The sequence below is a fragment of the Cygnus olor genome, chromosome 8 (assembly GCF_009769625.2).
Source record: "Cygnus olor isolate bCygOlo1 chromosome 8, bCygOlo1.pri.v2, whole genome shotgun sequence".
Classification (NCBI taxonomy): domain Eukaryota; kingdom Metazoa; phylum Chordata; class Aves; order Anseriformes; family Anatidae; genus Cygnus; species Cygnus olor.
The window spans coordinates 31,523,455-31,593,612 of NC_049176.1; the positions used below are offsets into that span (position 1 = coordinate 31,523,455).

General features: G+C 43.0%; 3 protein-coding genes across 10 annotated transcripts; 1 reads left to right on the forward strand and 2 right to left on the reverse strand.

Annotated features, from left to right (window-relative positions):
- Positions 1-1,553: 1,553 nt before the first annotated feature.
- LOC121074052 (methylcrotonoyl-CoA carboxylase beta chain, mitochondrial-like) lies at positions 1,554-16,146 on the forward strand. Of its 4 annotated transcripts, none has more exons than XM_040565742.1 (13): positions 1,554-1,803; positions 3,079-3,405; positions 5,087-5,283; positions 6,374-6,552; positions 7,507-7,587; positions 8,030-8,208; positions 9,703-9,895; positions 10,900-10,991; positions 11,901-12,057; positions 12,830-12,952; positions 13,566-13,711; positions 14,187-14,268; positions 15,946-16,146. In XM_040565742.1, the coding sequence occupies exons 2-13, from the start codon at positions 3,083-3,085 to the stop codon at positions 16,027-16,029; spliced, it is 1,836 nt and encodes a 611-aa protein (XP_040421676.1). In that variant the 5' UTR covers positions 1,554-1,803; positions 3,079-3,082; the 3' UTR covers positions 16,030-16,146. The 4 variants fall into 4 exon arrangements, with proteins under 4 accessions (XP_040421676.1, XP_040421674.1, XP_040421675.1 ...); XM_040565740.1 differs by lacking the exon at positions 1,554-1,803 and adding an exon at positions 2,537-2,573; XM_040565741.1 differs by lacking the exon at positions 1,554-1,803 and adding an exon at positions 2,671-2,969.
- A 77-nt stretch (positions 16,147-16,223) lies between these two features.
- Positions 16,224-23,623, reverse strand: RPE65 (retinoid isomerohydrolase RPE65). The gene is made up of 14 exons (XM_040565744.1): positions 23,549-23,623; positions 22,757-22,839; positions 22,160-22,310; positions 21,450-21,557; positions 21,216-21,357; positions 20,690-20,837; positions 20,338-20,419; positions 19,855-19,987; positions 19,631-19,770; positions 18,927-19,056; positions 17,979-18,093; positions 17,787-17,881; positions 17,572-17,683; positions 16,224-16,972 (listed from the first exon to the last, which is right to left on the reverse strand). Exons 1-14 carry the CDS (start codon positions 23,557-23,559, stop codon positions 16,821-16,823), a joined length of 1,602 nt encoding a protein of 533 aa, XP_040421678.1. The 5' UTR covers positions 23,560-23,623; the 3' UTR covers positions 16,224-16,820.
- Positions 23,624-28,637: 5,014 nt separating this feature from the next.
- Positions 28,638-40,794, reverse strand: DEPDC1 (DEP domain containing 1). 5 transcript variants are annotated; one of them, XM_040565691.1, is made up of 12 exons: positions 40,650-40,794; positions 39,910-40,175; positions 39,113-39,263; positions 37,835-37,953; positions 37,271-37,401; positions 36,903-36,947; positions 35,403-35,543; positions 34,057-34,917; positions 33,258-33,430; positions 31,937-32,113; positions 31,459-31,644; positions 28,638-29,492 (listed from the first exon to the last, which is right to left on the reverse strand). In XM_040565691.1, exons 1-12 carry the CDS (start codon positions 40,692-40,694, stop codon positions 29,352-29,354), a joined length of 2,436 nt encoding a protein of 811 aa, XP_040421625.1. In that variant the 5' UTR covers positions 40,695-40,794; the 3' UTR covers positions 28,638-29,351. The 5 variants fall into 5 exon arrangements, with proteins under 5 accessions (XP_040421625.1, XP_040421628.1, XP_040421626.1 ...); XM_040565694.1 differs by having other exon boundaries at positions 34,057-34,890; positions 36,903-36,950; XM_040565692.1 differs by having other exon boundaries at positions 34,078-34,917; positions 36,903-36,950.
- Between the last annotated feature and the right edge of the window lie 29,364 nt (positions 40,795-70,158).

Below are 70,158 nucleotides of genomic sequence, written 5' to 3' on the forward strand. Positions count from 1 at the left end.
CCAAAGGATGCTCCATGCTATGACAATAGAGTAAGGCCAGATTTCAGCTTGAGGGCTAGCAAAAATAAGTTAGAATCTATCAGCTCCTCATTACAGGATTTGGTATTCACGCCCGGCTGCCTCCCAGTACAAAAAAGGGTGACTGATGCCATATCTTCATGATAAACTGTCACTCAGATACACGTCAAGGCTAAAGGCAATGAAGAGAAAATGTTTCTTTATCCGTTAGTCTGAGCAAGCAGTGTTTGGCTTGCATGACAATGTTTAATCCCCTTTTAAATCCGAGTAAAAGCAACCTGTATTACATACAGAATATATTCTGACTGTGAACACAGGTTCTGGGAAACCTGTGAAATAAGCCAACACATTAACTGAGAATGATATTCTTTAAAACAAAACAAAACAAAACAAAAATCTCCACAAATTAAAATCACATAAAATGGACTTACTGTGCAACAACAGCATTTAGAGATAATGAAAGTCTAACACTTAATTATGGAAAATGAAATATGAAGCATGAAAATCATAATAGAACAGTAGTCTCTCTAATACATTCACAGAAAAGAGTACTAAAAAAATCCAGGGAAATGATATATGGGTCAACTTTAAAAAAAAAAGAAAAAAGAAAAGGATCTCACTTTAAATACATACTCAGGCATTTCCATGAGCAATTCCCTCTTTAGAAAGCTGAGCACCCAGCACTGTCACTACCATCAACACATCTTTGAAGTTCTGACCTCAGATACATTCTCCTACTTTACATAAATTTCTGTCACCACTCTTTCCTTCCCCGTTATCACCTGCTCCACAAAGAGCTCAAAAATTCACATAAAATCCCCTAGGAAATACAAAAGCCCTACGTAAAACTGCAAAGTGTCTTCTGTCCCTCACCTTCAGCGCTTTAGAAGCTTCTCAAAATGTTGGGAGAGGGGAGTTCTGGTTATAGCATGGAAAGAGAGATGATGTGAACCGAAATAATCAAAGCTCCCCACAAGAAATGCCCCAGATCAGCCTGAAGAGTGTATCAGGCTGCTAATTTCCTTTGTGGGCTATACCAGGAACCCCTCCGTGGCTGCACCAGTGCTTACAACAAACTTCCTGACCTGGATTTTTATTCAACAGTTTCAGTAGCAAATGTCCACCGCTCACCTCATTCTGACCAGTCTATTAATGAGCATTTTAGGAAAGTGCAAACCAGACCTGCAATCCTAATTTCTTTAGGGGGGTTCTCTAGAAGCGCGGATACACCCACCCCGCTTTTAGCATCACCTCTTCTACCCCTGAAATGTCTCCGTAGCCCCTGAGGGGTCTCCCTGCCTTCCCCAGGCCACCCAATTCACGCTGCAGAGGGACAGGCCACCACAGGGAGCCTCCTGAACAGTTCCCGGCTTTGCTGAAGCCCCACAGGGCGATGGGAGCGGTTTCCTGCAATCCCATTCTCAATACGAGGGAGAACATCAAAGACACTCCTACCTGTTTCCAGTATAAAAGAAAAACAGAGACTATTTTAAATTGCTATAGCGCATCGAATCTTAATTATTATTGTCAAGATTTTTTATTAACATATACAACGTATTTACCTACAAAATCTTTCTCCTGCCTACGCTGGATTCTTACATTCGCCAATGTATTAGTCATTGCTTAATTATCCCTGTGAAGCCTTATTAATATGTATGGCTGAGAGCTCTCTGGCAGGAGCGCATTTTAATGAAGCCGCTGCAAGGCAACAAGCTGTAATTTCTCGGAGGTTATGCCATGACTAACAACAGCAAACTGACTACAGCGGCCCAGAAACAGTGTGAGGTATGGAGGCAAGGAAATCAAATTCATTTTAATATTTTAATTATACGCTTAATTAGAAAGCGTTTATACATCTCAGCTGAGCAGTTGCGGCGTTGAACGATGGAGAACTACGGACAGCAAACGTCACTAAAAAGTCTGTGAATTTCCAGCAATCTGCAGCCTTTTATGGTTTAGTGGAGGACTTGTTAGTGTTAAGTCAGAGGTTGGACTCGGTGATCTTGGAGGTCTCTTCCAACCTAGATGATTCGGTGATTCTGTGGTTCTATGTAACGCGCTGCATGAAGGGGGGACGTGGAAGACCAGGCACTTTGCGGCCATCCTTCCTTTACCATACTGTATTTGATGGAGAGCGAGGCCCCAGCGTGTTATTTCTGAGGCCACCGTAGGGCAACATTCTGTAAACCCCGTGTAATTTACAAATCAAACACACGCGCTGTGTGTATGCTCGTGCTTATCGCCGACACTAGCAATTCCTTTGCCGTTCCTGTTACTTTTGCAGCACCGGCACCCCAAGATGCCGTCCACCATCAACGTTTTAGCCCCGTTTCACCCGGACGCTCCTCAAGGACGGCGTGAGGCCGCGCCGAGGCCTCCGGGGGCGGCGGGGAGGCAGGGCTGGGCCGGGGCCGGGGACGCCCAGGGCAGGCAGGCAGGCAGGAGGGCCAGGGCCGGGGCCGGGACCGAGGCCGGGGCCGGGGCCGGGGCCGTGCCGGTGGCGGAGCCGCCCCCGGGGCGGGCCCGGAGCGGACGGCGCGGCGGCGGCTGCCCGCGAAAGGGTCGGTGGAGTGGGGGAGGCCGCGGCGGGTGCGGGGAAGGAGTGGAGAAGAGAGGAGAGGAGGAGGAGGCGGCGGGGAGAGCCGAGCCGAGCCGAGCCGAGCCGCCTCGCCGGGCAGGCGGAGCGGGGCCCCGCGGCTCGTCCCGCCCGGCCTCCGCGCAGGCCCCGCGGCTGCCCCGGGCCGAGCGAGGCCGCTGAGGGAGACGAGGGCAGCCCCGGCCCGGCTGCGGGCAGGGTGTCCCGGAGCACAAAGGTCGTGCTTGCAGCTCCCGGTTTGCTCGTTAGCAGCGGTAACGCAGGATTTGGGAGTGAATCTTCTGGCCCCCGCCGCTGTAACAGCGCTAGACAAGCTGTTAAAAGTGGAAACTTAGACGTTCGTGGTCTCCCTCCTGTAAAAACTGCCACCTCGCTAATTTCTGCGTATTAATCGTTGCCTTTTCCAGCCTGGGGAGTCTGAATTTTAATTTGTAAATGCTGTTTCTTCTCTCTTTAATTCCTAGGGCCATGTGGAACAATATCACTTTCTGCTCCATTTGCAAACTCTCCCCTAACTCCACACCATTGCTGCTTCCCAGATTCCTGACTTTAAACCATGTGTTCAAAGGAAAGTGTAAGGGCTTCTTCAGTAACAGTAAACAATCAGCACAGACACTACAAAACGAAGGGCTGAAAAGGACATGCAGCATGCTTCCCAGCCGTTTAGTAAGTAGCAAAGCAAAATATAGACGGTATGCAAAAACTTACCCTGTTTTAGATGGACGCGTCCTGTCCGTATATCGACATGTGTTTGAAGAAAATTTAAGGAACAGTGAGGCTGTTGTTAAAAGGTAATGACTGTTTTTTGTGATGCTTTCAAGTGTTGGTACGTGTGAGATGATGTGAGCATTACTTACAGATGCTTTTAGCAACTTTTAACCCAGGAAGATTGCTAATTAAAAACTCCAGAAATAAATAAATAAAAAAAAGCCTGTTAGTAATTTTTTTTTTTCTGACCACTTTGAAGCTTTAGTTAGTTTCCTTGCTGTTTCCTAGTCAGTTTCTGTTGACTGAGATGCCTGAACCTAGGTGCAGACTGTATTTAAAATACTGTCATATGACATTGTTCTGCACGTATTGCCAAGAACTATTTTTAGGCCTTCATAAAATTTATTCAGGTTTGATTTTGAATGTAAAGAGATAAATGGTGACCCGTGCACTTTAAAGATTGCTCCTGAAAGAGGGGGTGACAGTTACTGAAATTAATCATGGTTCACTGATAAAACGGGAAAATGTGTTTTATGCATTTGGCCTTAAGGATCAGATGGCAAAAATTCAAAGGCCTTTGTTCAGAGGAATGATACAGGAGCTAGAAGCACAGCTATGGAAAACACACTGTGCCCTCCTGTGGTGGCATTTACAACACTATTAAAATCCTTAGCTTTTTTCTCCTGAGGTTTTTCAACCTCCACAGTCTGCAGGAAGCCATAATGAAGTAATGAAGTAATGGAGTCACGCACAGAGTGGTTTGTAAATAGTTACATCAGATGGTATTTTTATTTAAAGATGATGCATCTTGGTGAAAAATATTTGACTTAAAATAAATATACAGCCTTGTTGTTTAAGACTAAAGTTATATAAGGTACCACATTTGTTCCCAGTTTTGCTCAGTTCATTATCTGTATTTTATGCTGCAAATGGTAATCAATTTCTCTTTTTGATGATTGTAGTGACACTGCAGTATTCACTCTGTTAAAGTTCATCTTCCATGCTGTTGAGTATATGTAAGGCCTGTCAAAAAAGCTTTCACAATATGTTGAGGGGGAGCAGAGGAGGAAACCATTGAATGGGTTCTTCCCTAGAGTAGTTGGAACCTGGAAATAACTGTCCGTGCTGAATTGGGACTAGCAAATTATGATAGCCTTATTAATATTTGCAAGTTTATAGGCTAAAGTTGTTGTAGAGCAGTATCTCTCAAAGTCTGCTCTGGTAGCTGATGATCAGCCCCTTCTCATTCCTGGGGTTGCTGACGGTGATTAAGTAGGGTCATATATTGTGAGATGCTGCGTTGGATGCATAAAGGCAACACCTGGGAGGGACAGGACTTAGTAATGTCTCCTAACTATGATCAAAAAGCTACAGATAGAATTATATTATTTCTGTATATGTGTTATTTCTGTATAATTCTCATATAATTAATTTATATTATATTGTTTGACTCTTCTTGGGGTGTCTTTGTTGGGCTTGGAAATGTGACTTCTGAGTAATGAAACTAAAATGGCATATCTCTGCTTTTTGTTACACTTTGGAAGAAAACTTATGTCTTTGAATTGTGTGCTCTCTTAGGCAGTCCTTAACTGTCACGAACAAGTTCCTTTCACAAACAATAATCCAAAAATGTGAATTAATGTTGTTCTCGTGTCATTGGTGTGAAAGCTGTGCAATACATTTAAGACCTGTGCTAAATCTATGAAAGATCAACTTGTAAATTAAGGTGGCTTTCATTAATTGAAACTTTCTTTTCTAAATCAGATACTCAGAATTGCTAGAGTTGGTCAGTAAAGGAGGGGGAGAGAATGCCATCTTGCGTCATACTCAGAGAAACAAGAAGCTGTTTGTTCGTGAACGCCTGAAGTTTCTTCTTGATGATGAGTCTTTTCTCGAACTGTCTCCTCTCGCAGGCCTCAATATGCCTTATGGTGATGTTCCTGCTGCTGGATGCCTTACTGGTAATTGCTGGAAAGTTTCATGTTAGATGTTATGGAAAATTCATGAAGTTCATTTGCTTAATGGTTTGTATCTTTAAATATGATTCAAGTTAGATCTAAAGATGCATATGGGCTGAGGGTATTGTCTGAAGCAGCCCACGCTGGAGATGCAGCCTGGAAGGAAGAAGGGTTTGGGGCCAATGTGATCCTTAACATAATTTGAGAGGTGCTGTCTGGGTGCGCTGATGAGTACGTGGTTGTAGGTAGTGTATGTTAGTTGTGGTCTGCGTGTGCTGCACACCTTCCTATAGCATCTAGACTTCCTCTCCGAAGTTATGGTGTGTGTTCTTACTGGGAAAGGAAGAAGGATACATGTAGTCAGGCTTATGGAATATAACATGGAAGAGCTTGGACTCTTCCCAACACGGAAGAGTTCAGCCACTGATGTATTATTTTCCATTGTTCTTCAGTGGGAAATCTGGAGGAAACCTTTAAAGAAAAAAATGTTTTAATTTCTTATAGATTTAGTAATTTATTCTACATACCAGTTACTGATTTTTCTCTCAAAAATTTAGAATGATGTGTCAAATAAGCTGATGCCTGTTGAACGAAAGGGGACCAAGTCAGTGTGTGACACAGGCACTAAGACATTTATTTTGTAATGCTTTTCGAATTATTTCGTTGCACTTCAAAAAGCAGTTCCAGTTTAAAAAACAACTAGAGGAATGGATTGTGAAATCCTGTCTTTTCTTCAGTCACAGACTTACATTTTTGAGTTTTTTGTACGTAATTTTTAATTGCCTTCACTGTTAGCTCAGTCCAAGAGCTGGAAGTCAAACTATGTATTTTTTCTCTTATAGTGATACCAGGAATAAGTTGTATTTCAAGTTCTGCCTTCTGTCATTTAGATTTTTTTTTGTGTGTGTTTGTCGTTAGCTTTCATTTTCTTATTCCAGAGGAGAGCTATAGATTTCTTCCCTATGCAGTATTTGCCATTTAATTAGCAGCTTATTGATATCACCAAAATGACATCCTAGCTAAAATTTGGCCTCCTTGTTTCATATCTGATATCTTAGAGAGTCCTGATAAACGTCTGTGGTATCACTTGTAGGAATTGGAAAAATCTGTGGGGTTTGGTGCGTCTTCACGGCAAATGATGCAACTGTAAAGGGAGGAACTATTTATCCAATTGGAGTGAAGAAACAGCTAAGAGCTCAGGAAATAGCCATGCAGAACAGACTGCTGTCTGTGTACCTTGTTGACAGCGGGGGAGCGTTCCTACCGCTTCAGGTAACACCAGAACCAGTTCATAGAGGAAAATACCTACTGCTTGTTTTAGTCATACTCATTTTCTAGAAATAAATCTCAGATTTATGTTTTGTTTTCTTGGCTGCGTGATTTTCATTCAATAAAAGTTATACTTAAATTGAGTTTTGCCTGCAAATCTGAGTCCAGAACGTGATCTGAAGATACGTAACAGTAGTGATGACTTTGACTAATCTTGCATCTAGCATCTGATCAAAGTTTAAAAGCTTGAATATCAGTGTTGGGAAGAAAGTGCTGACCAAGCAGGTATCATGGATACTCCTCAATGTGCTGAAACACGTTGGTGTGCTTAATAAATTAGAACATTGTTTGAAGTTTCCATTTTCAACTTCAGAACCTTTAAAATGACTCCGTATTTTGTTATAAAGTCTCTTACAGTAATGCACAAACCTCCATGGCCTTTAAAAATGTAGTTTTTAAAATTTTTGCTGTAGTGGAAAAACTTGTGCAGGTTACTTTCCAGTGCTCAGAGGTCACATTATCACAGAGACTAGAGTTATTCCCTCTCCAGACTGAAACCAAACGCGTAGTAAAAGGTTTTATACAAATTCAAGAGCTGAACCGAAAACTAGAGTAAAAAGGGAAACTGTCCTGAAGTCATTTCACAGATAAAGTACAAACATGAGCTTCCACTTCCCCACGTTTACAATTTAAGCCTGTCTAGAACGAATGGTTTTCACAAAACATCAGAAGACTTTCTCTGCTTTTGAAACATTGATGGCCATGGGTGCTTTTGGGGAATTGTACAATGTGTAAGGGTAACAAATACAGCAGAGAATGCTGCATGTAAAAGTTTCTGGAATGCTTGTTAGTGGTGACCTCAGAGTCAGTTACAATGCTCTTGTGAGTGAATGAAGTAAAGAGGAAGTGCTGGCTTTTACAGTTAATACTGAAACTCACTTTGTTTTCTCCTTTCAGTCAGAGCTGTTTCCTGACAAGTCACACGGTGGCAGAATTTTCTACAACGAAGCAATAATGTCTGCTATGAAAATCCCTCAGGTACAGTGTCATTTTGAATACAAGTGTAATACGTGTGATAAATAGAGTTCTGAAAAAAAAAAAGTTTTATCTTAATAGAGTTTCTAGGAGCAGCTGTCAAACATGCACGAAATTTCTGAAAGCTGACCTTTTCTGTTTGTGGGGTCGGGAGATGTGAGTAGTATCTCACAGACAAGAATACTTCTACCTTAAGGATCATCTAAGTGCTTACTGACTGATCTTGATGGAAAGCATCAAAACATTGGGTGGTTTCAGGGTAAACATTGAGCTCTGTGATGTCAAGAACAGCAACATTGTTCATGCTGGTATTTGTGTCTTTACTTCGTGGTTCTCCAGGCTGCAATTTAGTCTCTCAAACATTTCTGAAATAAAGGTAATGGCTTTGCTGTTCCATTCTTCCCACTGCAACACAGTGGTTTTTTGTTTTGTTTGTGTCCTTCAGGTGGCAGTAGTGTGTGGCTCCTGCGTAGCTGGAGGTGCCTATGTTCCAACCATGGCCGAAGAAGCTGTGATTATAGATAAAATTGGCACTCTGTTCCTTGCTGGCCCACCCCTGGTAAAAGCTGCTACTGGAGAATATGTCTCTCCTGAGGACCTAGGAGGAGCGAAACTTCACTCTAAGTATGTGAAATAATTCTCAAAAGTTGTAGAGAGCTCAGCACACTTAGCTTTAAAGAACGTATCATTCTGTTATAAGTTAATGTGACTGTTTTTGATGTTTCCAGTGATTGGATGTACTGTGGTCCTCAAGGATGGGAAAACATGCAGTGGAAAATGGTAGAAATGATACACGAATTATTACAGAAGTTGTTGATATTCTGTTATATATGTGGGAATATCGTGGGGCTAGATACAACTCTTTCAAATGAAGAAGGTAACACAACATAGTAATTTAGCTTTAATACTGTAGACAGGAACTTTCCACTTCCAGCTCTTGGCTGTTAATGTATTTAACTCTGATAGAAACCTCACCTAAGTACAGAGGTTGGGATCAGGGCCAGAGGTGGGATCTGTTACTGCACTGTTTGCTTTCCTTCTCAGTTATCATTTTTTGTTAGGTCAGTCAAATGGAAGAAAACTGAAGGGATGTTATGGGGTTAAGCATGAGCTAGACAAACCTGGATTTGGTTCTCCGTTCTCCCACATGCTTTCTGAACTTCAGGCAATTTAGTTCCTCTGTGCCTCAGAGGGACTGACTATATAAGAGGGATGATATCACTTCTTTTCCTAATAGAAACAGTGTCAGGCTACATATGTTCAGAAAAAAAAAAAAAAGAAAATGTGAATGTTCAAGTGTTGATATACTGTGGTGATGGGAAACTGCATAAGAAATTCCTTTTTTTTCTGCCCTAAACTAATGCATGGAAGAGGTGGCATAACTTCTTTCCATTTGTCTGCTTCTGAAGACACTAGAGTAACTCGCTGCAGAGAAGAATCTGGATGCTTGTAAAAGTATCTGTAGCAAAGAAGAAAAAAAAAAAGCCTGTCTGCCTCTGCCGTTGATGAGGGCTTCATAGCAGGAGAAGAGCAAGGAGGAAATAAACCTGACAGTAGTAGCTATGTAACTATTTCTTTAAGGTTATTTTTGTATGTCAGAAATTTCTGTAGTTGTCAAAATAGTTATTCCCTTCTACACAGGGGACAAGGGTGGATTTGCTTATTTGTTTCTGGCATTCAGTACTTTGTATGCAGAAACAAATTCCATACCTTTCTCACAAAGCAAATATTAGTGTGACAGTCAGCTGTGTTTTGTATATTAAATTACTGTGTTTATATCCAAGCTGGAAGTGCTGCTACTGTGATGTAATTTTTAAAGTTTGTTTTACCTTTATTGTTTCCAACAACATCATTATGAAAATAGAGGCCTTTCTTTCATATAGGTAGAGACAAAAGTCATGAGGAAGGACTTCTCTCTACTTTGAATTTGGTTTTAGTTTGGATTGCACAGAAATTCCACTGATGGTTTGAGCTCATTCGTACAGGAGTAAAACTGCACAATGTTTTCAGGGAGTTTAGAGATTCATAGTACAGGTGAAGGTATTTCCTTCAGTTTGGGTCCTATCAGAATTCAGATTTCATTAATTCAATACTATGTAATGCTGTTCTCTCTCTTAGAGTCAGTGGCTGCAGTGACCATTTTGCATCTTCAGAAAAGGAAGCCTATGAGTGTGTTCGAAATGTTGTCTCAACGCTGAATTACGAGCCTCTGCCGGACGAGGTCATAGAACATGACGGTCCTCTGTATAGCTCTGACGAGCTCTTGGGGCTTGCACCACGGGATTATAGGTGTACTCTTCCTGTGAAATTGGTAAGGTGGCAGGTACTATATCCTTTCATCCTTTTGGTCTGCTTTGTCTAGTATCTCCAGGTTAACAGGCAACAGGCTATTCTCTCCTAGAGAAATGAAGTACCTGAAAAATTTCATATGATTGCCTAATCATTGCCAAGTAGTCTTTAGCTCCAGCAAAGCAGAATGGCAACAACTCTGCAGAGCTGTTGAAAATATTTAAACCGAAAACCTGCTAGAGATAAGATAATTACAGATTATGCCAGCTGATCCCCATCTGTTTCCATGCACTGTTTGAGATGCTTTTACATCAGTGTGTCTTGTACTGTGTTGGCTGCTTTTAGAACATGCATCCCTTTAGAAACGGGCTTCCTCCTGTCTCCTTTGTTTTTTTAAGGGGTCAAGGCTTTATGTTGTAACTTGACTGCTTAATGCAAATGTTGACTGAAAAAACAATGAAGGTCAAACTCAATTTGTTTGAGGCTGAGACAGACATCTCTGCAGAAGCATGTGGAGTTGCATGGCACTATTTTTATCGTGTAGTTTTTGGAGAGGTTTGGTCTCTCTAAGGATGCGAATCCAGTATCTTCGCCAGTGGTAAATTCCTGGAGTTAAGGGGATTGACTGTAGTAAGAGTGGAGCTTTGAAAGGCAGCTCTTAAAACTGTGTTTAAAAAAAGTGTGAGCAATATGCCGCTGAGTATTTTTAGGCACATAAACTATAATTGCACATGCTATTTTTTATAAGGTTTTTATGCATATGAACAACTATGCTCTGTAACTTTGAAATAATCTTGGAGTTGAACTTGGCTCAAAATATATAGTTGGTCATCAAACACAATTTTTATGTTTCGTGCATATTGAGTATTTAGCGAAGTGTAAGACATAAAAGGACCACTGTGATCATTTACTTTGACTTCTTGCATAATACAGGTCTCCCTACTATTGGAACAGAGCACATCTTTTAGCAGAACTATCCTTTTTTCCCTCAGATTTCTGTAGGAAAAATTGTATGTTTCTTTGCAGATTCTGAGCCGTCTGCTGGATGGAAGCAGATTCCAGGAATTCAAGGCTGACTATGGAACAACATTAGTGACAGGATTTGGCCACGTGGAAGGGTAGGGCTATAAGATTTCACTATCAATATGCATGGACATATTTGTCGAAATAGCTTTTGTACCGTTAATCAGGTTTTACAGTATTCTAGTAACAGAATTTATGGAGTTCTGAACCAGTCAAGAACTGGTGATAAACTACTTCTAGAAAGCCTGATCTTTTATCTCTGAGTTCTGTATTCATTGTGTTTCAGGCTGATAGCAGCAGAGTGATTACAATTGAATGGTTTTCATGATTTTGAAATGATTTGTTTGGTCACTCAAGTCACTAGATGAACAGCTGGGACTTTGAAGTCTCAGCAGATTCTTTAAGAAATAAGAAACAACATCTTGAAGTGTTCCTTCCCAAACTGAGTCAAAAGTTATCCCATCTCCCACATGATGGAGATGGAATAATAGCCATACGATAAAACCATGCGTAGTTAAGACCATTAACTAACGCAGACCATTACTAACGCATTCGTAAGCACACAACATTCCAGACAAATCTTTAATTAAAAATAAAAAGAAGTAAAATATATTTTAGAGACTTTCTGGTTGAAAGTATAAACTTTTCAGCATGACTATTGCATTGTATGTTACGGGAAGTGGAGAGCATCCAGAGTTCTGGCACCTTGTCTGGCACTGTGAACTGTAGCAGGCCATCTGTAACCTTACCTGCCTCCTGAGTATTTTCCATGTTAATACTTCAACGCTTTATGTATAGGGACTGCTCTAAGACTTCTCGTTTGTTATGTATAGCAGGTTCCTTGAGTGAAGTGATATGCGTAATTGCATCCTTTATAGCCTAGATTTCTGTAAAAGGGCACATCTATGTGTGTGTTTCCACCCATTTATGTTTCCATCCTTCTGAACATTATGTCCTGTCTTTTCATAATTTCTGGGGAAAATGTTCCTGTGTCTGTTTTGTAGGCACTTGGTGGGAGTGGTGGCTAACAATGGGGAGCTTACTCATGATGCTTCTCTCAAGGGCAGCCATTTCGTACAGCTGTGCAGTCACCGGAGCATTCCCATCCTCTTTTTCCAAAACACTGCTCCCCATGCAGCAGGGCCAACAAGCATCTCGCAGGTATGGCGTTTTAGTTCGACGTGCTTAATTCAAGCAATTTCCTAGTTCTTGTTTTGCCTAACGTTACATTTTGAAAACTATTAATTAGTAGAAAAAATATTATTTGATCCACTTTTGATAGTTAAATCAAGAAGCTTTGTAATTACTTTGCTTTTAAATCTTCTCATTTTATTCTAATTTTAAGCAGGCCTGTACACTTATCTAAAACGGCGCTGTCAAGCTGGCAATGCAAGCTGTAAAACTTGGAATTCATAGCGCTTTTTATGTTGAACTACAGCCTATTGGTTCTTCTGATACCACTGTGCTCCACAGAAAATAAATATTTCTCTTTTCTAAAAGTGAAGGCATTAAAGTACAGTATGTTTTGTCCTGGGCTTTGGAAAGCCTCATAGTCTCTGCTGAGAGAACCTAATAAAGGTTTTACTATTTCTGCAGCTCTGTTCCTCCCAACTGGCACCACTGCTTAAGACAAAGCCTGGCGTAACTGTGTTATGTCTAAGCTTGCTAATGCCTGGGAGAGCTAGAGTTGCTCTGTATCGTAGGTTTCTTTCTGCACACTGGTTGTAATTGTTTTGCTGATTTACATCATAAAGTAAGTGTTATAATGGTCTGTGGTGCTTAACCTATTGATGCTGTTCTACTGTTTTGGAAGAAATGATCATAAAGAATTGCAAAGTAATACATGTTTTAGAAATAGGTTGTAAGTTCGGTGAGAGTGGAAGGAATCGAGAAGAAAGACTTTGCAGAACTAAAATCTTTAGTTTCATTTCAGGCGGAGGCTCACTCCAACAGATTAAAAGCCCAGGCCTCCATGATGGCTGCCGTTGCCTGTGCTGCTGTTCCCAAAATAACCATAGTAGTTGGTGGCTGTTACGGGAGCGAAAGTTATGTTATGGTAAGGGTATCATAAAGGTTAATGGGTTTGGTAATAGACTTGAGACTTTGCCCAGATTTCATGGCACTTTCATTTTTAAAACAATGAAAGCTGTTTGTAGACATTTAACTTGACTCATTACATTAACTAATTTTAAAGGAAGAAATGCATCACAAGATGTGATTGCAGAAAAATTGGTCTGCAGCTAACATAGAACAAGTTCTAAAAAACTGGTCGTTGTCTGAAAATGTCACTCAGAGGGTCCAATCCTGCCTTTTGTTCAGCACATGCTATTTGTTCTCAAAGACTAAGAACCACATCTTTTCCAGTTGTGTTATTGTGTGTGCTACTCATGCTGTCAGTAAGTGTACTAGGCCTCTTTGCTTGCTTTGAATTAAACATGATGAATAATAAAATGCTACTACCAAAGGCAGTGGTAACTGTGGCAGTTGCTACTGCAGGGGATCTGTATTGATACAGGAGCTGTAGCTGTAATGGGAAGGATCTGTATCATTAATACTTTACAAAATAAACTCTTACATTTTGTCTTGAACTTGATTGTAGCATTCTATGGCCGTTTTTTTGTGATTAAATTCATTGAGTTTACACTGAGGCTTTTTTTTTTTTTTTGTAGTGCGGGAGATCATTCAGTCCAAATTTTCTCTTCTTGTGGCCTAATGCAAGAGTTGCTCTTGTGGATTCAAGACATTTGACCGCAGTCCCACGAGCTGGGGACAGTGATAGTACAGATGAATCAGAGCTAAAACATCTGAAACAAAGGTAAGGACATTAATAATACAACCCCACAGTTATGCTGAGATTTAATTAGTTAAAATACCTAATTATATTCATATTACACATCCCAAACGACTGAAGCAAACCTGATTCTACTGAAAATGTTTTAAAATTCTGTGTAATTCTATGTCTACTCTTAGGATCTTCATAAGGAAACACAGATTTTTGATTTAAAAAATCTGAAACCACACAACCCTAAATCAAGATACTGTGCTGTATATTAACAAATGGTGATCTCCCAAATACGGGGGATTGTCTGAACTGTGAAATGACTGAAATACGGAGGGATCACATCTGATACGTATTTGCTGGATCCTAATTGATTTTAACAGTAGTACTGCACATTCACTTAAAATTGAAACATATGCCTTTTTCACCTATGACTTCATTTTACCGGACTGATGTTTTTTCATTAAGTTTTTGTGCTTTTTAAGCTTGTTTAATACTCTCTCTTCTCCAGGCTAGAGGAAGAAAGCAGTGCATTTTATTCTTCTGCCAGACTCTGGGATGATGGTATAATTCTACCTCAAAATACTAGAAAGGTAGGTTGGCTTTGTTTTGTTTTTTTCCCCCTCGTATGTTCTTTATGGTATGTTTTTATCCTCAGATCTCATCTTGTGGTGAGTGTGTAAGTCTATGATTTGCTCAAGGTCAGCTAGCATGCTGATTCCCAGAATTAGGTCTCTGTTCTTACTCCATTTTCCTGGGTATTTAGCCTTGCAATTCTCATTTTTTCTCTACACCATTAGTCCATCCAAAAAGTTTCTGTTGAATTCTGGTTGTATTCTGGTTACTTTAGCGTTTCCTCACTGAATCTCTAATTGACTTTGCCTTTTGATTCAGTATCCTGATCCTTTTTTTGGGTCTTGCATAATGACTCATAATTTCATGCTCTTCACTACTCACATTGTTTTCATTCTTTTGTCCCAAGATGTTTCATTTGGTTGATTTTCCTGCTGTAATTGCTTCTTACATTTGGGATGTGCCCACCCCTGCCCCTGCCGCCTTCTTTTAAGTCGGCAGACATGTACTCCATTAAATTATTTCCAAAACCCCCACATCTTCTGTCGTATTGTTTATTAGCAATACCTAAAGTGTTCTTTGAGCTCCTGAAGTTTTTTTTTCTCCTTAAAGTTCACAAATATATCTTGCCATCAGTTAATACTTCTAAATAGGGTACATATTTATGGTGGTACATATACATTAAATATTTTGTGTGGAGTTTATGGAAACTTTGATAAGGAGAGAGCACTGAGAAATATTTTTTAGTACTAGAGCCAAGAGACTACCTCTCCCTAGGAACTACCTGTGAAAAGAAAGTAATGTGACAGTTGAAATGAATCATTATTACTCTCTTCAGGTAATTTTTACCAGCATACCACAATTCATGTTCACATATTTAGCTATTTTTTTTTTCTTTTTTACACTACTCTTTTGCCACTTTATCCCAGTTCTTGCTAATAGATTGAATTTGTCTTTGTCTGAACTGACAGCATGTGCTCATGCTGAATATGCCCTTAAAAAAAGAATCAGCTTTTTCAAGACAGTGGGTGGTGGTTGAGTAGAAATCAAATGTGTACAGTGAGATTAGGAAAATGCTTATCCTGACTCCTAATTCCAGCAGGATAGACAAAAGGCTTTGGCAAAGAAGACTATTACATATATTGTATGATAGTAGTTAAAATTCTCTATTAAGATTGTTATTTTTAAAGACCGAATTTTTGTATTTTCCACTCACTGTTTTCACAAGGCACCAAGAAATATGACTTAGAAAAAGATGGACACAGAAGAGCAGGATGTTCTGATAATTTTTGATACGTTATTGGAAATATTAGGCATGTAGCTATGTAATAACTGAAATGGATTATCAAATAATATATTTTGGTTGAATGTTTACAGCAAAGTAGCTTTCCAGTGTTCCAGAAGTAATACTGTTGTTAACACTGTGGCTGCGAAGTGGTTTAGTGGCTTCCATACATAATACATACGCTTTGGGATCCTGTGGACATTTTTTCCTTTCCCCTGCCCCAGTGATATATTACACTGACATCTGTTTCTGCTAAGTGTACAGCCAACAATTGTTCATTTTAAATGTTCATTGTTTTGCAAAAATTAAGAACAAATGCATTATTGAATGACTGCATAACTTGTAAATTTTACTTATTTCTTGTTTTGGGGCTCATTGCTTATATATATATTTTTTGTTGTTTTTTAATCAGGTAATTGCACAGTGCTTACAAATTATACAACAGCAGAAGTACCAGGTCATACCTCTGTATCAGCATCCTGTCATCAGGATGTAACTGCAGCCGTTTTTGAGTAATCATCCTTTAAAATTAGCACCATGTATTAGAATGCTTTAATGTAAACGATTTTCTAATTCTTTGATACCATTAATAAAAAGGTTAAGCCGCTGCAAACAATCCTGGATTTCAAATCTTTTTACATTGAGTTTGTATTTTAAACCACAGTCTGCTACTACATTAATTGAAAATTTATTTTTGGGAAAGGAAGGATTAAGTTGTGATTCTGCAGCCTTCAGTTGAAGCAAATTCATCCTAAACCATAATTGCCTGATTTTTTTGAACGGGCAAGTTCAGATTTCCAGAGCAGCTCTGGGAGGGCTCCACTCATCTTGCTCTGAGGACACGAATACAGAGACTAGGAAGCAAGTTCAAGCAACATTTCTATAGGATAAAAATACCTCTTTTCAAAGCATGCACCAGAAAGAGCACATAGCACAGTGTAAATTCAATACCTGTAGACATGGTAATATGTAGAAAAGGCTACTTCATGCATCTTTCCCTCTGCTGAAGCTGCAAAGTTTGAATTTGTAAAAGAAAACTTGCGTTATTTTAACTGTATAGTTCTTAGTACTGTACATTTTGAAATTATGCCACAAAGTACATTTGAAAAGTACCTGGATAAGTATTTTGAAGAATCATCGACAAAAACAAAACACTCAGTCTTAAGTTAAATAGCCATACAAAGAAATGACCTAAATTCCTTCAGTGTCACTTTTGGTGTGCTTGCAAATGGCAACTGCACCTTTTCAAAGCTGGAAGAAACCTAACGCACCAAGTTGAGGCAGCAGTCATGCTCTTTTGAAGAGTCCGTGGAAAGTCACGGGGATGTTCACCTCCACCTCAGCCCGGGCAACTTCGCTCATGTCTTTGGCGTTCAGGATCAGGAGGTAGGCGGGCTTCGGCCCTGTGCCGGGGCTGATCACGATGCTCAGCACGACCCCTAGTAGGTAAGAAAAACCACCGGTCAGCAGAGCCAAGGCTTCTCTCAGCTTCATACAGTCCTATTCAGAGCTGAGGAATTCAGGGAATAAGTCGATAACCTTTCAAACCTAGTGCTGCTGCCCACTTTGAAAAGTAGGTACAGGGCTGGGGAGGTATGAAGAAATATGTACAGTGCTTGGCATGAATACAATTACGTCTTCCAGCAACAAAGCCAGAATTTACCCCAGTCCTACAGGAGGAGGGGTGGGTCAGAATAAAATGCTTGGTTTAAGACAGGTTTAATTTCACAAAGCTGGGCCATCTGGAATTCTTTAAGTGTTGTTATTCCTGATGGAAAAAGGCTAGGAAAGGAGGATAGCAGATGATCTAAACACAGAGGTTTTTCTCCTCCTTTTATTTATTTTATTTATTTATTTTTCCTCCCAGTGTTCTCAGAAACTTGCCAACAGTGTTAGAATAAGGCACATCTCACCCAGGAGCTGTCTGCAGGCCCCTGGTACAACTTTGGAGGCTGGTTTTGCCAACAGCATGCCTGGGGCCAGGGGACACACACTTTTCAAACAACTGTGCAACTGATAGACCAAAATCAGTTCTTACCGTCATCTTCCTCCAGGGCATCCGGATGAGAAACGAAGATGGGCTCTGAGGGGTATGAATCTGGCTCCTGCCACACCCAGGTCTCCTTTGTTTTAACATTCAGCTTGCAAAGCTAAGGGTGGGAAAATTAAAACCACATCTCAGAAATTTCCTTTCTTGTCCTTAAACCAAGAGCTCATCAAAAAGATGTGCCTCACCCGTTTGCTGATAGTTACCCTGTCTGGAACAAAGTGGTTCAGTCCAAGCCCGTATGTGTACGTGTACGGTCTCCCACCGTATTTCTTGTAATTGATCTGTGGAAATTCAAAGGCTGCAAAGATACGTATGTATGCATGAGGATTAGTAGGACACGGCCAGCTAATGGTACTCGAGTTGTCTCTGGCTGTGACTCGGAGCTGTCACCTTACCATGGCGCGGGCCTGAGAAAATAACTTCTGGCTCCAGCCAGATGGTCTCGTCGCTGCGCAGGGTCGCTGTGGCTGTCGTGTAGGGCAGGGTGACCAAGTTCTTGCCCGTGTCAGCCTGGGACGAGAAAGAATATCCAAGAGAAATGGAGAAACATTTCTGAATGTATTTGTACAGCAATACGCGAGGCTCTCTTGCGAAGCTGCACGAACCTGGAAATGGTAGATTCTTCCACTTTCTTAATTAGCTGTCAGTGTAATAAGAATGCTATCTATCAGGCTGAACACATCCTGCATTTCAGCCCTCACTGTGCTTATAGGTGAACACGTGCACAACTTCTTCCCCCTCACTGAGAGTCAGAGGCTCGTTGGGGGCTGCACACTTTGTTTGCTCGGCAGCACAAGGTAGGGCACGTGAAAGAGGGAAGCAAATTGTGAGCACAAGGAATGCAGAAATTTGATGTTTGCCAGCCCAGACAGGGCTTGCCCAGCGAGGAGGAGGAGGCCCACAACTTGGGAAGCTGGAAATCACGCAGCGATTGCAGGCGGAGAGCTTTGCACCAGGCTGGCTGCATGGTGGACCTCACACCACGAACTGGGGCTGGGTTTGGCCACGTGCGCCCTGGCTGCTGCTGCTCTCATCCCCGTTCCTGGTGCCAGTCCCCAGCATGAGCACCATGCGTCCAGCGCCAGCCAGCAGCACCCTCTGTGCTCTGCTGCTGCCCTGTGGGCTGATTCAAAAAGCAACACGCAGGAAATCGAATGGAATATTTTCAGCTCTGGGAAATAAAAAGTTTCTGGGAAGACCCATGCTTTAAGAATATTTTTTCCTCCCATTAGAAGGTTTAGCTTGAATTAAATGTGACCTGGCAGAGCACTTGGAGCACTCGGCCACAAACTGCAGGAGTGGTGCAGACACTGACATTTGCAGGCACGGAGCTGAGCGGGTACCTTGTCAATGTTGAGGGGCAGCACGTATCTGCGCGCTTCGGGCTGCGGCGCCTTCTCCGCCTGCCTCTTCACCTCGTCCCAGTTCGCCCGCAAATTGGCTAAATAGAGGTAGTTGTAAACGAACTCGAACCTGCACAAAAACAGCATCGCAGACAGAAAACAGATGTCATTTGTAAGTGAGGAGTTTCAAAGCAGCTTTTTTTCCCCTAAAATGCGGTTGATGACATGAGTCCATTCCAGCCCCTCAGCTGGAGCGAGCCGGGCGCTCACCCCCCAGCACCCACTGGGTCTCAGCACTTGCTCCCAGCGGCCAGGACAAGCCTGGCTTGGAGCTGCCTGCACCCTGGGAAACACCTCCCTGGGGCCACGTTTCTCTGTGTTCACGTGAAAAGCACCCTTCAAGCCTAAGTCAGATTCTGAGGACCGCAGCCCCAGAAGCTGAAATAGCATCAGCCCTTCGATAGTCACAGGGAGATTAAAGTTGAAGGCAAACAAGGGCTGAGAAAATGAGTTTGAAACAGGCTCTCCACACCGCAGGGGAATTGTCACGCTGTACAGTCAAAGGATCACCAAGAGGAATACTCAGAGCGGCCGACGGAGGCGATCTGGGTGCCAGGAGGGGATGCCTGTGCGTCAGCGGGATGCGTGGCCCTGCTGGCTGGGATGGTGGCACCGGCTGCGGTCCCCAGCCACCTTCCACTCACCCCTTCCAGGTGCAGAGATCGACAATGAGAAATCCGTTATCTTCGTAGGTGTTAATGTGATGGAAGAGGTTGAAGGCTGAGGTGCGGTACTTGATATTGAGGAGCCGCCCTTTTTTCTTCTCTGCCACGTGAAGCCAGACCTGAAAGATGGCAGCAGTTCGGTTTTGCTTGCATGGACACAGGAGGCCCCCCTGGCCCGTGGGTGCGGCCTGCCAGTCGCTTACCCCCATGGTCTCGTTGGACTCGAAGCAGTCCATGTAGTTGGCTCCCCACAGGCTCCAGGAGGAGAGGAACTTGAGCAGGTTGATTTTCACCGGGGTTTCAACAAACACGATGTAGTTCGGGGTCAGTCCGAAGCTGTTTGGAAACACACGGGGAGCACATCGAGGTCCTGGAGCACGTGGCTCCGTGGCTACAGCATGCAGAGCAGAGCTTAAACTTACAGCAGTACAAACATCCCAATTCGGTACCTCCCCTAATTTTAGTTGCTGATTACATGCAAGGGCGAGCCATGCGTGCCACTTCTCTAGAGCATGCAACCCCAGCAAGGCAGCACAAGTGTGCCCGTATCGTGCTGTAGTGGCACCACAGAAGAGGACTGTGCCACCAAATGCTCATTTGCCAAAACTGCTGCTCCAACATGGGAACACGCCGCATGCAGCAAGGAACCAAATCTCCCTCAGTCCCCTGAGCCAGGCACAAGTTACCTGTGAACGTAGGAGGGCTTAAATCTGTCGCTGCAAGGAAACTGCACCACCACCTCCGCCTTGTTCATCGGGTCCTCCTTGTCTGCAATAAGACTGTCCAACAGTTATGGGAGAAGTGGCATCCGTACCTACTTTGCCTGCCTTAATACTGTTTGCCCAGCAAGGCTTCTACCTTTAACACGAAGGATCCAGAAGCCACATAAGAGACTGTTTTAAAGATGACTGTTTTAAAGATAACTTTAAAAAAAGATGACCAAAAAAAAAAAAAAAAGGACAAAACTCATTTGAAGAACAAAAAGTGATTTATAGGACAAAATTTTTGCAAGCTTATTCACAGGTGCATTTAACTGACCTGCCTGGAGTGGGGGAATCCGTATTATGTTGTAGGCAAGTGAAAAATTTTTTCCAAAGCAATTGCCGATGTTATAAACCGTCCCATCGTTCTCAACGTGGGGATGTGCCGTCGCCCCATTGACGGAGACGTACTTGCAGAGATCCACCTGGAGGGCAAGATGCAGAAAGTCAGGGCTCCCTGGGCAGCAGATGGGCTCACCAGCCCTGCCAGGTGAACGTGTTCTTGCCTTGCACAAAGTTCTCTAAGCTCACATCACCATCCGTTCTGTGACAAGCAAAAAGGCCACAAAGCCAAGCAATCTGAGATGCTTGGAAGAGGTTCGGGGTCCTGGGGTCCGGAAAGCAAGGCTCTGCAGGCCGGGCATTAGCCACAGAGCTGGAAACAGCCCCAAAGCACCCGCTCTGTGCCATGCAGGCAAACCATGGCTTGGCTCCAGCTGAAGTGAAGCCCGTAGCCTCCAAATCAAACGCTCCCTTTGTAACGGCACTCCCCCATAAGACAGAAGCCGAGCACAGAGACCTACCTGCTTAATTGTCTCTAAAGTGTCCGGGTTAATTCTGGTTATAAAGTTGGTCTCGGTGCAGGCGTAGTAATCCTCGCCGACAGGGTAGACGTTAACGAGGGCGTTATCGGTGACCTCCACGCCTTTGAAGTAGGAAAAGAACCTGAGCGGAGGAAGGCAGCGCCAGGTCAGTGGCTCTGGAGGCGGGAGTCCCATGGCACAGGACTGCAGTGTCCTCTTGGGGCCCCTCGGTACCTGGAGAAAATGTTCTTGCATGGATCCGGGTAGGCGTAGGTGCCAAATTCGGTTATCACAATCCTCTTCTCCGTCATTGCTCTCACATAAGCATCAGTCCGAACAAACCTGGAAAGGGTTGGGGGAAAGGCGCAGCACAGGTATGGTCACACGAACATGTCAGGCCACATAATCAAAATAAATACAGGTAATCTAGTGGTGAGCCTCACAAGGCCTGTGAGAACCAGAGGCCCTCACAGCCCAGCCTCGGGCAGCCACCCGATCCATGATCCACACGAGGGGTCCCAAAGCTGCCCCCGTTCTCCCCCACCGGCGCAGCAGGAGGGAGGCCCCAGTCAGCTGAAGCTGGCCAGAAACATGTCCCAGTCCCCCCCGGCTGGCCTTCACCGAATGCCCAGTGGCGCCCAGCTCGGCCACTTTGGCCTGAGGACACGCTGGGCTCCCAGACACAGTGCGGCAGGTCAAGCAACCCCTCTGCCCCCATCGTCGCAAAAAATAAAAAGTGACTTGTGTGGGAAAAGTAGCATTTCTGCTAAGTATGAGCAAGACTCGGTTATTGTCAGCTGGTTTTGGCAACCTCACCACCAGAGCTCTTCCAGTAACTGCACGGACCCGCAAGCAGCGGTGCCTGCCCACACGGGATGGCAGCGCCCGTCCACAGCTCGTGTGGTCGAGCCAAGGCCGGGTCCCCCCGGGCAGCATCCCCGTACCTGCGGTGGTAGGTGACGTGCCCCTCCTTGAAGTCAAACTTGTGCAGCAGTGCCTGGCCGTCAAAGAGGTGGTAGAAGGGCTCTGCCCCGACCTCGAACAAGCCGGGCCCGCAGCGAAGGAGGCTCCCCCTGAGCCAGGTGGGGATCCTGCCTGTGGGAGACGCAGCGCTCTGAGTGCTGGGGCCAGCACCGGTCTGACCAAAGTGGTTTTATTGCATTGAGGAAAAAAAAAAAAAAACAACCTTCAAATTACTTTATCTTCCTTAGCTTTAGCCTATGTTTATTAAATATATTTTTGTTTTTTAAAGAAAAGATCATGCATACTTGTGAGCCCTTTGGTCCATTTGCTTCTCCCTTTATAAAGTCAGAGGAAAGGACAATGCTCAAAACCGAAATGCCCAAGGATCCAACAACCAATCTGTTCTTCCTCCACCCCAAGTATGCCAGCCCTGCCAAAGCCTTCATCTCGTATGCATTTAACCCACTGCTCCAGGACCTGTGAAGCCCCTGAGACCCGGGGAGCTGGTGGCCCAGCTGCTCCCGAGATCAGGACAGGGCTCACAAGAGCACAAGAGGAGGCGGTAAGGGCACACCAACCTGTGACGTGGGCGGTTACCGGAGAGGACAGCTCCTCCACCGTCTCAAAGAGCTTCTTGTAGCCTCCCGCGGGATGCTCCACTCTGAAAGGGTCAGGAGAGCTGGGTTAGTGAGGCTCTGGCAAACCCTGGCAGCCAGCAATTTTTGACCTCAGGTGGAAAAAGCTGTGGCTGGCAAATAACTGGCGAGCTCAGCAGGGAGAGGCAGCAGCCTCCTGGAAAGGAAGGCTCCAGGGAGCGAGTGGAGGCTGCAGAGGGGCCAGGCCCAGCGTCTGGGCGCACAGAGGAGGAGGAGGTAACACCGGCAGGACAGCGAACACCTCACCCCCACCAACCGGTCTGCGACAGGCACAAGGGACAACCTGGGGACATCGTGAGTGGCCAGAAAGCTGGGCTCCCTTTCAGAATCAGAAATCCAATTTGTATCTCCCAGGTCTTGGATAAACTTTTTTTTTTCTTTTTTGCCTTTTATAAGCAAAGTGCATTTGAGCACACAGCTGAGCTTTGTTCGTTCCAAGCAGGAGGCGACACGGCAGACACAGGCCGTGTGGCCCTTCCCATGGAAGCCGGGACCCTCTCCCGGTACCTGGGGGCAGCTGGTCCCCCACGTCCCACTCATGGGGCGTAGCAGCACCAGCACCCACATACCAAAACCGCCCTCGCCTCCTGCAGAGACCCTCAGCCCTGTCCCCGACCTGCCAGTGGCCCTGGGGAACTCCGGGCACAGCTGCAGCGCTGCTCGCGAGTGTGACCACGCACCCACTCCCACGGAGAGCACTGCAGGAATACTCACTGGCTGTACATTCTCTCCCCGGTGAAGGATTTGAGGCTGCCGAAGCTGAGGGTGAGCCCGGGGCAGCGTGCTGGGATTTATGTGAGCGGTAAGTCCTGCTGGAGGAAGCCCCAGGACCCACCCGCAGCCAATGAGCTCCCCACTGCGAACAGAAGGGGCTTTCACCACCCAAATCCTCTCGGTGCTTGGCAAGGTTTTGTCTTGCCCTTTGCACAAAAAGAGGCTTTAAATGTTTCTGAGACCTAAATTCTCCCCAGGCAGAAGTGATTAGAAGGAAACAAACCGCAGAAGAGTGCAGACACACTGGCTGCAACCTCAGCTCTCCCCCTCAGCAGCCCAATGGTGCTTATGTCCCGGCTGCAGCCCCTCCATCCCGCGCTACCATCCCCATCCCGCAGCACGGCTTGGTGCTTCACCCAGAAACCAAGTGATGCCAGAGATGCCCACAGACCGCACGGCCTTGTCAAATATCACCCTTCTTAACGCCCCCATGCATTGGCTGCCACCTTTCTTCTCTGTCCTGAGATTTTTTTCATTACAAATTGCTCTCACCTGCAGACTAATAATTTACAGGGAACAGCAAATATATATATATACATATATATATATATATTTTTTTTTTTTCTAGAATTTAAAAAACTCAAACATTTTTCACCGAGAGGCTGTGGTTCTCCTGTTCTGGAATAAACTTCGGAAGCAAGCTAGGTTCCCACACCTAACTTGAAGGTTGCTGATATGTTACAGTTACAGGTAAATCAAGTATGTAAAAAGACTACTGATAATTCAAGACTTCTCCCTGAAAGTGCTTTGCTTGTGAAGGTTTGAACATGGGCATACCAATGATCCAAGGCAGCCCGCGGTACCGCCGTACTACCTACGTAAATCACACAGCAGCAGCAACCTCGGCACAGCTCGTGTAGAGGGACCAAGGCAGAGCGTTGCTGACGAAGCAGCTACCGAGTTGCCTCCGTGAGGTCTTTGGCTGAGGCCTCCCACTAACCCCTCATATTGAGCAACCTTAATTACATGGGAATTTGTCTGGGGAGGCATCCTAGGAGTGAGTGCTTTCAACATGAACTTGCGTGCTGGTTTGAGGCCTCTTAAATAGTGGAAATAACACAGATTTTTAATTAACCCCAGAAGGATTCCTAACAGCGTCCTCATCCTTGATGTCACGAAAATCCACCGTTTCCATGGTGACAGCATCCACCAGGCAGCACAAAAACCTCCCAGCCCTGCGCTGCCAGAACTGTTCGGGGGCACCAGCCGGGAGCAGGACGGCCACCACCAGCAGCGCCCATGGCTCTCCTCTGTCCTCCTGCCAGGAGCAACGAGCCCGAGCGGCTGCTCGTGCACAGCTTCTGTCCTGATGCTTCAGACACCTGGAGCACCCAGCTGTCTGTCATGGCTAACACTGAGGTTAGCCCTGAGCATTTCAGCCACACAGCTCCCCGACTGCTTTGTACCTGGGCGTTCTTGTGCCGCGACACCGGCTGTGTCGCCAGCCAGTGCTGGACCCGGACCCTTCTCTGATGTGGCACTGACACCACAACCAGCGTCAGCCAGCATATAACCCAGCAACGTGTTATAAACTTGTTAGTCATTTTAAGTAACAACTAAAAAGGTGCTGTCATCAACACCAATTAGCAAAAAGAGGTGATGCTAAGTACCAGTAACAGCACATCCTCCTGCCTCCTGTGCAGAAAAGTTTGTTACCTCTGACTGGCAGCAGACCAGGTGGTATTACAGATGGCAAGCACAAACAGCTCCTAAATGCTTAAGCAAGAAAGAAGAGAGTTTGGGATCTGTTTATGCAAAACGGTGAGTGCATTTTGCAAACCACAATAGCCTACCATGACTGCACCCACATCAGCCATGTGCCGAGCCAACTGATTTATGAGAGCTAACCAGTGTTGGAAGTTACATTTCAGCTGAACATATTTTTCAAATAAATCCAGTCCATTTCAAGTGAACCCAAACACTCAAAACAAATTAAGGATTTTTAAAGAAGACTAGAAGAGTTTATATGAGCTTAATTCTTGCATGAAAGAAGTTGAGAAGCCACAGCATGTACACACGCAGTCTTTTTGTAAGTGAGAGACTGGAGTCTGAGAAGCAGCCACTAAGCCCTCTGCTCGCTGCACTCTGCTGTCTCAAAGCAAAGGGGAACAACGTCCAGTAAAGCCTTTGCTTAGATCCCCAGAGCAGAATCCTCGTTAGCAGTACGTACGCTATTGCAGTCCACCCTGAATCGTTTTTTCAAGTCACTGAAAGTCAACCACAAATCCTTCCTAGTGTCAGATTTCAGACCAGAACTACAAGCAGCGGATAATCCTGCTGCTCCCCACTATACACAGCTGATAGCTTACAGGCAGTCGTGAATTCACATCTGATGAGCTGCTCCCCATGCAGAATTATAGGGTTTGCAGTACAATACTTAAAAAAAAAAAAATACTAAAAGCTTGCAGTAAAATTTCTCACTTGAGGAAGTGATAGCTAAGGTTGAGATTAAATTTGTATCTGTTATTCATTTGGAATGCCCCATTGCAGGTCAATTTGTTTATTTATTCAAGGTTTTGTTATATTTCTGTCAAAACCTCAGAAGGCAACGTTAAGTAATACGGATCAAGCACTCTGAATAATGAGGGCACAGCCAGCTGAAAGCTAAATCCTAAGAAATGTGAGCTTCTGGCCTGATTAGCTTAACTGGAACGCAGATACACACAAAATAAAGCATTTATGCAACACTTAACAGGCTGAAAGTACGTAGTTTAGGCAGGTATGGGATTTTTAGAAGCTGTCTATAGGCACTACAAACATCCATCACCTGCTACGTAAAGTGTAAAGATATCTACAGGACATCTAAACATTTACTAACATCGGCTGAGACTGGGCTTACCTTGGTTTGCCACTTACAAAGCCTTCCTCATAAAGATCAAGATATAACGCAAAAGGTGCACCGTGCCAGGTGTGCTCCAGCTACCAGAAAGTAACTCCCACACCTCTGTAGGCTAAGATAGGACCAATTTGGTATTTCACATCAGTTTCTTCACATAGGAACCAGGCTAAACATCCACAACACAAAGGTTGTGGGGAGAAAAGTGTTAGCAAATACTGCTTTCCGCTAAAGCCTTTTAAAATTCAACTTAAAGTGCACAGAAACAAAATAGGATGCAAAATTATAACCTTAATTATTGTAGGACAAATTTCAGGTAGTAAAATGAAAAAAAGAAAATGATTATGAAGCCCTTTATTCTAAATCATTTATTCCAACTTCTAAAGTAAAAACTTTTCTCCCCATCTTAAAAAGCAAAAAGCAAAAACCAACAACCCAGCTTTTTGGAGAGGCTCAACATTGTGCAGATAATATTAGATTAGCACAACTCTGGTATGGATTGTCCCCAAGAAATGCAAAAAATAAAAAAATCCAGGTAGAGACAAGTAGTTGAGATTTGCTTTAATTTTTATGATTGGTTTTTATGACAATTCCTGTAAGAACCTGCATGTGCAAGTACCACGGCAATTCAGTTCATCTTTGGAATGGAGAGACAAAAAAAGCACACTGGACTTGCCTACGCTGCACAGCTCACAGCTCTGAGATAACCGAACGAGATAACCACCAAGTAACTTGCACAAAGGAAAAGTGCTCATCACGAAAGTATCTCATTCCATGAAGCACACAATTGCTTAATAAACACAAAAAAACACAAAAAAATTAAAGTGAAAATAAAGGTGGACTTCACAAATCTATCGTCGTATACAGTCCAACACTGCAGAGCATCCCTTCCATTTTTCTGCAAATACAGCCAGAACAAGCAAAAAGTTTTATATCTAGAAGCACTAACGCAGTGTGTAAAACAGACCCATTCCTTGTAAAATGCAGAGTGGTTTGAGGGTATGGCACATGAGTGATTGTGGTGTGAGGTTAAGGAAGCCTTCAACTGAAGGCAGCAGTGGAAGAAAGCAGTACTATGCAGCACCAAGTCCACCCAAACAACAAGCTTCAGTTTTGCATGGGGCAGGACACAGCATGGACGCTGGGCCTGAAAATCAGAGAAATCTGAAAATTTTCAAGCATAGCAACACACGCAGACTTAACGTTCGAGACCCTGAATTGTATGTATATATATATGGCTGACAGAAAACCCAGCACCACCAACACTTAAAGATTTACATTGCTCCTGACTAGTAAGGAAGGTCTGGCACAGCATCAGAACATGGAAAGAAAACACTGGATATTAACAAGATTCTACAGAAATTATTTTACGTGGTGGCTTCACTCCCCCCAGGAACATCCAGCTACACTATGTAACACACAGTTCGAGTGCATTACTTCTCACCTCTCCACTGTCTAACCATCCACAGATGTGACTACACCATTACAACACCGCTTTTAAGCCCCGTTATCACCTTCACCTTGTCCTCTCAGGAGATGAAAGTTACGGTTCAGACCGAGTGGCAGGTCCATTAGTGCTCCTACTTGCAGCACAAGTTCTACAAAAGCCTTACTAGGCACAGAACTTGGAACTGCTCCAGCACGTAACGGTGACGCTTCGACTGCCAGCAGCAATATCCATAGGTCTCACAGCGCAGCTCACGCTTGACATGTCAGCCAACGGTTCTTCCTAATCACAGCTTTCCAAAGTAACAATACTTTATATATAAACATTTCACTGAATGCTTAAAGGTCGATAATTTTTATATATTACATTATTTTTACCCTGTTAAGAGGAAAGGGATTTTTTCATTAAATTTTAAAATTGCCTTAATTGCCCTGGTCGTACCCACGTGCTATCAGCATCTCTTTGGGGATACAGACAAAAGGATTTCAGGATTTATCCACCTGGATACCAATAGGGGGAGAAGAAGCATCCACTTCTCTCCAAACCCGATATTGAACGCCAACAGCATTCACCATTTACGGCTTTTTAAGTTGTCTCCCCATATTAAGTTGGGATCTTCTTTATGAAAAGACTAAGCTGTTCTCACAGAAATATCAATGCAGATCCACCTTGTGGGGACAGTCTTGGTCCCATGAGAATTAACCCTGAATTCCAGATTAAATCCAGAAACAATACAGGGAAATGTAGTGTATTACGATTCTATTCATTGTCACATCTCACATACTTCTCAAACAAAACAATAGAAGTGACAGATGGTATCAGTACATCCAAAATAAGTATTCCAGGAAAACATCAAACACACCTAGCATTTTTAATATAAATAAATATATATGAAAAAGCAGATTTTACAGATGAGAAGTAAGTATTTTAAGGAGGCAGATTATTTATTTATGGTGAATTTCTGGCTCCCCTCGAAACAACAAAAGCAACTTTTAAATTCGTCCTGAACTTAAAGAATATTGTTTTGCTTGAAGACAAGTATTTTGGGAAAACAAGGAAGGCACTTACCCACACCAAACAAATAATTAAAACTCCACACAAACTATAATTAATGGCACAAATTCCTGAACATACATTAAAAAAGTTGCAATATGCATATCATTAGTTTCCCATATGAAAACCCTGTATACATTTTTTGGTTACCAATAGCTTCATGCTTATTTTCACATTTATTCTACTGAGCACAATACATTGATTAATTTGTAAACAGATAAATATTTCTCTTAGAAGTCATTCAAAAGTAACCTCCAGAAAAAAGTTATTTTGGCACTTTTCAGCACAGTGTTCATGTAAACATTTCTTCCTTCTACATAAGCAACCACTACCAAATTTGCATAGAAAGCACCCCTTGGTAAGTCATTCATCCATCCAAGTAAACATGCAGCTGAAGCACGGTGAAATTAATATCTCAGGCTACGAAATTTTGGTTTTCTTAGGCTAAGCATCGGTTGTTTGATGGTAGGTTTGTTCTCAAACAGCATTGCTTCGTTTTCTGTAGTTGGAAATCTGTTCTGGTAGATCAGAGGATATTCCTTCTGAAACTAGAAAACAGGCAGAAGAAAATTATTAAACAGGACTTCACTAGAAAAAATAAAATCCAGTACAGATACGTATCAGCAGCAAGAGCAAGACTATCAGTACGTAAAGTATTTCTGCTGTGACACTTGACTAAAGCCGCAGTCCTTTGTGCTTGTAAGTTCACAACTGATAAACAGTGAATCAGATGGAAGTAGTTTTGTCAGGCACCTCATCTTCTGTTGAAATGAGAAAAGCTTCCAATCTCATTTTAATCCCAAGGATGTTTACCTGCTGATTGGAATAGCGCTACGAGCAGACACTGCGCTGTTCTACCTCCAACCAGCAACTACCTGCCGGCATCTCCACTTGAAACGACAGTCTGCAGCTGCTCACGGTCACGTTGACCAGCTGAACACTAGTTAGCGCAGCTTATCGCATCTGTCACCATTTCTTTGATTCCGAAAGGTATGACCAGCTTTTATTCTCCAAGCAAGGCAAGGCAGTCACCCATTTGAAGACACTGGCAGCATTGGTACACTTTCTGTTTATGCTTGGAAAGCTGTCTTTCAAGAAACGCAATGATAAATGTTTCAACTAACTGGAAGTTAAGGTTCAGCAGATTTTGAAGGCATTCTCTCAGGAAAGAGAGAATAATTACTTCAACGAGGGGAGTTATTTTTCAGTTCCTGCAGATGAGCAACAAAAATATCTGGCTTTGGAGATGTTTTGGTCATATTGCCTGTTTCTTATGTAAGGTCAAGTAGGATTCAGTCTACTAAAAATTCCATCATTTGTAACATTTGGTGTTGATGCAAGCTGGATCTAACCCCTCTAGGGAGTGGCATGTTTGTGGCATTTGGCTTTCCCCAAATCAAATTATCAAAACTATATAATCACTCCAAAAAGCTGTGATTTATTATGCCAGTAGTTATCCCTGCACAAATGGCAAGACTATAATATAACTCCATGAATTTTAAAAAAAAAAACTTTGCTAATATTTGGCCTTTACAGCATAAAGCGCTTGTGGATGTCGATGGGAACTCACCGAACATTTAAATACACACTTCAAGTTTTATTGTTAGAGTATATTAGTTTATTTCCTTCCTCCCTGCTCCACCTGCTTGAAGTGCTGCTGTGCATCACTTCTTACTGCTTGCTTACTCAGAAATTTAGGTTTCAGTAACTGTAACTATTCTGTTTTACATGCAGGATGTTTCAGTGAACTTGAACAAAAGGCCTGTCTTCTGAAGCTTGGTCCTGTTAAACTGAAGTTTTCATAACACGTGAAAGTCAGTGTTGCAGAAGCGGGGGGAAGGGGCATCAGAACAAACGCACTTGCTTTGAAAAGCTGCTTTTTCAAATTTGAGTCACAAGACTTGCTTAGGAAATTCTAGGACAAGTACAATACTATTCAATTGGTCAGAGGCACTTGCCAAAGGTCTTCTTAAAAAGAAAAAACCTCCAGTAGGAAATCCTGCCAGAGTTGCTGCGCTTTAGCATTAGGCAACACATGAGCAGGCTATAGTAGTGACAGATAATCTTGAACAACATGCATGTTACAAAACAAAGCTAATTCCACAGAAAATAATATTTCAGAACTGTGAATAGATTTTGACCTCTTAACAGCAAAAAACCTGACTACTTTTTGTCTCTTCCATAGATTTTAAGCCCACCTATGACATTTTAATGGTAGCTTGCGTTGCCAGTACAACATGCTGCTTAAGAGAGCATCTTAGAGTTTTTATACCGGTTTTGAATCACTGTTTGAACACTATTGTTGCCAGACAGTATCAAATGCTGTACTAGGCACTGTCCTTAAAATCCTATCAGATCATGCAATCAAAAAACATTGAACAGTAGATTTACTTATTTTTCTATAAGAGAAGCATTTCTCTCTATACAGTCTGCTCGCGTTCTGTTCCAGTGTGTCATAGCTGAGCCCCTTCCCTCACAGGAATGTGCTCAGAAGTAAATATCCACCCTTCTTACCTGCTTTAACTTCTTCTTTTTGTCTTTTACAGACAAGTTCTTATCTTTGATAATGTTCTCTAACAGCTCTGCCACTGCAGCTTGAGATGTAGAAACCTTTTGTTCTTCAAACTCCTGAGGAGTTATTTGTTTGCAGTATGAGTATGTTGGCAATATGGCGCAAATTTCTTCCCTTGGATATTTGCCCTGAAGTAAATTAAAAAAAAAAAAATAAATCAAAGAAAGGGTCTACATAGTCAAATGATTATATACTATCTTGATAAGAAGCTACCTTACTTAACATTCAAGCATATCAACTTAGTGACATCGCAAGTTGCAAGGCATTATAAAGTAGCTGATGTCTATGATTGCACCAATACCTTAAATAAAAGTTTGCATTCGAAATACTGTGGTTTTATTTGCCGTTTTCCCATCCCACCCACATTAGCAAATACTCCACAGCTAGCAAAGGTACTTGAACTTCTAGCATGCCACCGACCTGAGCCATCCTCACGTATTCTATGTGATCTTGCACTGCAACCTGCAGATAAGTTGGTACTTTAAATATTTCTTGTTGGTGGTCCATTAGAAATGAAACTAATCGTGTAGAAAGCAGCTCATCAAGATCAACTTCTTCTGCACAGCATAACACACATCGAGAAAAAGTCTGTATCATCTAGAAGTGTTTAGCAGATCGTTAGTATGTGCAGTCAGGGGATTTGCCTTCCTTCTACTCTATACAGCGTCACAACAAATTCTCCAATAACAACTTTCGTTGCAATCTCTCTTGCCCACACCAGCTGGTCAAGAGGAAGAATCCTGATTATTTTTTCCCTCAACTGAAATAAAGCATTGTTCAATACAAAGAAGTGCAAATCTTAAAGTAATTTCTTTTAAGAAATACATTTTAAAAAATGTAATAAGTCTTCCCCCACAGAAAAATGTACATATTCAAGTAGCTGTCTTGAACCAAGCGAGACGACAAAAACCACACCTGTACAGTCAGCCCGCCAAGATCTAATGTACACCAACCAGTTTCAAGAAGGTTTTTTTTTTTTTTTTTTAAACAAACATTTTTACAGTTTCCCCATTTCTGGCTTTTATCAGGCTTATTTTAAAATAACTTGTGCAGGTAACGTTGTTGTTTAATCTTATTTGGCACAAACACTACAAATGTCTTCCAGTAGTCATTCCAATAAAAGCTTTAACTCAGACCTAGAAGCTAGTCTTTAAAGTCACTAGGCTTCCTCCGTCTGGAATGGTTTATGCCCTAATCATAGGAGGTGGTGTCATGTCCCCTGCCCTGGAGATGTTCAGGGCCAGGCTGGACAAGGCCCTGGGCAGCCTGATCTAGTGGGTGGCGTCCTTGCCCATGGCAGGGGTTGGAACTGGATGACCTTTAAGGTCCCTTCCGAGCCAAACCATTCTATGGTTCTAACTTCAAATACAAAAATATTTATCCCAAGAAAGGTTGTCCACACACACTTTGCCAGCACATTTTAAGCTTAAACGGCAGTTGGGTGATAAATCAGACTGAACAATCATTTACATTCTTTTAAAGGAATTATTTCCCTCCTCCTCCCAAAATAAACAAAAGCAACATCAATATTTCAAATGTATTAGGACGGAGACAAAGTGCTTGCTGCAAGCCAGATTTTTTGTAAGTGTTGTGGAAATGAAAAATCTGCCCATTAAGCACAATTTAATTGTATTTAATTACAGTGAGCCAAGAACCTTAAATCCTAATTACTGCTAGTATTCTCAGCATTACTTCAGCAATATTTTTAAAACAAGAGAAACTGCAATCACGATTCTCTTACCAAAGAACGTGTGCCCATCGCATCGTGCAGTCGTGGCATATCAACATTTTCACTGATCCGAGAGATCATACGCATAAGGAGCTGCATCTTTCTACGATTTGGTGGTGGAAGCAACAAACAACATATCTGTAGTGCTTCAACAGCAATTCTTTCTAAATGAGGCTGAAGGAGATCTACAAATTAATTGTAAATACAGCTATTGTTAAGATTTGAATCAACTTTCAGGATTATTTTTATTCAGTGAAATAATTCCCTCCCCTCCCAAGGCAGACGATCTATGTTTCAAATCAATCAGCCGTAACATTGTAGATCAACGTTACACGTCCTTTTTTTGTGTGAGCATCCCCAACTCACTTCATTGTGTTATGGCCTTGATTGTACAAGCAGTTTATCATAATGAAGAAACGACCCTAATGTTATTTCTTAAAGTATTTTCAGAAAATACTTTCCAAAGATCGTAAAAAGACATCTTCAATAGGCAGGCCTGTGCAAATTCCTTTCCTTACTCTGACACAGTGCCTAGGTCAGAAGTTCCATCACTTACCTGAACAGGAAGGTTCTGATAAATCACACTTGAGAATGCAAAGACACTACACGCTACTATTTGTTAGCGGAGGTATGAAAGGCTACCTGTAGACAGTACAACTTAGCAACCAGAACTTTGTTTTTAAACCCACAAGTTATATTATATAGATATAAAAAAAAAAAAAACAGTAATGGTGTCAAAGAAAGTAAGGAAGCAGAGATTAGTTAGTCAACACAATAAGCCAATACAACATGCTTTGGAAAGCCATCTTACTTTGCGTGCCAGTCAACATACAAGAGTGAGTGAAAGAGTATTCTGAGAGCTCTATGGTACTTTTGCAGAGTCTCTTGCTGACGGTGATATCAGAAGCCTCAGTCCTGATGTCCACTGAAGTATTCGGTTTTCTTTGCCCACAGAGTTGAGACTTCGGCTTCACTGTGATTTCGGCAACTGGTATATTGATGCTAGTACAACTTTTGGAGTTCCTGCTGCCAAGTAAACTCCGAGACCTGCATATTTGCTTTAATCTATGATTTTCATCAAATAGCTCTTTATCCTCAAGAGTTGAGGCAGACACTGTCTTCGCGCCGTAAGTTTGGTTTTGGTATGCGTTATCAAAACCAAACGCTAACACAGAGTTGGCTTTATGCTCATACGGTAGTGATTGGTTTTTATTTCCTGTGCCCAAGACTGTGTTCACATCAGTTTGCCTGAGGACAACTGATTCTCCTTTATTACGTACACTTGAGGCAGTACCTCCAATTCTTTCCAAAGAGTAACATCTCGTCCTAAACTTGAGAGCTGGATCTTGTTCATTCCTGAAACCTGAAAGATTTTGACAACTTCCTCCTATTAGATTACCAGCACTGCCTTGTTCACTTGTCAGTTTATATTGTTGCAATTTCTTTGCACATTGTTTTTGAACAGCTAACTCTTCTGCAGACCACTTCCTGGAAACTTCATATTCTTTCCTCTTTTTCTCAGGCTCTTTGCGAAGTAGGCTTAGAAGAAGACATTCAGTTGACTTGAAAGAGTTCAAGTGAAGAATTTTTGAAGGTTGTGGGTCACATGTCTCATCTCGGACAGAATGTTTTCTGCTGCATAGATCTGGAATTGTGATGTAGCCACACATAACTATCAGAAAATGAAATATATATATTAAGATGCAAGTGATGTGAATGCAAACAAGTCCAGAAAGAAATAAAGTTGCTAACTGAACAGAGAAGACAACAAATATAAGACACTAATTGACTCAGTTAGTAAAATATAAGAAAAATTTAGCTCAGTCCAAAAGCAATCTAGCACAATAATTGCAACCAACATGCAAGGATAAAGCAAGTTAACAGACTGCAATAGTGAGGGACAAGGGTGAGCACATATTTCCAAGTTATGGTTACCGAATATTTAGAAAGTTAGTTCAGACAGTAATTTGCACAGAATGAGATATAATTGCATTTCACTTAATATTGTGATACAAAACGACAGCACTGATGATATTCCTCAGATTCAAGTTGCCATACAGACAACAGGGTCAAGGTCCACTTCGAGATACAGATTTTTTTTCTTCCAGTTGATATGAACTTATAGCTTACACTGATTATTTCTAAGTTCATACATACCTAAAATATTAACAAAAAGTTCATAGTATTCAAAAGTGAGTAATGGTTCAGGGAGATTGAGAAAATAATCAGCAACTGTTCTGAATACGTCCCGTTCAAACCCACTGTAAGTTGGTTGGTTCATGTCATTATTTCTAGGCCCTAAATAGAAGCAAAGAAAGAAAATTCACACAGTTTTTATTCTCACAATTCTATGGAAATAACAGTATGAGTTTATTCCTGTAGGAATGACTGTTTCACAAGTGAAGAATCATGTCAGCAATCTGCGTATAATTGCAGTTCAGCACTATAGCATTTGTAAGCAGAAATAGCGTAAAATATTCTATGAATTCGCTCAGTTCTGCTAATTTTTAAGAGGGTGTTCCACACCAGTAATATAAAACTCATTTATGCTCTTTATACATCCCTCAAAATAGTCACAAACCTTGCATTTTCCTTCATTTCACACAAAGACCTATTAGATCTAAATACAGGACTGATGTGGGGGTTAAGGAAATCAAATGCTCAAAGATCAGCACTCAGCTCTATTTTCAACTTTGATTTAAATCCATTCACCAAGCTCTTCCCTGTCCTGCTTTTCCAAATCGTGCTCTTCATGTAAGAGGCTCTATGTTTTTGGGAAAGTTTTTGAGAAAGCAGTTGAAAAAAAAAAAAGAGGTCATTTTCACAAGAGCGTACCTTGCAAACGACTTCTGTAGCCACTCTAACATTGCATGGACACCTACCACAGCCCCGCTGAACAGCTGGATGTACACACAGATGTATAAACCCACACCATCCCACCACGCCACAGCCAGTACAGCTTTCAGAGGAGCTAATGAAGGCAATGGCCAGGGACAGGGGCAAGGACACACATACAAAGAGCTCATCATATCGCATTTCAGCTGAGAGGCACTCATCTAACACTTGCATGCCCTGTTAGCCATTTAAAGAGAGAGCTTTTAAAAAAAGAAAAGGTCAGTACAATTATCCCATTTCTTCAGAATCTTTCCAAAATCTGCTTCATAAAGATGCAAAGCTTACATAATCGTGATCTGCATGTGTTTGTAACGCTATTTCTAAAACATCTGACAAAAGGAAGCTTCAAATGTAGCTAGACACTGAAGTTTCATAAAAATCAACTGCATGGTAAAGTAGAAAGACTACTGGTACCACTCAGGTCTACTACAGCACAAGCTAAAGAAAAAACCACTCCTTTTTTAGGAAGACAATTCACAGCAGACAGCCATTAGAAACTCAACTTCATTCAATTCACTGTTTTTTGCTAGAGGACTGATATCTTGATTGCCTTAAGCATAACATCGCTGAAGTGTTAGCTCTTCTGTGTTACATTCCTGTGCAGTAATTTGATACGAATTGCTTTCATTGCTTCTCAATATATCAAGGCACTTCCAATTATTTGAATTTTGAAAATGAAATTCACGATTGGCCTTAACGTGCAAGTATATTTCACTTTCAACTTTCAAAATAGGTTTTTGGAACTTAAAAGCTATTACTTACAATATGCGAGGCATTTCATAGCTGACAACACCCAGTGAGGGAGGTCTTCTAAAATGAATAACATACGTACGTTATTTATATATAACCCCAAAGAGTTAATAATCAATATAAGTAACCGCAATCACGTATTAAATACGTCAAATAGAACCTCAAATATAAAACTAATTTTAAATATTACTACGCATGTGGACTTACAGATTAATGTAATACACCTACAAAACCCTCTAGACAAGCATACTGAACTGAACTCTAGTTTGGAAAAGCAAGTGTATGAGACAGGCTATGAAATATACTGCCTTAGTCACGTACTATGTTGTTGTAACTGCACCATCCAAAAACTTCAAGCAAAACTAGAAAAAAAATCTTACCTGATTTGTTCTGTAAAATAACCACCCCATGTTTGCTTGTGTTAGTCATATTGTATATGACATACTCAGGAACTATCTGTGCTGGCTGCAAAACTTCCTCCAAAGATGGGAGGCCTAAAATGGTTTGCAAACTGCAGGGAGGAAGAAAAGAGATGTCTAAAACTTTTGTTAATAACAAATGAAAACAGACACTTTGCATTTATTCAAACAACAGATGCTCGATAAATTGATTTGCAGTTTCATAAAATTTCACTTCCAGAAGAAAAGTTTGTGGACACAATTGTTCCTGGGACAAACACCAAAAACCAGTATGAACGGGGAGAAGAAAGAACAGCTATGGTGTTAAAATATAATTCAGCACCAACAGCAGTACATTTCTTAAGTACAAAAATCCAAGGTTAGAAAATACATTAGAAAGAATATATAAGTAGCAGTTAATAAAAATATTCACCTTTAAGCATGATTTTAAAAAGCTCACATAGTTCGCAAGTCAAAAGCTTCGTTGGGCTACTATAAACAGAAAGCATACGCACAAGAAAGCACATTTTGCACTTTATTACTCACTGTATTAGAATGATATTTCTCCAAATTTCTTGCACATATTCCTGGCTTATTTCCTTCCTGTGCAGTGCATCTTCTTTGTTCTCCTTTGTTATATCTGGTTCTGTTTTTTCTAAGTTTTCCTGAAAATTAGTGGTTTATGCATGTTATACTGGAAGAAGCCTCTTAAGATAAAGATACATACATCTTTCTTGAGAACATTAAATTCCAAAACATGATCCAGGGAGTAACCTTAACAGTCTCAGCACCGGAATGTAAGCATGCGCAACTAAAAAGCAAAAAAGGACTGTGTAGGAAAAGATCAAGACTTTCAGAAGTCAGCAATTTAAAGAATAGAAACAGATCAAATCCAAATGTTTTAATAAGCAAAGGATTTTCTTTAGGATCATAATCTAAATTCACAAAGTATGCACACACACAAGTCTGAAGAGAATAACTGGCTAAACAGTTGCACTCAATCTTTTTGAAAAAGTAAACAGAAACAGAACAACTAGATTTTTATTCTATTCTAAATGGAAAAAAATGTTAAGTTTCAATATTGTACCGGTCAATTCAAAAACTCCACCTTCCAGCCCTCCCAATACTTTAAAATATTGTACTAGGGATAATTCTGAACTGAAGGAGACAAAGCCACGAATCTGTAAGAAAACAAACCCCCCTCCAGCACTGATAGAATGAGATGCTTAATTGCTTACACATATGTACAATTTAAACTATATAAGCCCAGATCATTCAGCTGCAAAACTGACCATACACTGTGATGGGTGTGCGTGTGATGGGGGGAGGTCAAGTGATCTTTCCTTCTTTCTGGTTCAAAAAAGTGGCAGCACTAATAACATTCTCTCCCTATATTTTCCTTCCAACAAACCTGTTGTCAGTAAGCTGAAAAATAGCTTCAGATAGGAGTTTAAGACTAATTACTATCTTGCGTCAAATACACAATCCCTTTCACTTGCTGACCACATTTCAAAAATGCCATGTTACAGTTCCAGCTATTTTACATATACGAGTTTTGCTTGAATATTTATGGAATAATACAAAAGAAACAGAACACATAACCAAGACACTTCACTATAAAATATAGCTGCGTCTTGCTATCAAAGCTACCTAAGTGTTCTATTTCACTTTCTAGAAGAAACTAACAATTTATTTCTTCAGCTAGAAGGGAAGATGACATGTAGTGCAACTAAAAGATGATTGCTTCTAGTTTTTTTTTGTTCTTTTTAAAGGATAAGGCAAATACATGGCAACTATAATTATGTAAGAAACATAAGTTACTACCAGAGAGTCCAGTAATTCACGTTTTTTAACAGTTCTCCTGGATAAGTGTGGCAGTTTAAAAAGCCTTTCTTTGTCTCTAGAGAAGGTTTCCAAGTTCTCTTTTTCTCGACAAGAGCTCGGTAGAGGTTTAACTGGAGAGGTTGAAGGAAATCTGTAATTAATAGGAGAGACAGCAAATGCATTTAGAATAAAATGCATTAAATATATGTTGTTTACCCCAAACTGTGACTTATCAGCATGATTCCATAAGATTCTGAAGAAGAGAACTCAAGAAAAATGACAATTTTTTTTCCTTTGTTAAACATAGTCATATTATAAGCTAGCTTTGGGCTACTCTTCTTGATTCCAAAGTCAAGTTGAAGATGCTGAGATATTTATACAGCACTGAGATCAGACTTTGAGAAGGGAGGGCCATTAATACCTTTAAATTAAGGATTTAGGCTAGGCTTTGTTTCCCACTTTGGCTTCCTGTAAAATGTTCAAGAGAAGTAAACACAGGACTGGTAGCAAAGCACAGAGCCGCTACAATAAATTCTCTTCCCCCTTCCCCCCCTCCAAACCCTAGTACTTGAATGAAGCACACATGCCAAGTAAAAAAACTTAGACTTAACTGCGAGAGGAGCCCTCAGCATGCAGGATTTATGGTCTATACTGCAAAACAGCTGAGTAAAATGGTACTAATAATTCATTTTGGCTCAACCAGTTCAACACAAAGTGAGATTTTTTGGGGGAAAGTTTTAGCATTAAATCAAATTGTCAAGCAAAAGAGCTCTGTTAGCTGGTCTTCGTTTCAGTACCTGTATAGCACACCATTGTCTTCTAAGTCTTCAGATCCCCATCTTCCTTTTATATCCTCAATTACGTGATTCTTGAGAAACTTCCTTAACAACTGGACAGTCTGCTGCCTGCTAACCTCAGGACCAAAGTTACTGTTGCTCCTCAGAACTTCGTGAAGCCAGTCCACGGCTTCTGAGGCAGTAAAACAGCTCCCGTGCTTTTTGAACCGCTGCCTGTGCTTCCGTAAGGGCATGCCCGCTCGGAAATACTTGGTGATTTCGTTCCACTGCACGGGACACAGAACAGTGAAGAAGAGAGGATTAAGACTGAAGTGCTAACAACAAAAATCAATAAAACAGTAATAGTTAGTTATAACCATGTAAGTAAAATAGTTAGCAGTTAGTAATAGTAGTGATCATATAAGTAGTAGTTAGTAATGGTTAGTAATAGCCATATAAATAAAACCACACCTATACTGACAAATATCAATACCTACAATAAATCAGTTATTAGCGTCACTATACATGCAGTACATTTTAACCCGAACCTTAAACTAAACTACGTAAGCGTTTTATGTAGGGCTTTGCCTCATGCCCGTGTAGTTGCTGACAGGGTGGAAGGTCTGGTCCCCACCGGTGCCACCAGCCCCCGCCTCAGAGCCGCTTCTGCAGACGGGGCGGCCCCGGGAGCTGTCGCGACACAGGCAGCAGTCGCGACCCAAGCCCCAGCCCGGACCCACCCGCCCCGACCCCGTCCTCACCAGCCGGGTGGCGCGGTAGGGGCCGGGGCGGGCCTCGCCCTCCATCCCCGGCCGGGCCCCTCCGGCCGGGCCCCTCCGGCCGGGCCGAGCCGAGCCCCAACGGCCGCGCCGTTCGAACGCGCAGCGCGGCTCCCCATTGGGCGCGGCGGGCGCTGCACGTGACACGAGGCGGGGCCGGGCCGCCTCAGGCGCTGCGCGGGCCCACCCTGGCGCTGTCCCCGTCTGAGGTGGAGTTCAGAGCCCTGCACCCTCTCAGGAATTAGATATTTGTTAATAAAAGGCATGAAGAGCTTGGATTGCGTCACTTAGTTTTCAAAGCGTTTTCACAGACACCGCTCCAAGTGCAGGTGGAGCACAGCACATCCCCGTGTAGCTCCCACAGCAGCCCAACCACACACACCGTCAGAAGGGAGCACAGCTTCCTCAGCTTCCCTGTCACAGCTGGGAAGAAAATAGTAAACCCTCCCAAATCGGCAAACACACAGCATGTCTTTCACAGTTTTTAAGTGTTTTTTCTTTCTCTGGGCCTGTAGAGCACATAAGACTTGCTTGTTAAGCTGGAGCTATCAGTACCCCATGAGCCTCTTATCTCATCTTGATGCTGCCATCCATTGCTCAGACATTTAGGGCTCATCACCTAAGCTTCTTTTATAGTCAATAAAAGCAGATGAATACCTCAGGCATCCTTATAAGAGAGATAAAGCCACTACTGCTAAGAGAAAGCACAGCAGCATAACAAAGGGATTTAAGCAGTAAGACCTAAAGCTGTAGCTCAGGGAGGAAACTAGAAAGCTAAAGCACCAAAATGCCCCTTTAACCACAGCCAAGGTGACAGTCCCTGCTGAAGGGGCAGATGGCTTTTTTTCCGCTTTTATGTGCATAAGAAATTAGTTGCAGGAGCCAATCAAAGCATCCTCCTCATGACATTTATCAGATCTGTGTGTGGTAGCACCTGCTGGTTGGTTAGCAGTGGTTGGCTTAGGATTCAGTATAATAATTTGATTTCAAATTATTAAAGTTATTATGTAAATATATATAAATATATATAATATATAATATATAATTATATAATAATATATTATTATATAATAATATAATATATAATAATATAATATATAATAATATAATATATAATAAATACATATATATAAATGTATATATAAATATATTATTAAACTTCAGGGAAGTTATTTCACTTACATTTTCTATCTGATTAGAAGAAGAAATGTGGATTCTCTCACTAGATTAAAAAACTTTGGAGATGCCCCTCATCACTTACATATTTCAACAACTGGCCTCCTGTTTTTCTTTCTAACAAAATTGCCTGATGAACGGCTGCCAAGATAGGAAGTGGTATTGATTTTTCCAATGACCCAGGCTCTAAACCTGTTCAAGAGTATAAATCAAATTACTGATTATCTTAGGGAAATCTCCATGAGTAAAACCTGCAGAAAGTGATGACTACAGCTGTTTCAGTATTGATTGCTTCCCGTACTCCCTTTCTCAGGTAATTTTAAAACATATAATGTTTGATATATTTGCATTCAACCTATTGCTGTAGATGATCTAATACACTTTGTGAAACTTCATATCTTAGAACAAGTAAAGAGATTTTAGAGGCATCTCTGGAAACTACAGTAACAGTGATAATTGGAGCAGTCTGAAACGCTACAGTCCATCTTCTTCATACTAGTGTAAGCAGTGTTATACTGCTGGAGTGTTTTAATTAATCTCCTAGGAGATGAAAACTAGAGTTCTTCCTGCTTTTCCATCTCAATTCCAAGTCTACCACTGCCTTTAGGTTTCCCTGCTTAGAGCAAAATGACTACACAGAGGCAGGAATTCTGTACTTTTATTGCTAAACAGTCATAGAGATGCAAGTGACTGGAAATAGAAGCAGTCTTTTAAAAGGATAGAAGAGTACTTTTGGGTCACTGAAATTATTCTTAAAGCCAGATTTATGGCTTCACAATGAGATTTTCTAATCTTTCAGATACTTTTCTGTCCCTTGTTCTTGTTAGAGATGCATAAAAATACTGGCCCAGCTGAGCTGAACGAAGGCATCAGTGCAACTCTCCACATATGAAGTTTTGCAAAAGACACGAGGGAAAGGAATGGGAAAAGTAGAGCATTATTCCCTCCCCGCTCCCCCTTATAATTGTTTGATGTTGCTGTCTGCTGCTAATTACAGCAGAAAGTAAAACAAATAGATAGAAATGAATGGAGTCCGTTTAAAACGTCAAGGTCATGGCTGTCTCTCTGCTCGTATGTTACTGTGTGCATTAATAAACAGAAACAGCTTGTGCTGTATATGCTGTAGGTCTTTCTTTTGCTGGTTTGAAATAAAGGAATAAAGCTAATTAGAAGCTCCTAATATTGATTTCCCGATGTTTATTTCAGATGAATTAACATCCCTGCCTGTAAGTTCAAATAGAAGGTGATTTTAAAACATAAGGGAATAGACCATGGAGACTGCTAGTGATAACATAAGCTTTGTGCATTTGTCATTAAGGAGTACAAATGCATAATACACTTGGATTTTGGGGTTGATGCAGTAAATGGATGAGATTTCAAATTTTAATTTGCATCTTTATTCGATCAAGCCTATCTTTAACTGTTACTTAGAACAAGATGCTTCAGAGGAAAGTGTTGCTCGTGGTTTTCCCTTCCTTCCCTCACAGTGTTTTTATTTTATCCCTCTTAATAGAATCACAGATAGAATCACAGAATTATGTGGGTAGGAAATGCCCTCCAGAGGTCACTTAGTCCAGCCTTCTGCTCAGGGCACATTGTTCAAGACCGTGACTAGCCAAGTTTTGAATATCGCAGGGATGGAGGTCTCACAAACTCTCTGGGCTCCTGTTCCCATTTGACCATCCTCTGGTGTTGGTCTTTCACAGCCAGACCTTCCCAGGTCCCAGGCTGTCCCTACAGCTGCTTGTCCTTCCATCGTGCACCTCCGAGAAGAGCTGGCTCCACCTCTACGCCCTCTGAGAGGCAGCTGCAGGCAGCAGTGAGATGTCCTCCAGCCATCCTGTCTTAAGCCTGAACAAACCAGTTGTCTCAGCTTCTCCTCGTATGTCATTGTCCGGTCCTTTCACAGCAGTGTTACGTTGTTTCTTCCTAAAGCAAAAAATTGCACAATTGAACTATGTTGTATGGAAACAAACTGCATTTCCAGTCCACCAAATTGAACTAAAGCCTTTTTTGTGTGTTGTGAGACATGCAGGGGAGATCTGAGTTCTCCACAGCATCTTCTGTGTACCCCACTTCTGTCACTTCTGCTTTATCATTTGTAAGCCATGCAAGTCCACACTTTTAAATTTTTCTTCACAAATTTTCCCATGCTTTTGTTCTTTTTCTCTTTTCCGCACTCTCATCAAATCTGCAGATTTTGGAGATCAGGTGACAAAGACAATGCGCAGTTGCTACAGATTAAACTGAATTGCTGTTTTTGGTGAAATTCCAGGGCATGGGGAACTCCTTTGTATTATTAATTGCCTTACTTTCTGCACATTTTATGCTGTGTTAGCTGTTCTGTTACTTGCTGAACAAAAGACAGTCCATGGGTAAACCCACATAGATAGCACAGTGCTAAGAATGCTGAAGCCCTACCACGTCATCTCTGAACACTTTTATTTTCTTTTGACTTGTGCTCAATTCTATGTTTAAAAAAAGGTAAGAAGTACAATTTTTCAAGGTGGCGCAAGGAAAGGAAGGCCCACGGGGCTGGTCTTGCTGCTTCTGCTCGGCAGGAGGGCTGGGAGGGGATTGGAATAATGACGACTGTTTCTGGCAGAATCAGCTTCCCTCTGCAGCAGTGGCCTCTATCTCAGCTCCCCTCAGCCCTGCATCAGCAGCAGCTGTAGTAAATTTGGTTTTACAAGTTCTGGCGTAGGTAGGCCAGATAGCAAAGGAGCGCAGCAGCTGTGCCATCTTTGCAAATCTTCTGCTCTGTTGGGGCCAGGGGCCAGCCCCCAGCAGCATCGGCAATGCGAGGTGTGCCTGACGGAGAGAGTAAAGCCCCGCCGTAGTAAACAAAACCATAAAACACAGCGGAGACTTTGCGAGCAGTATCAGTAATTCAGAGTGAAATGAGCTAGCAGCTATATATATCTCTGCTGGATTTAAGACAGTGCCTCACTCACGCTTGTGTTTTAAAACAAATCTTTACTTGTGTCCTTTCCCCGCTGTGGCTTCTCCTCAAAAGCAAGTTCTTGGTTTTGCAGCGTGGAAATGATATAGCATGTCACCTTTCTTTCCTTCTCCTTTTCTTCCTTTTCATTGTTCCCCCCGTTTTCTTTCCCCTTTCCACCAGCACTTGATAAGATCAGCAGGGCTGATTCTTCTGCCCGAAGCACTGCAGTGACCCCGAGCTGGGGCCGTGGCGTCAGCCGCTGCAGATACCCGGACCCAGCTGGTGAAACAGAGGCAACAGATGACCTGCAGGATTTTTCATTGGCCCCCGTGTTTTATAACTTTCTTTTTACCGCAGCTAGGTGTTGTTTTTGATCTCCTCTGCTGAGCTGGAATTTTCGGTGTGCAGCAAAGTAAACATCTGTTTTCTCTGCCGTGCTCCTGTGGTAAGGCAGAGCGCTCGGCGGTAACAGCAGCCGTGACCATGCTGCTGCTGGGACCATCAGGGGCAGCGGTGACGAACGGCAGCCTCTGAACCTGCTGGTGGCCCCGCGGTCAGTAGGAAAACCAAGAGAGAGGCTGAGCACAGCATTTGTAAAGTGCCGTGAAGATTTCAGAAACATGCTTTGTTGATGCTCTAGTGCTATTTTCTCATGTACGTCTGTTTAAATTTTGATTTTAGGGGGATAGCTTCTATACTTGCAGTACACAAAATAAATCTGCTTGATATTTGGTGAAATGAAACAATAATGTCAGGTTTTGTGGACGTACAATCCCTTATCTTGTCAGGGCTTCATTCCTTTCATTTTACTGCTTGGATGTAAACCTCTCCTAACATTGACCCCAATGATATTGTTAAAAAAAGTATGTTTGGAGCATTGTTAGAGCAGGAACAACAATCTACAAACACTTCATTATTAATAATAACTCTTATAAAAGAAAAAAGAAAAAATATCTCTGAAGAGAGGTCAGAGAATTGTGCTTAACAGTGTAAGTATCTATGCCAAGTGTAGTGGTAAGGTGAATGTTACCCTGCTATAGGGTGATGCGCACAAAGAGCCTTTTTGCAAAAGAACATTCATGTTATGTTAAATATGTGCAAAAAACTAAAACGGGTATGGAGTTGTGCGATCTGTGAATCTCCAGAAGTACTGAGCTTGGAGCTCAGCTTATTGGGGTTAGTTTCAAGCACCATTTCAAAGTCTTGCAGAAATGTTTTATCTATAATTAACAACTAGCGCTTGCAACCATCTTGGAGGAGGGTCACAGCTCTAGTGAAAAACTATTTTATTTTTAATAGGATTCAGAGATATTGCATACAAAAATAACTTAGCAATATTATTTCGGCTACTAGAGCTGAGGTTATCAAGTATTGCTGCTGTATGCCTCTGAAACTCTAGTTGTAAATAAGGTCTTTGTAAGCGTAGATGTGAAATGTCCTGTGTTCAAACAATTAATACAGATAGTTTGAGGCCTGAGGTATTTTTGAACCAACCCTAAATTAGAGCCCTTTTGCTTTGCCTTTCATATATTATTTATTGTCCTGTCAGAAGTTCTTTATGTACTGCATCACGATATATTAATTGACTCTCTGCTTTTTTCCCTAGTCATTCGGCTGAAGACTTAATTAAGCAGGGGATGTTAAGCACGGCTTAGAAAAGGGAGCCAGCTGAGTGTGCTCCTTGCTGGCTGGGCTGCGTGGGATGAGCGTGGGAGCTGCTGGTTGCTCCCGCACGCAGAGATGCCTGCTTGGTGTGGGATCCAGCCGCCTCGCTGAACCGCAGGCAGAGCTACGCCTCAGATGTGTAACGCAGCCCTTCAGACTGACAGACACCAGCAGCTATGGAGGAAACGCTCCCTTCCACGCGGGGCTGGTGTCTCCGTCTGGCACTCCGGGAGGCACTGCCGGCTGCCCGGGGACCGCGGGTCCCTCCTGGGAGAGGCTGGCTCCGTGCCTCCAGCCCCTGATGTTCATACGCGTTGGTGCGCACAGTGCGTGCCCCTGGGGTGCCTCAGCTGAGACGAGAATAAAATCATGCCGAGGTGCAGTCATTTATCTGTCTTTCTCTTTGTGGAGGAGGTTGCAAGTCCTCATGCTGCTGATTGCAACCCAGGCATTTCAAACCGATGTATAGACCCATGAAGTTAATTTTTTTCTACTGTGCAGTGTTCTCTTTTCCTTTGCAATATTTCAATGTAAACTGTGTTGATACATCCCTTAAATGTCCTTTGGATTTCTCAGATCCATAAACCAAGTATTTCAGAAGTATTTAGATGCCTAGTTTGAAATTTCCCAACCATCTGGGTTCAGAGAACTGGATTTTTAAAGCGTTCTTCTTTTTGTTGCATGTAGTGCTGCTAGGCTTGACATGAAGACCCCAAAAGGTGTTTTGGCATCTAACTCCTCGCTAGGTATCTATTATTTTTTTTGAAAACGTGTTTTTAAGATAAAAAGCTGGTCCATATTATGAAGTTTCATTAACAGACTTGGCCTCATGGAACTATACCTTTGCATCTGTCTTCCACTGGAGACCTGTTGTTTTTTACTTAATTTAACCTGGTAAAACTCGGTTTTGGCATAAATTATCTATCGGGTAGAGTGGGAATGTGGACTGTGTGTTTCCTGTGGTGACAAGCTGGTGCTCTGGAACAAACCCCCAGCCCTTTGTCATTACAGCAGTTGCCCTGGGCTGAGTTTTATAATTCTGCTCTGTAGGATAACTGTGCTTAGAAATGTAAAGTTTCCCAGTTTTGTTAACGAATATATAGTGCATCGGCAAAGATGCACACACTCTAGTAAAACTGTTGTCAGCAGGTGGGTGCTGATCAAAATGCAATCTGTAAAACTTTTCAAGCAAGAGGCAGTGGTGTAAAGCACTTAGAGCTTGCACTGTGAAGTAGATGAATGTATCTAAAATGTTGGTTTATGAATTGTAATGATTTTTTAATGAGTTACGCACCTGACTATGCTCTGTACTTTTGAAAATCTGAGTTTGGTGGTTACTCTGAATATATAAATGTACTTGAGAATATTTTCCTAAATAATGTGGTAGTTAAAAATGCTGAGCTGCCTACACTGATATGCTTGCTATTTCTGTGGGGAAAATGTGGGATTCTTTTTAGGTAATTACAACATAGACTTGGCTAGAACAAGCCCCGCTGATCTTGGCTGATATGTGACTGCACACCTAACAGACCGAGCAGTGGCTCTTCAGTTCAATTTCTTACAGTGAGATGTGGATGGCCTGAGGTTATTGGAAATCCTGCTATGACTTGTGGAGAGCTACGGTTTCTGCACCAGCAAAATGCAGAATGAAGCCTTGGAGCAGACAAATAGGCAGAGGGAGCAGGAGAGATCTAAGCCTGGAAGCAGGCTGCCTCTGCTGCACTATGTAAAATCGATTGCTTTTCTTGTGTTACATCATTGCCTTTCATACCATCAGCTGTACTGTGCGGGCTGCTGTATTACTGTGGGTATTGCGGCAGGTTGCTAGTAAAATAATTCTGCTTAAGTATGTTCTAAGAATAAATTACAGCATTATCTCTGTCCTGTCGGCATTGCACAGCAATAATGTTCTACAGATTGCCAGCAGAATTACAAAAGTAAGGTGGATGTTTCTGGCTATTGTGATGGACTTCTGTCTCCAAACAGCTATTTTCTTTCTGAAAGGTATTTCTCAAATTGTTTTGGTTACAGCTACAATAAAAATAATTTTAAAACCCCCAAAACACGTTTGGATGTTTTATGGAAATGTCAACGCCTTTTGCTCTTCTTGCTTATGCTGATCTGTAAGTTCTTTGAAAATAACTTGATGAAATGAAAAACTGGCAGTGCATCAAATCAGCTAACATTCAGTAAGGCTGGACATCCTTCTACTTCAGCAGCTATCTGATGAAAATAGAGCAAAATCAGCTAACTAATGTTTTTCTGATTTTTTCTTTTTTTTCCCCCCTGGAAGGGAGTATGGGTGAGTAGAAGATCACTGATCATTATGAAGTGGAGAAGGGAAGGAAACAAACACGGAGCCCTGAACCTGCAGTGGGTTGGCCCCATATGTCAGTGGGGCCGGTGGAGGGGCAGCAGCTCTGCAGGAGAGGAGCCAGGGCCCCCGGAGGACCTTTAGTTTAAACATAGATCAGAACTGATGAAAATTGTTTTTTTACTCTGATTTTTTAAAGAGACAGTTGTCAGTAAAACAGCACACGATTAAAACTTCAGCATAGCTTATATGTCCCAGAGTCTGAAATAACCCATTGGCACATGCTGCCCGAATGGCTTTGTGCGAATCCCGTGACTCCTGTACTGTGACAGCCCCTCTTGAGATGATTTCTGGAAGAGAAGGTGCAAATTGTACTTTCCTTTTGGGTGTAACACAAAAGAAAGTTTGATCTGATAACTCAATGTTTTTACTTGGTATGCTAAGAATTTTGATCCATGGTGTTTTTCTGGAAGAAAGCAGAATTTCCCTTCGACATGTCTGTCTGTTCATGCAACTTTTATTGAACTCAAGTGATTGCTCCTGTACTTTAAAAGAGAAGTGATTTTCTGACTCAGCTACAGACCTTTAAATAGCAGTTACTTCAGACAGAGGCATCTTTCCTTCTGGTTCCCTTATCCACCAAACTAATTAAAAAAAAAAAAACACAACACAACTTCATGCAGTTTTAGTGAAGTTGGTCTGAAAAACAATCCTTTTATGCAGTTCCTTATAATTCGTTGCTTTTCATTTGTGAGCTGCATCACAGCTGTGCCCAGTTCTCTCACGAATTAGTTCATCAGATCTATTATTCTACAAATGTGTAGCAGCTGTTACTCAAACCCAGCCTGATTGCACATGCCCTCTGCAGTTTTACTCAATTGGTTTACTCCAAACATTTCGTTACTAAATCATTCATTTGCTTGTAACCATCCATACAAAGTGTACATTAAAATGCTTCACAGTGCAGCAATTTGGAAGCCAGTTGCTCAAAAGATCAAAGGAAGGGATCCTATATGGGGCACGGTCTTCTTCCCATGCATATTCACATGCCCCTGGCTGTTAGGAAGAGGCAGGTACTCATTTCAAAAGGGGGAAACGATCAGATTAGAGATAGCAAATTGACAATTTTTCATCTCAATGGTATTTGGAAGCAGTAGGGAAATAATAGACGTGAATATTGTACATGCTTTCAGGCGCTCATCTCAATGGTTCCTGGTGTTTGCTCACTCTCCATGAGTCCCCGAAGTGCAGATGTTCCTCCAGGGGAAGGTGGCAGCTGCCAGGCACGTCCACAGCAGCAGGGAAAGGGAGAAGCTGGCAGGCACCAAAGAAGTAGACGTCTTAATCACTAGGAAATAACTAAATATTTACAAAGACTTTTTTTCAGTATTTCCCCAGATCTTCTGTAGTCTCTAAAGGACTCCACAGCAAAGCGAGTGGCTTTTGCATGCGTGCAGTCATAAGGTGGTCGCTGCTGGTGTTTGTCGTGCTGCTTCCACCATCTGAGGCTGTGCTATTTTAATTCAAAATGTGAAATAGTTATCTCAGGCTATTGGTGACATGGAACACCCAAACAGCTTGAAAGAAAACCTAGTAGGAGAGCATACTAAGAAAAAACAAAGCAGATTTTTTTCTTGGGACTAGTCCATAGTTTCTTCGAATATCACAAATTCTGTGGACATGGTCAGTGTCTAATTAAAAGTCTAACGAGGGCTGGGCATGACTGTGCAGCATCTGCTAGAAAGTCAAAGCAGACTGTAATCCATGACTTTGGGATTTGAAAGTGCGATGTCCTCTCCTGCAGTGGGCAACGATACCACATGTGCAGACACCCAAATGAAACCTTGCTTTCTAAAACCGAACTCAGGAACTTGCTCTATAATGTCTGTCTACCTAAAACCAAGATAGAGCAAGACCTTGCTTTTCCGGATCCAGCTCCTGTCTTCCTGCATCGTTTTCTTGTGAGGTGGTTGATTCTTGCCACATGGTGGTGGTGTTGCTTTTTTCCTAATCCTGAAAGGTGTTTCTAAGGCCAGCTGGGCCAATGGAAACTGCTTTTTCTGTTAAATGCAACTTAATGATAACATGTTGATTTAATAAATGTTCATGCAATTTTAATGTTACTTTTGCAGCCGGAGTGTAACAGTACCGTTATCGTTATACAACAGATCTGTCGTATGGTAGCAGGGCTGTTCTTGCCAGCTTCCCGGGCCTTTGCATCGAATATTTTTCATTGCATTTGGTGGTCTATCGCTGCTTTGTCCTATCTGGGCAAAAAGATGAGCTTTTTTTTTTTTTTTTTTTTTCTTCAAAGAACTTGCAAACACTTTTCTTTGAGTCATTAGGCATTAGTTTATTTATATAAAGTTTTTTGTAAAGAGCTGACCTAGGCATTGTGTTATGAGGAATGTGTTAGTTCAAATTTGTATTAGCAGAGGGTGAAATCTGCAGAGATCTTGCTTATCTGCCTGGTAACCACCTTGTTTGGGAAGAACGATTTGTGCACTGATGCTCTCAGCAGACCGAGGCAGTAATGGATGCTGTGTGTGGCCCCTGAGCCCCTGGAATAGGCTGATATGGTCCAGGTCCCCTTGACCAAATGTTTTATAGGATCTGTAAAGGTATGAAAGCTCTCTTCAAAGTCTGGGAAGTAGCTTGGGAAGACCAGGGGGAAAAAGGCAATTGAAAAGTTGCTATATCCAGCAGTCCTTAGCTGTGTATGTCTATGGGCTGGGATTTGGTGCAGGAACTCAAGTAGGAATTGAAATAAACTTGATTCTAGTCAGTGAAGAAACTATACAAATGGAGTGGCCCTTGATGTCCAGCCCTTTTTAGTCTTATTCTGAACTCTTCTTGTGTGCTGTAGCTCAGTGGGGTAGGCAGATGACACTTGTATTTGGCTGTCTAGCAGATGCTGTAAAACTGACTTTGAAATAGTCGTCTGGTTTTTGCCCTAGTTGGAAGCAGGGCACTTCCTTGGATGAGACAAGAAGGCAGTGAAAGCAGTACCCCAGCAAGACCTTTGCATTGCTCCTGTCCCCTCTCTGGTTACTGAGCCCCCTGGCAAGGGCAAGAGGCAGCTGGGCAGGACTGGACCAGGAGGAGGGAGTCCCAGAGCATCTGTGCAGGGAGCTGCACGGACTGACAGCCCTGGCACGAGATCGTTTCAATTCTGTAGCGTCCAGCTCTGTCTGCTTCCTCCGTGACTTCGATGTTCTTGTTAGTATTCTACCTAATCTGTGGGTGATGTGTATGCAGAAAACCTCTAGAAGGTACAACTTATTTATGCAAGCATTTTTCTTAGAGGGCTAATGCAGGAGAAAATGAAAATTTCTTAATAGAAAGGAAGCCACTTGAAAATCACCATGATTTGATTAGAAAAAACACTCGAAGAAAAATCCTGGAGGGAAGACAGAAGGAGCAAATTGCCCATGTGAAACAAGGCAGGAGGAACTAAGGAAGTAAGAGGCTTGACAAACATTCACCCAATTAAGATACGAATTAGTACTACTTCTGGCGAGGTAGGGCTGCTGTTGAGATTTTTGTTGCCTCCTCTCCTTTGCCCCATCACCCCAAGGAAGCCATTCACTCGTGTTTTAATTACATATGTAATGATTCTGATCTTCATAGCATACCTGCTAGTTCTTGTAAAGATAAAGCATTGTGCAGTTGATGATATTTCTTGTCATGGGTATTTCAATTTCCTCTGTTGCATTAATATGAAAGTTGATTTCGATATAATTAAAAAAAGGCATGCTTGTAACAGTTTGGAGTCAGGGACAGTGCAATCCTCTCTGTGCAGGCTCTGGCAGTAAGTACACTGACAGCACTTCTTTACGAGCATTGAGTCAACGCACCTCTTACTTGCCACGGTCTCATAGTAACACTGCAGTGTAATGTACTATGGGTAGGGCTTGAGTTGTATAGAGTTAAATGTTTCTTCAAATTTTTGAACCTAATTTGCAAGCTATGGACAAAAACGTCACTCCTGAATATTTTTTCTAGGTCACAGTGCACTATTATCAGCTGGCATCCTTTATATCAGATTACAACTATTCAGTTTCTGGCCAACAGGTTTGTTAAACTATTCATTGACTCGAAGAGGAGATGCTATTCTAAAATTGTTAGAGCTTGTTGTTAAAAATGACCTTCATGCAATACTAGGTTATTTTGTTTAAATAGAAGGCTAAAAATAAGTTCTCCATTTCAGCAGGACAGATATTGATAAAATGAAAGGACTGCTTGACCATAACTGAGCAGATGAGCCTGAGAATCTGAAGAAATTCAAGAACTTCTCCAAGTTTATTGCCAACTCTTGGAACAGTTGAATGGGGTAGGGCTTGGCCCTGTTGTGATACGTGTTCAGAAAGAATATTTTGAATAACTATAGAGCCTCGAAAGGACGGAAAGAGAAGGACAGATTAGTGAAGAAATCCATGTAATGGAGCTGGGAACTGCTTCAGGGAACAACAGGGAAGTCCTAAACGTTTCATGCTGGACCCCATTTGGTGGTGTGTCCTAACAGACACCCTCACGTCCTTCTCTGAAGTCTGTCCCTTCTCACCTTAGGCATACACCTCAAGTGCATCTTTCCTTCAAAGTTCGGTGTCCCAATCTTTGTGCAGCTAGTCTGAGATATACACTCATTTCTCTTCAGCTGTTTCTGGCCTGGTGAATATTTATGCACAGTAGAGAACATTGAATACCCTGTCCAGAACAGGTAGTACCACGGATTATGGAGATGGAGGTCATGTCCTTGGTCCACCTAGGAGCTCTCACCTAGTCCGTATGAGTGCCTGAACTCCAGGTTAAACACAGCTTTAGGAAAGGGACTTTTTCACCTCTGGACTTGTATTTAAAAATTATAGGCAATCTCTCTTCTAACTAAAGTAGAATGGAAATGGTAATGGAGTTGAAAGTTTTCCGATATGAGAGCCTGTTGTTAAGCAGACCTAGTCCTAAGTGTTGGGCAATCTCGGTAGCAGGAAACGCAACCGGCCCCATCCACAATTAGCTTATCCTCTCCTTTCAGCCGATTTTTTTCCTGATAATGCATTTCCAAAAACTCTAATTTTAGACTAGATATATGGATGTAGATACAGCAATGCCAAAAGTGGTGTAGTAATGTGCTGAAGATTGATTTGATTTAATCTTGAATGATGCTGATGGAAATGTGCCAAGCTACCCACATATACATAGTCAAAGAGCAAGCTGAGGGAGTCATGCTTTTGCATTGCCAGTTACGTATATTTTCAGCTTTGTGTGTGCAGAACAAGTGTCTGCTTACCCGCTATCTGACAAGGATACATGTGGGTTAGTCACTGCATGGAGCTGTTTTTCACCCGAAGGGGTCTATTTCTCTGTTTGGCCATGAATTTTTCAGTAATGTTAATGTTGCTGTTTGCAGGGCATTAACACTGCTGTTAGTGGGGGCTGTGCACATGGCTGACAAATGCTCCTAAAGTCTGTCATCTGAATTCAGGCTGGATGGAAGCTACACGAGGAGTTTAAATGGTTTTGTAGTCGGTGATCAGGCACAGGAAGGTGTGCAGTGTTTGCATTAATCCCTACACTTCCAAAGCCCGTGCAAGATTTTAGTGTCACAGCTACACTTGATTTCAATGCAAGTTAAACACAGAGCAACGCTTTGAGCATTTCTTGTAAGTGTCAAGTTTTACAGTTTCTGAAGCCTTTAGATAAGGATTCTTCTGTTCACATAGATGAAATTTTAAGAAAATAGACAACTATTTTTCTGGGGAGACTTCAACTATAGAAAAGTGATGATTCCTAAATGTTTTTTACCTACAATCCTGTAAACACAGGTGGAATGACTGCAATTTAAATATAGAACTTGTTTGCTTGGTTGATAAAAAAGCTTTTCTTCTGTTTGGACCATCACTCTCATGGAAAATCAAACTTTCCTCGACAGATGAGCGTTTTAAGGTAGTTTACTCTGTTTTAAAATATAGATAATGGTGTCATTTTCTTAACAGCTGTAGAGAACAAACAGATGTATTCTGAGATGATCATGGCCTCATTTAGCTCTTGTCTTACTGAATTTAGACTTTTTCAAATGTAATTGTTGTCTTGGTGTTTTCAAAGGGAAGCATGCAGGAACCAGGTGTGGGAGGGCGCGATCCCCAGGACTGCAGCACGAGGCACCTCTTGGGCTGGAGAACTTGGCTCAGTCAGCAGCCGAGCTGAGCCCCTGTTGTCTACCAAGAGTGAAAGAGCCTGTGCACGTTTGCAAGGAGGACCAGTTCACCTGCACGTGGCTGTACAGCTCCATGCAATGCAGCTGCAGTAAATGCATCCATTTGCACATGGAGCACCTGTGTAAGAAAACTCAGGCCTCTTGCCTTTCCGTACAAGCAGTGCTGAGGGTTCAGTAGCACTGTGCTCCTGTCTGATCACGCGTTGTTATGCCTGTGCTGTCGTATCGCAGCACAAAGTGGAGGCTGGGAGGCGGTGGGCAGGCCAGACTACGTCCTGCACCCAGCTGCTGCAGGACAGCGCCTGCCACCCCCATGGGACGGGACCTGGCCCCGTCCCTGCTCTGCTCCAGGGGTGCCCGCAGGTGTGGGGAGGCACGGCGGGGTGTTTCTCCTTGTGAGGCTGTAAGTGCTGGCCTTCACTGGCAGCAGGGAAAGCAGTTAGCTCAAACCTGGGCTTTGAGCGCTCGGAAGCCAAGATCTTGATTAGTTCCAGGCTTCACCGCTGCATATTTAAAAAGGGCACGGTGTCAAAATAGATCTGGATCCGAGTACAGAACTGGAACTCTGTGAGTTTTCAGAGATGTCTCATTTGGAACCTGGAACTTGGCTCAGATCCATCTCATTAAAAAAAACAAAACAAACAAACAAAAAAACACAAAACACACACAAACTCAAGGCTTTACTGGAAGTTTCTGGTGGCATATTATGTTAATGATAAAGATAAATGGTTTTAATATAACTTGCTTTCTTTAACAGGGGTTCCAGGAGGGTTCTCGCAGAGCCAGCGAAGCAAAGGCACAGCCACCATGATCTCCCAGCTCTCAGACCTGCCCCACTGCCGGGTGTGCTCTGCTTCCCTGCTGCTGGAGGCACAGGGTGGATAAAAACCAGTGGATCCCTTCCAGGCTATCAGTCTGTCACCTATAGGCAGAGTTCAGTTCTCCGTATGTGATGTGCTCCGATTAAAATCGGGAAAGACTTTTGAAAGCACAGACTTTGCTATGCTCAAAGTGCCTACAGAAAACTTATGAGGAGCAATGGGTCTGTGACTCAGTATCTGGGTTCAGATTGCATCCAGAGCATGGGCTTTGATTTTTTTCAGTTGGGGTAAGGCTCAAACACAGCTTCAGCCATATAACACTTAATGCTCCGCTCTTATAAAACTGCAAAAACTTCATTCAATTTAGCTAAATTCATTGCATGGTTTCTCTTAAGGAATACAATTTGCTGGTTACGTAAGATTTCTGTGCATCTAAAAAAAAGCAAAACCAACCGTTCCTTCCTGTTCTGCTTCTAGACGTGTCCCACCAGCCCTGAGAGCGGGCTGAGCTCTAGCCCTGAACCCAGCAGTGAGGAGCCGAAGCAGGAGCACGCCAGGAAAACTTTACTCTGCTGTCCGAGAGGAGGGTGCTGTGGGCAGCTCGCCATGAAGCTGGTCTGCTCCATGTGGGTGCCAGCAGCGTCTTACTGGGGCCCCCACAGGGATTGCTGCTGTGCTTAGTTTTGGTACAATGCCTCGTCTCGTTTGCAGAACGCAGTTGCCTTTTGTAGTATTAGGGATAATTACAATAATTTGTTATCCATCAAACAGTCGCATGATCTTGAGCATATGTACTTGGGGTACTTCAGCAACACCCTATGAGGCAGAGCAAGTGGTGCAGGGAAGGTGTCACAAGCTTACATGGGCAGATTATATGTTTTCTTGAAGATAATATGTGTCCTGAACAGCTACAGTATGGTGAATCATGCAGAAGAAATCAGACTTTTTTTTCAAAAAAGTACTTTGTAAAACTGCCTGATTATATAATAGTGCTCAGTGATTTTTAGGGCTTTGTCCTACAAGTTATTGAACAATTCTAACTTGAGAAATATAAAAAGTCAATTTATAACCAGCTACCTGGATTTGCTGTCAATAATTTTGAGTAATAGTGCTTAAATACTATTTTCTTGACAATTCTAAAAACCAAGGGGCTATTTAGAGAATTAGCCTTGTCATAAAAATACAAATTAAAAGGAAAAACCAATTAATTAGCATTTTAATCACTCGAGATCTTTATTCTTTTCCTCAACTGAAATTCTCTCAAGTTTAAAGGGTTCACCTCTGAAATGTGGTTGTGGTAACTGTATGCCACATGTCACACAGATGCATTGCCTACTGATACTGAAGTTTTCAGAAATTATAATGGACAAGGACAGATGTTGCCAGGTTTAAAAATAAAACTAAAACAACAGAAACAGTGTTAGCAGCTCATCAGAATTCTTCACCAATCGCGGTTTAATTCCATGGTACTGTACTCTTATCTGTCAACCATTCATGCAATTAAGAGAAAATATCTCCCAACGTTTCCATGGTGCTAAAGCACTCCAGGAGAACAGCCAGCCCACACAGGACCCGGGAGCGATAAAATATTAATTCAGTACAAGCACATGTTCGATAATCTCAACATTTAATACAGGCTATAGTAATTCAGTCCTAGCAAATTATTCAGTTAAACAGAGCACTGCCAGATAGTATACTACTTGGCAATAGTTGTATTTGGAAAAAAAAAAAAGAAAAAAAAAAAGCCTATTTATTATGGGATTAGGGCTGCAGATACGGGAGTGGTGCTGCTTGGCTGGCAGAGCAGATGTGGAGGCTGCAGGCGTGGGGCAGGCTGGCGGCTCTGCCAAGGCTGAGTGGGAGGGCGCAGTTCCCAAGGTGTGCATCTGTTTGCCAGGTGAGGTCCAAAAGAAGAGTTTGAAATGCTGCGTCACGGAGAGTGGTTCTCCTGCCGTGCGGCTTGGAGATGACAAATGGATCGATCTCAGTGTCTGCAGCAAGAAGTTGCAAGCCCAGAGTGCAGCTAGGGGGGATTTGAGCATCCTGTCACCACCTGCTGCTTTTTCGGGTTTTCAAACGCAAGCGTTGTGTCTGATGGAGCCGGGTGGGGTCTGAAGCCGGGTGTGTGAGGACAGCCTCCTGCCTGGCTTTTGCCTCTCGCCCATTTCCGGGTCCCTTCCTGACTGCAGTTTCCCGTGTGCTTGCTGCTGGCATAGCTGGAATAAACTGGGATCCACCGGAGTTGGTTAAGCCAGGGTTGCCACCTTCTCCCTTGAAAAGAAATCATGCCTGGGACTTGAACTCTTCAGAAGAAAGCTTTCCCAAAAATATTTCAAGTGTGATGCAGCATCTCCCGAAGCCCGGACTCCTGCCTGAGGTGCCGAGAGGTCTGTGCCGCTGTGCTTGTTTACAGCCCGGAGCTGTGCTGGGGCCCGCCGTGCGCTGCTGCGGGAGGAATCAGAAGTGTTTGCCCTACAGATATTTTGAAGACCTGCAGATGAAAGAGCCATCAGAGCCCCTTGGTTTTCCTTTCATCTCTTCTTAATAACACGATGCTTTTTGTTCAGGTTGTTGCTAGAAGAGGAAAACAAGCCGAAAGCTGTTAGGGGAAAGACCCACAATGAGTTTTTGGGATGCGATTGTATAATTAGCTGAATAACTTAATCCGTTATCAATTGTCTTGTAATAAAAAGGACAGGCTCCCGGTTTGTCTGGGAACACCATCAATCAAGGGCTTTTTCCAAGAATTGATGATACATTTCCAACACGAGCAAAGTGCTGTGAGAATGGATGTTTATAATGGCAAATCGTAGAAAAGTTGCAAATTATATGTTCTCTTGATTGTTTGTCTTCTAAATACCTTGCAAATGGGATTCTGTTAGCTCCCTTAATAAACTGGACCATGTAACGAGGCAGATATTGGTAGCTGGAAAAAGGCTTCAAGGGGCTGTAGGGTATTTATTTTAAATTTCTTAGGTGTCTGGTCTAAAAAAAAACAAACCACAAAACCTGACAAAATAAGTGAAGATAGTTTCAAGAATAAAGGATGTGAAAACTGTGCTTAAAAGGGAAGGGTTGAGAGGGAAATATTGTGAATTTTTGCTTTTTTCCTAAAGTTTTCCACTTCAGTGGCTAATTAACATTTTAGAGAAAGGAAGGCTTTGCTCAAAATCCAGCATCTCTGCTTAAGGCTTGGCTTAAAAGTATGTCCTTGGGATCTTCAAGAATTCTGTAGAAAAACAGGCTAATATTGGCATTCCTAATATTTTAAGGATGAAACAAAGAGCAAATACTGCAAAGCTATTCCAAACAGTCTTTCAAGCCCGTATAAAGAATCAAATTCACGCAAAATTTAAAAAAAAAAAAATACTTGGCAGCTCATCTTAAATACTAATTCTAGTACTCTTCATGTATTTTTCTGAATACCCCATCCTGGGTGTTTAACCCCTTCAGATGTTTTAGACTCATTTCCCTTTTGCTGTTTAGCCAAGTCGGTATACCCAATGGTGGCAGCTAAAATTAGTTCTCTCTGTTCCTGATACATCAGCTCCGTCTCTCAAACCACTTCAGGTTATTCCCTCTGAGCCCCTGTGTGGAGGCTGGGTGCGGGGGTCTGGGAATGGCTCGTGGCACTCGCCCATTTCCAAGACTTGTCCTGCAGACTGAACTGGCCAAGAGAAATGGGCTTTATGTTTCTTGGAGCCGATGTAACAGAGGCTGACGGGACAGGATCTAGAACCAGAACTATAATACATTTGGTTTTGTTCCCTTACAGCTGTGGTTCTCCCTTTGTCCAACGCAGACCAAGAACCCTGCTGCTCCTCCGACTGTTCCCCTGGCAGGAGGCAGCACGTAACGAAAGCTGTCACCTGACTCTAGCTGCTCAGCACGGGTTGTTGCACTGCTGGTTGTGCTTAAGGGTTGCAACCCATATCAATATATGGGAGAAAGAAATGTGTAAAATCAGTTAAATATTTTTAGTACAAAAATCAGCTACTGATTTGCTCTGCAAATAACCTTTTTGGATGATTTAGTTCTGAGAAAAATCTTATTAAACAATTTATCTATCTTTGTCCCTCTAGTATGTCCCTCTAGTATGATATGAATATGAGTAATTATTATTGTTAATGCATTAACTAATACAATGCTTCCATTTTCCCTGTGTTAGTGAGAATACTCCCTTTTTGTCAGGGTTGGACACATAATCCTACAAAGAATTCTTTTCCCCATCATGTCTTACTGCTACAACAAAAATCCCAAATGAAAAAGCCTCCGAAAGACAAATTCATTGCCATACTCTGGGGTGAAGCTGACAGCACTGCAGAAAAATTGTAACTTTAAGCTTATTTATGTGAAGCTTCTCAGAAATCATTTATCACCAGTTATGTGGGGAACGTGTGTTTTTTTCATGTGTTGCTAATAAGATATTTCATCCCTAATGCCTTGTAAGCCTTTGGTCACATGTTAATATGGCAGCTGTTTGTACACGTCTAACATGACACTGCGTTTTGTTTGCGACAGCACAGCAATCAATAAATGTTCTGTTTTCTGTCTTCTGGACTTTCCTCTACAACACTTCAGAGCTTGTGCCCTTGCTCCGTCCTCCCCAGGCCAAGCAGCCACTGGATGCCCTGTCCCCAGCTCCGGCACCGGACCGTCCCACGGTGTGGCTCTTTGGATCCTGCTTCGTGCCACAGAGACCGGGGACTGAGCTGCCTTAGAAGCGATGCAGAGCACCTGCATTATGCTGGGCCACAGCCCGAGGTGCCACTGAGGTCTCTGCACACCGCGTTTGCCCTGACCCCGAGTGTCAGGGCCAAAGCCCGCGGGACAGCGAGCACGTTTGTTCTGCTTCCCTCTCCCAGCAGCATTTCCTTGTTCTGGCACTGTCACAGCATCGATGCCGCAGGAGCAGGCTGTTGCATTACCTGCTGCTCTCACCGGATTGTACTGCATGGGACTTTTAGTTTATTTCCATAATTATACAACCAAAGGTTGTCTCTATTGTTGCATCTTCTGATATTTGGTTCAGTTAGGGGTTACAATTTTTTTTTTTTAATGGAACAAAAGGATTTTCAAAACTATTGGAGAAAAATCCATCCTTCTGGGAGGTGACTGATCTGAATATTTAGGATCTTTTGCTGGGATTTTGCATGTTGCTGTTTTTCTCTTGGTGTGATCTGGGCTGTGCAGTTTCCTAGTTACTCCAAGTCAAAGCACATGAGGTCTATTGATTTTGGACCTCTATTCCTGCCTTCCTGCTGTCTTATGAAGACTTTAATGTTGCCATCCTTTTCCTAAGGGCAAACCTCTTCTGTTTTGGCTCCTACTGAAGTTCAGTGCTGCTTGCCCAGGGCCGCAGCGTGCACAGAGGCTTTTTGACGAGGCAGCTTCCTCCCCTGAGTGGTCAGAGGCCCGGCGCAGAGCCGAAGCCCATGCAGATGAGGATTACTGCAAACATGGTTGCTATGTGAAAGTCACTGATTTGTAAAGGACTTTAAATGTGAAAATGTGTACACCGGCTTAGCCATGAGAACTCAACTGTGGTCTTTGATTTTTGTTTTGATATTTCCGAGCTAATCCACTCCTAGGACCAAGGCAAAACCAGGTGTCCTTCGGCTCTTTGTAGATTTTGACCACACTACTGAAAGCAGCGCAGAGCCTGGGGGATTGCTCCTGATATGCTGACCTCATTTAACTGAAATACTTTCTGGATTTCAGCTACGCAGCCCCTTTCATGCTGTTTTCCTCCTTTGCTTTTTTTCCCTTACTGCATCTGCTTCACCAAGGGGCTGCTATGGGTCACAACCAAACGCTACTGTTGCCTGCCCAACGAAGCTCTGTGGGGTGGGCTGTCCTTTGGCCTCTAGTTTCTACAAAGACTTCAGTTCAGGGGCTCTGAGAATTGACCAACATTTTCCTTGCTGGGGTGGCCGTGCTCTCGGGTGAGCTGTCCAAGGCATTGCTATCAAACAGCAGCTCGTGTCTTCTCGCAGAAGCTGCAGAGAGCAGAGGCCTTGGAGATGCTGTGGGTGTCTGCCCACTGGAAAGCGAGGCTTTTCTCCTCTTTCAGTCACTGCAGGTATCTGGGACGTGTTGTTTTTAACAAACAGCAGACGAGGCCCTGAGGGGCTGGTGGGGACAGGCCGTGCAGGCCTCGGCTGCCCGCTGCGCTTTGTGCTCGCTGGCTGCTCGGTGATGGGGGGCTCCACGGCCCTGCCTGGCTCCTGCTCGGACAGCACGGCCCTGGCAGCTCTGCCCAGCTGAATCGTGGCCAGGTAGCCCTCCTGGCTGGGGGAGCACAACCTTCAGATGTAGCTTGAGTGAAGGCCGACAGCGCCCTCGGGTGTTATCTGGCAATTGAATGCCCTCCATGATGCACAGTAAACAGGGCTGGAGCAAGGAAGCCCTTGTTTAATACAAATGTAGAACTTCTTGTTTTCTCCAGCGCGTCTCCTGTTTGTTGTAGTGAAGCTTGAGTATGCTCTGGGGTTGGGAGCGTATCGCATCTCCATGTGTTTATACCAAACACAATTTGCTTCAGCCTGTGCAATACCCTGGCCTCTTTGGTGCCAGTAAATAACTCCAGTGGATCGTGCTGATGCCTCCTGCAGTGGGGATTGGGTCTGGAGAGCCTCGCCAGTGCCGTGCCTGGTGTGGGGGATCCCTCACAGCAGCCTGTGGGCCCTCACCCCTTCTCACGGTGGCAGCAGAGGTGTCCTGCCCTCTGTGCATGTGGTGGGGCATGGCACGGCGCTGTACTGCAGGGCTTGCCACTCTTGCTCATCGGGAGATTTTGGGGATGGTTTTAAAGGCAATCTTGAAGCAAGCCAATCCATTTTTAAAGGTGTTTGCAACAGGAGCAAGGCAAAATCTCCCATGGGCTCATTAATGCTGCTTACCAACCGTTTCCAGCCCATGGACCCTTCTCGGGGTTTCTGCAGCACCTGGGGGTGGAAGCCAGGTTCCCAGCCCTTCTACAGCACCCAGGCCTTTGGCATCTCGCGTCTCTATGCTCAGTTTTGTCTTTCCTTCTTCTGTTGTGTCCAAGCTCATCCATAAACATAACATGCTGCCTCTTAATTAGGTATATTAATTCTATATTTATAGGTCATTTGAGGCTTATTTGGATGTTTAACATCACTTCATAATACTTAAAAGAATCTGAATAATGAAGGTTTATTATTTAACGACCATACATTTCTTTTTCCTGCTTGTCTAGGATATATTTTTGCTTGCACATGCAGGTCTCTGTTCTTCTGACTTCTTTTATGTTCTTTCCAATATTGTATTGCAATCTGAAATGTCATATTTTAGGGCTGTATATTATAGCATAAACATGGCATAGGTGATATTTTATGGATTAAATGGAGATGAGAATGGCTGTTCAAAGACTTGCTGGTTTATGGTCCCAGCCCAGCTCATTGATTTAACTGAGGAAAATGGATTATCAACATTTCTTTTAATTGCATTTTCAATGGAAAGCCTCTGAAGTTTCCTTCATTCCCTTCCTCTTCTCTTCTACCCTGTCCCCATCTGGGTCTGTAACTGCTGCATCTTCTGGGGTGCTGGGCCTCTGTCCTCCGAGTGCTGCTTTGGGGTGCTCCTGCCCCACATCCTGGCATCCAAACCTCTGATCTCCCCACATAGAATAAACTCCTTAACTGTCCCCTCTAGCAAAAACAAGCCCTCCTAGCTATCTGAGCTTACCTCCTGCTGGCTTCTGGAGGGGGTGTGTGGTGCTGCAGCTGGGCCCCCCCTGCTGCAGGCAGAGCTCCGCCACAGCAAAGGTGGCACCCCGTTGGGGCTGAGGATGGGTATGTGGCTTAGGGGTTCAATGGGAATCACCCCTGCCTAATCTGCTGCTTTAAATTCTTGTTTGAAAAGCCCAGAAACTGTGAGAAGACAAAACAAACTGATGCTTGAGTTCTCCCAATTCCACTGGCGGAATGTCAACATCATATTTTATCCAGTGTACGTGCTGTTAAGGTACTGAGATAAGCAAAAACTCTGAAATTTCCCTGCCTAACAGCTCTCTGATGCTCTTGATTCTGTAAATCTCTTTATTCTATAGTATGTGGTTGGAAAAGGCCACCTCGCTAATGAGAAAAGCCACTGTAGGGAACAACAATATGTGCTTACTGTCCAGCTTTCTATCTAAAGCTCTTTTGTGCTTGGATTTTAAAAAGCTGCTTTTATTATTATTGAGCTTTATCTCTTCAGCTGGTCTGGAGACAGTGTATTAGTCAGATGTGTGGGTAGCGAATTATCCGTGATGTCAAACTGTGTTGTTAATTAAAAATACATGCTTTTGACGTATTAAGCCTTCATTAAAAGCACCGTCCTTTGTCTGGAGAAGCAATGTGCATTGCACTACAGAAGTCGGTCAAGCTGACAAAACATGGGGACTAGCTTGCAGAGAGCAAAACTGAGTAGATTAAATGTAAAGAATGGAACTGTTGCTTTGGATTATGCGTTTGCTATTGCTTTTGCTTATCTCCCAAGGAATAAATCTCGGGGGCTTAGCTGGATGTCTGGGTGAGAACTAGCAGGTGAAGTACTGACATTTTTTCACTGGTAAAATTGTTTTTCTGATTTGATCGGCATAGTGCAGCACGGTGTCTGTTGGTTAGCGTATCCTTATAGCTGGAGGTTTTCAGGGAGATGAGAAATTGGATTTTTTAAACTTGATGTGACACGCTGCTAATTCAAGCAATATTTATTTTCCCACAGGCTATATTTTCAGAGGTGTGTGAATGGAGATGTGCAGTGCTGTAGTATTCCCTTAAAATTGAAAGCTAGGTTTCATTTGTAATCTTAAGAAGCAGGTATTAGGCATACCTTAGTTCACGCAAAATATGTCAGGCTGTTGTTCTCAGCACCAAATGGCGTGCTAACCATGGCCTTGGCCCTGGCTCAGGGCTGCCGGGAGCATCCCAAGGCCGGGTGCCCGAACCAAAGGAGATGCACCCTGGCAGGGGCTTCTCTCTGTAGCCCACCTGGGTTTCAAGATGTTTAGTTTCTCTGCTTGGTGGCGGTGCTGCAGTTGCAGTGCAGAGCCTGCAGCAGTGAGGGTTTGGGTGCTGAGGCCCCACTGCCCACTAAGTGGGAGCAGCCCTGGCTCCGCTCTTGGAGCCTGGGTGAACCCAGGTGGCCGGGCTGGGCATGAGCTGTGCTGGAGCCTTCCTTCCTTTACTCATTTTTCAGATAAAAAATCATGTAAAAGGAAACCTTTTATTTTCATTTAAAATCCGGATAAATGTATTTTAATTACCAAGGGACAGCTTTGTCTTGTTCCCCATTGATCAAACTCATGCCCAAATGAGCTGAAGGAAGCAATGAGGAAGCCAAATAGGCTTCCCCATTCCAAGCGGTTGTACCAAGGCAAACGGTAAAACCCTGACAGTGAGAGTGCTGCTAATAGGCTGTCGCTCTGTTATACGTGGGCTTTTCCTGGGATTATACAGGAAATCAGATTTCTTTAATTTTGAAACAAAACAGAAAGTAGACAATTTCTTATTAATATGGATAAATTTGAGTCAGCTGTAGCATTCCCTTTAAAACTGGTTTTATTTTTAATGGGTAATTGCTGAGTCCTGAATCGTTTCTCAGCCCATCAGGCAGTGCACACAGAGCTTTACATTGGTATGCAGCAAGGACTGCAGGTCTGCGTTCGTGACGGTCTATTTAAAACCCGCAAGAGAAGGAGCCTCCTGAAACAAGGTTATGCTCTTCATTTGCCGTTTGAGTATTGAGAAATTGTATCTGCTGTCTCCAAAAGGGAAATGGAAATCCTACCTTATTTTGAGTTTGCTCCTAATGATTCTGAACAAAATTTAATTTTGGTATTGAATGTAAATTGATGTATTAATAACATATGAAGTCTTAATATGTGTAACTGATTTAATTCAAAATAGGTATGATTATCCACTAAGCCTGTAAGTATTGTATGGATATCACCTTCTGTTTTATGGCTAATGCTTAAGGTACCTGGAGTGCAATTGGGGAAGAAATGCTTTTTGATTTGCAAAGCTGTTACGTGAATGGACCTGCCCGTGTGTGGGAGCTCTGAAAAGAAGTTGCATCTCATTAAATATATTCAAGAATAAGACAAAATACTTTCATAGTTTAAGGAAAAAAGATGCTGCTAGAATGATTTAGGGCCAGTAAGGTCAGCAGTGGTAGGTTAGGTGCGGTGGTGTGCTGGATGTGGGGATGCCTCATGCATCATGTCAATCCATCCTGCATTTGAGACAGTTCTCAAAAATAGCACTAAAGTAGGGCAGCTCTTTGCCACCTCTCCTCCCCTGCACTGTCCTGATCTCCCCAGCTTGGCTCTCACCCTGCGAGCGGTGCCGCTGCCAACGCGATGCCGCTGGTGTGGCGGGTGGGTTTTGGGGGGACCGGGGCAGCTCGTGCACGCTGCTCGGGGCCACCTGCAGCGACCATGTGGTGCCAAGGTGCAGTCTCCTGCCCTGCCCCATGCGGCCACAAAATATTTCCTGTAGCGTTTGCACCGTACACTTGCAGGAGGGCTGCACGGAGCCCTCCCGCTGGGCCACCTGTCCCACCCTGCACCATGATTGAGTCCGCCACTGTCTTGCGGTAAATGCACAGACTCCTGAAGGAAATAATTCTGCTACTAAAACCAGGCCTGCTTAGCCTGCGAGCGAGAGATTTCTGACCTGAAAAGCTGCAGAAGGGTGTTAACCACAGAGGTCTCAAGTCCACGTGAAAGGGCTGGGTAGGAAAGCCGGTCCGTACAAATACCGTCGTGCCAAAGGCAACAGGTACCGACTGCCAGAGTGACGTGAGGCTTTTATTAGTGTTTAAGAAAGGAACTGGGAACAATATTGTACTTATCGATGCTCTGGAAGAATAAGAGCCAAGGAGGGGGGAAAAAGGAAAATGACACTTGGCTGTGGTGTTGGAGTAATGCCTGATAAGGCGAGCAGCTCTGAAGTGCAATTCCGGTCTGAGAAATTGCTTTGTGATAGTGATGGAGTGTGAGCTTTGAGGTGGTGTGAATCAGTGGTTTTCAGCATAATGTTTTTCTAACTGCCAGCCCTGGAAACGCAGCCTGAGCTCTCAGAGCAAACTGCAGCTCAAGCCATTAATAAAACCTGTGACATCTCTTAATTTCAGTAGCGGTCGCTTAGTGGTGACCTGCGGGGTAGAACAGACCTCATTTCAGCCTCAGCTATGTGAAAACCACAGAGTTTGTGGGAATAAAAGTCAGTAAAAACTTATTTTTGTCCCTGATGTCAGCAGATAATGCTGTGAATGCACGCAGGGAGCCGACCTGCTGACTCAGGTAGAGCCTTTCTACAAAATCGCTTTTCAGAGGAAAAAATTCTTTTTGATAAGATGTAAGAAATCCATGAAGATCCAAACTTCAGTGTGTGATTCAAATGGAAGAAAATATGCTGTAAGAAGATATATATATAAAATGCAACAGGACTCTCAGCATGACTAGAGGCAAAAAAGCAAGAGCTAGAACGGTCTTGGATGCTTTCCTGCACACCGGGGAGACCTGCTCTGATACAAACCGCTACACTAATTGGGAAAAGCCCCCTTTGTACTGAATGTGAGGAGGTGCACGCCACTAAAAGTATTAGTTTTATCCATTTTTCTGTGGCTGAACTCAGGGTGTAATGAGTGAGGAGCTGATAAGGACATGTGCAGTGCTGGCAGCTTCAGGCGCACGGCCTTCAAGTGCACGGCCTGGTGGGCAGTGGGGTTGGCTGGCCGGGAATCGGCCGCTTGTGGGTTCAGCATGGGGGAGGCTTGGTGGCTTTTCTCAAGGTGAGCTCCTCCTAGGGCTCTGGGTGGGCTCCTGAGATCCCCCCCAGTGCCCTTTTCATTTTGGGTTTTGGTGTTTTTGCTGTTCTGGTGGCTGCAGTTGGGTTTCTGCTGTTCTTTTCATTGACCACATCAGAGCAGCAGCACCCAAGAAGCTGGTGCTTGGATGCTGTGGCATTTCCACGGAGCTTTGGAGCATCTGAAATTGGTTCAACATGAAGGTGCCAATATTCCTTCTGGCTTAGCCTGTATATCAAACCTATCATGACAGACTGCATGGGTTGTGTTTAGGTAAACTGGTGTTTTGTAAGCCACTCCATTTAAATTATTCAGAGATAAGTGTGGAACTGCAAGCTTTGTTTTCTTATGTTGTAGCAGAGATTATAATGGTTCCCAGGTGTCCTCTGAACAGTAGAAAAATCTAATTAAAGGAAAAATACTTTGCAGAGCACATGCAAGGCTCACAGTAGAGCTGCTTGATGTCTTTGGAGCTTTTGCTTTTTCCTCCCTGGTGCTGGGGAAGGCTGGCAGAGCCTGTGCTCCCCATCCTGGAGGCAGGGATATGGGCAGGCTGCTGCCTCCAAACACGGAGCCGCTCCTTGTTTCATACCTAATCCCGATTAACTTACTTGAGAGGGCTTCTTTGTGTGCTGCAGTGTAATATTTGGAAAGATGTAATTAAAAAAAAAATCTTAACTGATAACGCAGTTAGACCAAAGCCCATTATCCCTGGTGCAGCCTTACCTCTGGGGTGGGGAGGATGGGGCGATGGGGATTATCTGCAGTGCCCCCAGCTGCTGCTCAGGCAGCTCAGCCTTCACCCCAGTGCCGTTGTGCCAAACAGCACATGGCAAAAAATCAAACCCCCAAACTTGGAGGTTGCCAGTGAAATACGTCTCCCCATGGTGCCTCCCCAGCAGTAACTGGGTCCCACCGTCTGTGCGGGGTACCCCACACTGCCGGAGGGAAAAGGCTTATCCTTGGACATGGGGCTGCTGCTGATCGCCAGCGCCCTTTGTGGCACGTGGTGCATGCAGCCTTGCAATGGGTTTTGTTGGAATTACTTTGTTCTGTACCAATTAACCAAAATCTTTGCTAGCTACAGAAATGCCTGCGGAGTAGGGCAGAAAACATAAATGTAAGCAGCATATATTTCATATTTTTGTGGGTATGTTTTTAAGTAATAGAAACCTGTTGTTTATTAGAACAGATTGGCCTGAACCTAACTGTGAAATTTAAATATTAACATTTCAGAGATGTAGAATTTGAATTTAATATTTACTTGCTCAGCATGAATGAGGGCTTTGGGTCTCTTACGATAAATTCCAAGCATTTCTGAAGCTGTCTGGGGCTCACAGGTTGGAGCTTCCTGGAGCCAGCAGCGTTCTGCTCCTGCAGGCAGCTTACTGCATGATTTTGCCTCTTTGCTACATCTAGATATTTCTGTTGTAGCTATTTTCTGTTCATTAACAGATTCATTTTCTGTGCACACAGATTCCTTTTCACTTTTCTTTTAACTGATGCATCGCAAATTAACTTTGTTATTGTCAAAATCCTGTGAAACCCTTTTAGGCGAAACAATGGAAAGCATACATTCATGGGGATCCAAAGCGCCGGCAAGCGCAGCGCTCTGGCCTGTGTCTGTCTAGCACATCTGTACCTCTTGGCAGCCAGGGATGAGGTAGGAGGATGGACCCCTAATTGAAAAATGATATGGTTCACATAGACTTTGTTATGCAGACTGATCTGTATTCACTAGAAATCTGGTGCTGTTTTGTTTGGCTTGCTGGGAGAGGAGTTAAATCTTGACCTTTTTTGCATGAAAATATTCATGAATTTTTCCCTTGATTCAGGACAGTAATAAAAAAAAAATGCATCTGCCAAGTTTGAACGTGAGGTTTTAACTGTAAGAGATGGATTTTATAGCTCCTTAAACTTATTATTGATAAATGAACCGTGTAGAAGTATAACCATGGACTGAGTAAGAGGAGCAGTGTGTGTGTTACAGCAAGGCGCCGCTGAGCCATGGCCCGGCTGAGCTGACTTACAGCTGGCCCTGGGGCCGTGGTGCCACGGAGCAGCACCTTCTGGTGCCGGGGCCGGATTCAGCCACAATGTTCAGAAGAATTTTAGTCATGGCAAATGCTTGTCTTTAACCTGTGACTAATTGTGAAGGCAGCTACAGAGAGAAATGGAGATCGCTTGCTGGAAAGCCTCTCGGCCCCTGCCTGTCCCGATCGCTGTTAGAGGTGTGAGCACTGTAGGCTGATACCCTGGGTCGTCCCTTGAGGCCTGGGTCATACCAGTCTGCATCCGGACCAGCAGGACCAGCAATGTACAGGATGAAGAGATCCCTCCCATTTTGGGGTGCTCTGCTGCATGCAAAAAGGATATTTTTTTTGAACGATAGAAGCTGTGGAGCTTTTAAATGTGCATTGAAATTGCGCCTCAGTGCGCTGCTTGGCTTAATTTTGGCAATGGGCAGGGTGGGCCGGGATATTTCAGAAACCACCACGTCCCGTGTGCAGCGCTGGCAGGAAGAGCCTCTGCTCACT

Excerpts from the sequence above, each read along its gene's own strand:
- LOC121074052 (XM_040565739.1), top strand. The coding sequence starts at position 3,050 with ATGCTGTTTCTTCTCTCTTTAATTCCTAGGGCCATGTGGAACAATATC. Across the intron at positions 12,058-12,829 it reads GGCCAACAAGCATCTCGCAG|GCGGAGGCTCACTCCAACAG; the intron begins GTATGGCGTTTT and ends GTTTCATTTCAG. Across the intron at positions 13,712-14,186 it reads CTAAAACATCTGAAACAAAG|GCTAGAGGAAGAAAGCAGTG; the intron begins GTAAGGACATTA and ends TCTCTTCTCCAG.
- RPE65 (XM_040565744.1), bottom strand. Across the intron at positions 22,311-22,756 it reads GGTAACCGCCCACGTCACAG|GCAGGATCCCCACCTGGCTC; the intron begins GTTGGTGTGCCC and ends CGTCTCCCACAG. Across the intron at positions 19,988-20,337 it reads AAGCCCTCCTACGTTCACAG|CTTCGGACTGACCCCGAACT; the intron begins GTAACTTGTGCC and ends GTTTCCAAACAG.
- DEPDC1 (XM_040565690.1), bottom strand. The coding sequence starts at position 40,694 with ATGGAGGGCGAGGCCCGCCCCGGCCCCTACCGCGCCACCCGGCTG. Across the intron at positions 40,176-40,649 it reads CCTACCGCGCCACCCGGCTG|TGGAACGAAATCACCAAGTA; the intron begins GTGAGGACGGGG and ends TGTCCCGTGCAG. Across the intron at positions 29,493-31,458 it reads AAAAGAAGAAGTTAAAGCAG|TTTCAGAAGGAATATCCTCT; the intron begins GTAAGAAGGGTG and ends CCTGTTTTCTAG.